At 40.9% G+C, this 70,032-nt stretch overlaps 3 protein-coding genes across 9 annotated transcripts; 1 reads left to right on the top strand and 2 right to left on the bottom strand.

The window, feature by feature from the left end:
• Positions 1-28,048: 28,048 nt before the first annotated feature.
• On the bottom strand, positions 28,049-29,474 carry LOC147615257 (uncharacterized). The gene is made up of 6 exons (XM_086779329.1): positions 29,417-29,474; positions 29,164-29,286; positions 29,001-29,063; positions 28,749-28,900; positions 28,275-28,655; positions 28,049-28,187 (listed from the first exon to the last, which is right to left on the bottom strand). Exons 2-5 carry the CDS (start codon positions 29,203-29,205, stop codon positions 28,457-28,459), a joined length of 456 nt encoding a protein of 151 aa, XP_086635455.1. The 5' UTR covers positions 29,206-29,286; positions 29,417-29,474; the 3' UTR covers positions 28,049-28,187; positions 28,275-28,456.
• A 6,418-nt stretch (positions 29,475-35,892) lies between these two features.
• Positions 35,893-55,866, top strand: LOC147615256 (SPX domain-containing membrane protein At4g22990-like). 7 transcript variants are annotated; one of them, XR_015262789.1, is made up of 10 exons: positions 35,893-36,319; positions 36,852-36,966; positions 37,052-37,175; positions 43,971-44,056; positions 44,524-44,645; positions 48,931-49,047; positions 49,291-49,553; positions 49,862-50,018; positions 50,116-52,939; positions 53,110-55,234. XR_015262789.1 is itself a non-coding variant. In XM_086779328.1 (9 exons), the coding sequence occupies exons 5-9, from the start codon at positions 44,607-44,609 to the stop codon at positions 55,315-55,317; spliced, it is 606 nt and encodes a 201-aa protein (XP_086635454.1). In that variant the 5' UTR covers positions 35,893-36,319; positions 36,852-36,966; positions 37,052-37,175; positions 43,971-44,056; positions 44,524-44,606; the 3' UTR covers positions 55,318-55,866. The 7 variants fall into 7 exon arrangements, 6 of the variants coding, with proteins under 6 accessions (XP_086635454.1, XP_086635448.1, XP_086635451.1 ...); XM_086779328.1 differs by lacking the exons at positions 50,116-52,939; positions 53,110-55,234 and adding an exon at positions 55,288-55,866; XM_086779322.1 differs by having other exon boundaries at positions 50,116-55,233.
• Positions 55,867-56,713: 847 nt separating this feature from the next.
• Positions 56,714-59,919, bottom strand: LOC147615255 (uncharacterized). Its single transcript, XM_086779330.1, has 3 exons — positions 59,738-59,919; positions 59,553-59,593; positions 56,714-59,457 (listed from the first exon to the last, which is right to left on the bottom strand). The coding sequence occupies exons 1-3, from the start codon at positions 59,793-59,795 to the stop codon at positions 59,152-59,154; spliced, it is 405 nt and encodes a 134-aa protein (XP_086635456.1). The 5' UTR covers positions 59,796-59,919; the 3' UTR covers positions 56,714-59,151.
• Between the last annotated feature and the right edge of the window lie 10,113 nt (positions 59,920-70,032).

Here is a 70,032-nt window from a genome sequence, read left to right as displayed (position 1 = left end):
TTATGGTGCTCCAGCCTATGCAATCAAAAGCACGAACCGCCGAAGCGTTTAGGAGAAATCGTCATTTTCGCTGGCACGTTTTTTTCTGAGTAAAAGTGACATTGCAGCTTGTACAAATCAAATGTTTCTAATTCCTCCTAGCCCAAGGTGTTTTCAAGCATATGCTCTACAAGCTGGTGAAGACAGAATTTAGTTTCATCAAGTCTAGAGTGAGATCCAAGCTCTTCATCAAATCTGCAGGTGACTTTGGTAAAACAGAGATTAAGCTTTCAATATTTGGTCAAATCTTGTGTTTATTGGCTTAATCCTCTACTAGACTCATTGCTATTGATGCCTTTGAAAGCATTTGAGCTCATTTGAAGTCTAAGGCACCAGATCTGGACTCCCCGCATACTCTGTTTTCTGCACACAAAACAATGGATTAATTTGCTAATCAGTGATTAATCAATACTAATCACTGTATTTTGGTGCAATTGAGGGTTCAAATTAACCATTAGGTATCTGATACAGATCCCTATAACTTCAGATTGCAATTCGGAGTTGGTTTGATACTCCAACCATCTCGTACAAATTGGTTACCCTTGATTTAATGTAATTTCTGGGAAAATTGTGTTGATAAAATTATGATAATCATCATTTTGCATTCAACCCTTGGTTAATGCCTATAAATCTCACTCAAAATCAAGATTATTCACAGCCAGAGTTGCATTTGGGAATGTGCATGAGAATGAATGCTATACGCATTATGTATTGGGCACATTGCATCAGTGTAAAAATGGGATCAGACACTGCCCTTGTCCAAAATAAGGCAAGAGGTAAGACCTCCCGCATAAATTTGGGTTTGCATTGCATAATGACACAAGATGAACATCAAAAGCCCAAAGAAACTGTCAGCAAAACATTGAAACATGTTGCTCACATGGAACAAGAAGACCTGACGGACGAGCTCATGGCCCCAGCCACCATGAAAGAAGAAGAATATCTCTTTCCAAGAGGAGGATCCACACCGAGAAGAAGATCTAAAGGAAGAATTGAAGGAAGACATGGACACGAGAAGAGAAGCTGCCACAAGAAGAGAAGTTGCCCCAAGAAGACTGAAAGAAGAGAAAGACATGGACGCGTGGAGAGAAGCTGCCACGACAAGAAGACTAAAGACAAGAGAAGATGTGAGGCTCCAAAGAGTGAGGAGCCATGTGAAAATCTCTGAGAGAGAGAGAGGGAGAGAGACCCCACAACCCAATGTAACCTGCCCCAACAAAGAAAAACCACCTCTGAGTCACCGATGATGTAGGCCACGTGGTAGATAGATGTATGTGTGAGCACTTTAGTCAAGGTCGCGGGCGGGCAACTATAGTAAGCCTTGGACACATAGAGAGAGAGAGTGTCAAGGACTATGGGTTTAGGGACTCGAGGCACTGGTCGCGAACTGTCAAGTAAGAAAGAAACTTGATATAGGGTCCAGGTGTGCTAAGATAACTTGAGGGGAGGTGTAGGCACTAGTCGCGGACTATCAAGTAAGGGGAGGCAAACTTGGTATAGGGTCTAGGTGTACTAGGATTATTCACTTGAGGGGAGGTGTTGAAAAATACAAGTGAATAGGGTGTGTGCGGGAACAAGCCCTTGGTTAGAGGCTGTAAAAGAGAAGATGTAAATGTGAAAGAACCTGTGAAAAGGTGAGAAGAATCTATTGGGAGAGAATGAAGGGTAGCATGAGAAGATTTAGGAAGTGTGGAGATATTCTGGGAAGTGTGGAGATATTCTGGGAGATATTCTGGGAAAAGTGAAGAGGTGGAGAGAATCAAGGAAAAGAGGTGGAGTGAATCATGGAGAAATCAGTGGGATTAGATGCTTGATGTAAACTCTATAAATTGAGGCATTGCCCTAATGAGAATTTGCTGGTTTTTGAGTATCCATGCCTACATTAATCTATTTACTAATTACCCACATCATAATTATTTGCTAATCACTTTGTTAATGATGTTGATTCTAGTGTTTGATCCACCATAGCTCATCACAATGCTCAAATTTCAACACATTCATCCATTCATAACCTCCATCTAGAGCACATACATTACACACGTACGAAAAATGTGTAAAATAGTTCATGAACCATCAACTCCATGATAACCCTAAACCACCCTCAATATAGGAGAGTTTGATTGGGTGCAGCAAGTCATTATGGGGCCTCCATACTATCATAAACCCCCTCCCCTTGCTCATGATGGTGGATGTGTCTTATACCATTAGCAACCACCATGGGTGTAACAATGGTGAGCCACGGGCATAGGAAGTGGTCATGTACATATTAGCCTGTATGCTTATAAAGTATGGGCATGGGCACAGGAAGTGGTCATGTACATATTAGCCTATATGCTTGTAAAGGGTGGGCCCATAGTTTAATAAGTGTGGAAGGAGGGCCAAAGTATATAAGACCATTATTTATTGGGCCTAATCCATTTACCAATCATTTCATTAATACATTTATTGGAGAGCTTATGCAAGCTTCCATGGAACCTTGGTTGTGTAGAAGCAGACTTTCTTCTATCTTGGTACCAGGCAAGCGTTCGCGCGGCTTCAGGTACTGTGTTTATCCCACATGAAGCCTGGTCAAAGCACCGCGTGGGACACCCCCCACAACCTCCCTTTGCCCTTGTCAACCCCTCTCCCCCCTCTTTGACCTTTCAAGTTTCCTAGATTATTTCGTGCAATGTTTCTTCCTTTTTGCGTACTTCACACGGATCCACAATTGATATATGACTTGTGAGATGCTTGCATACTAGATTTTTGGTTTTTAGCTCATGTCACATGGGAAGAGACACTTTCAAGTGAGAAAAAGGAGATGTGTGTGTGTGTGTGTGTGTGTGTGTGAGAGAGAGAGAGAGAGAGAGAGAGAGAGAGAGAGAGAGAGAGAAAAGAAAGAGAGCTAGAGAGAGAGAGAGAGAGAGAGAGAGAGAGAGAGAAGTTGAATGGTGTGCGCATGTGATGGTGATGAGAATGTGTGTGTGAGAGAGAGAGAGAGACAAAGAGAGAATAAAAATCAAGGAAGGTTGCATATGAGAAAGTGTACATGCACATGTACATGTGTATGTGTGTCTCTTTGACAAAGAGAGAGAGAGAGAGAGAGAGAGAGAGAGAGAGAGAGAGAGAGAGAGAGAGAGAGAGAAAATCTAGTACGATTGCATATGAGAAATTATGTGCATGCATGTGTGTGCGTGTGCGTGTAGAATACAAACCTAGCACAAATCTATCTCCTGTAAATAATGCTTGGCATGCTCTCTCTCTCTCTCTCTCTCTCTCTCTCTCTCTCTCTCTCTCTCTCTCTCTCTCTCCCCCCAAGGAAGGAAGGTAATTATCATTTTCACAAATGTTTATAGGGTTTGAAATGTTTTAGGCATTACATTTGGTATCAAATTAGGATGGAATTACAAAAAGAATTTGAGGAGGATGTGACTGGGAAGTTGGAGTTTACTTAGTTATGAAACTTTATATTGTTGTTGCCATTAGCATCTCCTATTGTTGTTGCCATTAGCATTGGATATTTTATGGAGTAGCCCTTGTAAGGGGGTTTTTAGGTACTAAATATGTCAACTTGCTACCTAGTAATATCTATAGAGCATTACCCTACAATGTGTTATGCCCCATTCATCCATTCATAATAATCAACCTCTATCTAGAGCACACACATTACACACATACAAAGATGTGAAATAATTCATGAACCATCGGCCCCATGGCAACCCTAAACCACGCTCAAGCATGGGAGAGTTTGATTAGGTGTTGCAACAAGCGATTATGGGGCCTCCATACCATCATAAACCCCCTTGCCCATGATGTGGTTATAGATATTACTAGGGATATTACCTTAGTAATATCTATAGCATCATTACCCTACAATGTGTTATGCCCATTCATCCATTCATAACCTCCATCTAGAGCACATACATTACACACATATAGAGATGTGTAAAATAGTTCATGAACCATCAACCCCATGATAACCTTAAACCGCCCTCAAGCATAGGAGAGTTTGATTGGGTGCAGAAAGTCATTATGGGGCCTCCATACCATCATAAACCCCCTCCCCTTACCCATGATGGTGGATGTGTCTTATACCATTGGCAACCACCATGGGTGTAACAATGGTGAGCCACAGGCATAGGAAGTGGTCATGTACATATTAGCCTATATGCTTATAAAGTATGGGCATGGGCATAGGAAGTGGTCATGTACATATTAGCCTATATGCTTGTAAGGGTGGGCATGTGCATAGTTTAATAAGTGTGAAAGGAGGGCCAAAGTATATAAAACCATTATTGGGCCTAATCCATTTACTAATCATTTCATTAACACATTTATTGGAGAGCTTATGCAAGCTTCCACGGAACCTTGGTTGTGTAGAAACAGACTTTCTTCTATCTTGGTATTAGAGCTCATTCAAGCCCTAATGGTACCCCTTCTCTTACGTTGTGTAGAAACAGACTTTCTTCTATCTTGATATTAGAGCTCATTCAAGCCCTAATGGTACCCCTTCTCTTACGTTGGTATTAGAGCTCATTCTTTGATCCTCTTTCTTGCTCAATATTTTTAAAATTCTCAAAAAATGAATTCCTAAAAATACCATAATTTTTGTAAATTTTCTCTTCTCTCCAAACCCTAGATCTTGCAAACGAATCTTACCTTGTGAACCTTGTGAGTGTTCTTAAGCTTTATTAGGGTTCTTTAGGCCTATTGCTCGCTATCCACACCATGGCAATGAGGTAGTAAAAAATTCAGCAAGCAAGTAGCATCTTGCACTTTCACTCTGCATGAACAAAAGCCATGGGCATGAAGGAGCTGAAGTTATGCTTGAATCAAACCATGATGAGTTATTAAGATATTTTTAGGGCTTTTGATCAAGTCTTGAATCTTTTTCTCATGTTCTTTGTAAAACCCTAGCAACATAAGGGGTTTGAACACACTATGACCAGCCGGGGGCACTTTTTCCCTCTTTAGGAGGTTTTTTCCCCGTGCTAGTATGCACCCATCTTGGGGGTATACTTATCATCTTTGTATAGCAAGCATTCATTATCTATCTATCATCTCATTGTGTGCTCCCTTGAGCTTATGCACTATGTGTGTGCATTCCTATAACCCTATTTCCAACATATGGTATCAGAGCTTACGCTCCTCACCCCCTTTGTGTTGCTGCCTACCCTTTACCCCGAGCCATCTATCTTCTTAAATTGGATCAAGGAGCCCTTTTGGGAGAAGAAAGAGGACCATGCAATGTGAAGTACTTTGTACAGTCATTTTGTGTGATCAGATTTTTGTTCCAAGCTTGTTTTGAGAGTCGTTCGTGCAATTTTCGGTTTTCTACAAACATCTTCGAGAACTAGAGTTGCATTGTTCTTCATCATATTCTGGGGCGGTATTGTTAGATCTACTATAGAAGGGTGTGCAAATACACGAGAAAGCATTAACAAACAGTCACCACATCAGATCTTGTCTACGAGTTACACTTTAGCGACATCAATCTCAATATCTTACGAGTAAAATTTCTACTCACTTTACCCTGCATTTCTTTCATACACCTTGCAGGTCTCCATTGTCAGTGGCCTTATTAGCAACCACCTTGGTTACATCAAAGCAGCACTTAGCACTTTTACAGGTTGTGTGATTACTTGCTTGGGTATTATCAAAAATGGCAGATAGTGATGTATTTTGGATGTTAATTGCTCTGATGGGACCAACTACCCGTTATGGTCCTATATGATGGAGCATGTATTAGTAGCCAAAGGGCTAAAATGTTGTGGTTGGTACTGAGAAACATCCTGGTTCCTTTGACGAACATGATGTAGAAGGCACATATGTAGACACGGACTCAATTTCACATGGTGCATTACCACGACATAGCATACCTCCTACATAGAAACAAACAAAGTGGGATGGAAGAGGCACATGCATTGCTTGCTTTGTTAGTCACAAGAAGATCATCATTCCTCACATTCGATCATGTAAGACTGCTAACATGCTTGGGATGGAAGAGGCACATGCGTTGCTTGCTTTGTTAGTCACAAGAAGATCATCATTCCTCACATTCGATCATGTAAGACTGCTAACATGCTTGGGATGCACTTGCATCATTATACCAGGTACAAAATAAAGCCTGTGTTACTTATCTACGCAAGTAATTAGAGAGTTTCCTTAAAAAAATCAAGGATTTTAAGGAGCAGTTGGCTAGTGTTAGTGAAGTATATCCTGATAGGTCATTAGTGCCTACTATCTTGAATGTGTTGCCAGACTTGTATCAAGGTTTTTCTTCTACCGCATCAGACTCATGATGAAAGGCAATCCAAATGCCTTGAAGTTTGAAGAGTTGGTTTCTGTGCTCTTACAAGAAGAGCAATCCAAGCAAAATAGATATGTCATGCGTACAAGAGATCAGGCTTTTGCTACCATCCCAACAAAGAGGCAAAGGTAAATCCTTTCCTCAGGATAGTTACAAGCTGAAATCATAGTCATCAGGCAAGCCTGCAGAGACAAGGAATGCAACAAGCCAAAGAAAAAGGGAAAATGTAACTATTGCAAGAAACCTAGTCACTACATTAATGAGTCTAGGAAATGACTAGAGAAGGAGAAAAAGAAAGACTTAGGTATGGCTATAGTTGATGCGTCAACATCTAATGCAGAAAACAAAGAATCTCCAAACTATGCACATGATGATTGGGCTTTCATTGTGTAGTGCAATTTTGACCCTTCGCATAAGGATGTATGCATGGTTGTACAGATGTACATGTCTAGTATTTTGGCAGTGGTGCTAGTAAGCACCTTACTTCTCATTGTAGTTTGTTCTCATCACTTGAATCTACCCCACAGGAAAGGATTGTTACATGTGCAAACAACTCCTCATATCATGTAAAAGGAGTTGGTAAAATTGTTCTCACTATTGCAAATGGTGGAGCAATCATGCTCTCAGCTATATTATATGTACCAGGGATCAAGAAGAACTTGTTATTTGTCTCTACCATTACTAAGGCTGGCTTAGCGGTATAATTTGTGGATGACAGATGTATTGTTCATGATTGCATGGCAATACAATTGGTGCTTCTAGTCCTTTGTCTCATGGCCTTTATAGGCTAGATGCATGTGAAAGACAAAAGCATGATGTATGTATATTCTTTACCACAAAGGCAATGAGTGATGCTATGTTATGGCATGGTCACTTGAACTTTGGTAATTTGTTGCATTTGCATAAGTATGACATGGTGTTTGAGCTGCCACATCTTGAAACCCCTATCAAACATGTTTGTGAGGGTTGTACTCTTGGAAAAATGTAGCGGGCATCATTTCCCAAAGATGGTTCAACTAGAGCTATCCAAAAATTGCAGCTTATATGCAATGATGTATGTGGTCCTATGAGGACACCATCTATTGGAGGCTACCTCTATTTTGTCATATTCATTGATGATTATTCCAGACATACCTAGGTATATCCATTGAAACAGAAATCAAAGGTTTTTATATGCTTCAAGCACTTTACTGTTATTATGGTTGAGAATGCTTCTCCATGTAAGATTGGTCCTTTGTATACTGATTGAGGGGGGGAGTATATGTCTAAGGAGTTTCATACATACATGTCTAAGGAGTTTCATACATACATGGCTGATCATGGGATAAAATACCAATGTATTGTGTCCTATACATATCATGGTGTACCTGAATGTAAAAATAGGTCTCTCATGGAGATGGCATGTTGTATGGTTAAAAGTCAGTGGGGCCATGGCTGATAACAGCAATGATGTATTTCGCATGTTGTCTGCTGGCTCTGCTGATGACAAACTGGATGGAGATAGCAACTACCCACTTTGGGCATACATGATGCAGCATGTTTTGATTGCAAAAGGAGTGGAACATTGTGCAGGGTATGGATGTACGTCTAGGTTCTGTGGATGTAGGATCTGTTGAGGATGTTGCAGGTTCTAGCAGCTCTACTATTGCTGCTGTTTTACCCACTACTGAACAAGCTCGTTGGGATGGTAAAGATGCGCAAGCTCATGCCTTGATTGCACTTTCTGTCAAATGTAACATCACTCCACATATTCGTTCAGCTAAAACAGCAAAACAGGCTTGGGATATTCTAGCTGGTTTGTATACAGGTCGTAACGAGGCAAAAATCTCTTACCTGCGTAAAGAGCTAGAATTGAAGATTATGCAGGAAGATGATGACATGAATGTTTTTCTTGCTGAGATTAAAGATCTCAAGGAACAGTTGATTTCTGCAGGTGAGATTATTCCTTATCATTCTCTTGTGCAGACTGTTCTTGATGCTTTACCTGAGTCATATCAGACTTTTGCTTCCACGTGGAGACTTGTTACCGAGAGGACAGACCTAATGTTGTCAAGTATGATACTTTAGTCAACAAGCTCTTGCAAGAAGCGTAGTCCAGGCAAAACAGGGCTAGGCAGCATGCAGTTGATCAGGCATTTGTTGCTGCCCAGCAGAGAAGAAGTGGTAAGGCAACCCCTTCCACTGTTTCTTCTCCTATTAGTAGGTCTGCAACTTCTTCTCCTTCCACAGGTAGCAACAATAGGTCTAAGAAGGCTCTTGATAAAGGCAAGAAAAAGATCAGGTGCAACTATTGTAAGGCAACTGATTATGTCATTAAGAATTGCCCTAAGCTAAAGGCTAAAGAGGCAAAGAAGAAAGAGTCAAATGCAGCCACAATAGCGGATGCTTCTACAAATGTAGCCACAATAGCGGTGCTTCTACAAATGCAGATTCTGCAAATGTTGTGCAGGATACAGAATGGGCGTTTAGTGTGTATTGCCAGTATGACCCATCTGTACATGATGCATGTTTGGCAGTTTCTGTTGACTCTGATGTATGGTATTTTGACAGTGGTGCTACAAAGCACATTACCTCGCATTGTGATATGTTCACTTGTCTTGAGGCTGTTCCTAATGGGAATACTGTCACATGTGCCAATAATGCTTCTTACCCAGTGAAGGGCGTTGGTAAAATTATGCTTACTGCTACAAATGGCAGGTGTGTCACACTTTCAGATGCTTTGTATGTGCCAGGGATAAAGAAGAATCTATTGTCTGTCTCTGTGTGCTTGCTAGACTTGGACTTGTAGTCAAATTTGTGGATGACAGATGTATTGTTCTTGATTTGACTTCTGGTGATACGATTATTGCATCTGGCACCTTGTTTCGTGGGCTGTATAGGCTCAAGTCTTACAAGTGTGTGGAAGATTCAGCAAATGCAGTTTCTGTGATGAAAAGGCAGTTTCAGATGCAAAACTATGGCATGCTCGTTTTGGTCATCTGAACTTTGCTAGTTTGTTGCGTTTGCAGAAATTTGATATGGTTGCTTCATTGCCCCCTCTTGAGGCACCATTAAAACATGTTTGTGAAGGCTGTATTTTGGGCAAAATGCAGTGTTCTACGTTTCCAAAGAATGGTTTTGTGCAGGCCACTCGCAAATTGCAACTTGTACATAGTGATGTATGTGGGCCTATGCAAACTCTGTCATTTGGTAAACACTTGTACTTCGTGACTTTCATTGATGATTACTCAAGGCATGCATGGGTATATCCACTGAAGGCAAAGTCCGAAGTGTTTTTGTGCTCCAAATAGTTTTTGCTTATGGTTGAAAATGTATCCAATTGTACTGTGGGCACCCTTCGTTCTGATCGAGGGGGGGAGTACATGTCTAAAGAGTTTGATGCATTTCTGGCTAGTCGTGGGATAAAACACCAATGTACAGTGCCGTATACCCCTCAACAAAATGGTGTTGCTTGAGAGGAAAAACAAGTCACTTATGGAGATGGCACGATGTATGGTCAAGAGCCAAGCTTTGCCACTGCGTTTTGGCTTGAGGCTGTCATGTGTGCTGCATATGTACTCAACAGGTGTCCCACTAAGGCCTTGCAGTCTGTTACTCCATATGAAGCTTGGCATGGCAGGAAGCCTTCTATTGGTCACTTGCGTGTCTTTGGTTGCTTGTATGCTTTAGTGCCTTTGCAATAACGTAGAAAATTGGATGATAAGGCTGGTTATAGTGTTGAGAGCAAGGGTTACAGATTGTATCATCTGCAGCAGTCAAAGCATATCTTGATTAGTCGAGATGTTGTTTTTGTGGAAGATGTTGTGCAGCCTTTGTTATCATGTACCAAAGAGACAGGTGTGAGCTCACGGGATGTATTTGATATGTTGTTGCCTCTGTTTATAGGTGGGAATTCAAATGTAAGTCCTATAATGAGGTAAATATTCAGTCTATGCGGATTTTAAACGACATCATAGATCAGCCTATTTCTGACGCAGATTTACAGGATGTAATTTATGAGGATAGGGCTGAAAATGAGCAGGCTAGAGGTATGTCTAAATGGCTGGTGCAAACCTTGCGTGATAGTAAAATTGATGCACCTGTTTCTAGTCGTACTCGTTCATGTTTTCAGCATGCCTCTTATACATCAGATTGTTATGCTTTGGCTGTGTCTAGTGTGTGAAGAGGAATAACCTCTTTCATTTGATGAGGCACAAAAATCAGAAAATTGGTTGGCTGCAATGCAAAGTGAATATGATGCTATAATGAAGAATGGTACATGGTCTTTGTGTGATTTGCCTATTGGTAAAAAGGTCATTGGATGTAAGTGGGTTTTTAAGTTGAAACAAAAGCCGATGGCAGTGTTGATCGCTATAAGGCTAGACTTGTTGCAAAGGGTTATGCTCAAGAAAAGGGCATTGATTTTGATGAGACCTTTGCTCCCACTTGTCATATGACTACCATTCGTAGCATTTGTGCATTGGTAGAATAAAGATTGTGTTCTTGAATGGAGATTTGCATGAGGAGGTGTATGTATCGCAGCCTTGTGGTTTTGCTCAAAGAGGGCAGGAAAACAAAGTGTGCAGGTTGAAAAAGGCTTTGTATGGTTTAAAGCAAGCTCCACGAGCTTGGTATGAAAAGATACATGCATATTTGACTGCACATGGTTTTCAGAATAGTCCAACAGAAAGCACTTTGTATGTTAAACGTGTGGATGATGTACATCTAATCATTGCTCTCTCTGTCGATGACATGCTGCTCACAGGACCAAATGAGAGTCATATTGGTGATTTTAAGGCTGATTTGAATGCCTCTTTTGAGATGTCAGATTTGGGACATTTGCATCATTATTTGGGGATACAATTTAAGCAGTGTGATGGAGGTATTGCTTTGTGTCAGACAAAGTATATTGAGACATTGTTGCGGAGATTTGGCCTTGAAGACTGCAAGCCTATTGCTACTCCAATGGAGACAGGTTTGAAGTTCAGTCTTCATGATGCTGGAGATCACTTTGATGTCACACTCTATCAGGTTGCCTCATTTATGTATGCATTACAAGGCCGGACATTCAGTTTGTAGTCTCACAGGCGAGCAGGTTTATGCATAGCCCCCACGGTCTCAGCATTCGAAGGTAGTTAAATGCATCTTTTGCTACTTGAGTGGCACCATACATCTTGGGTTGTTTTATCCCAAGGGGGGATCGTTGCCGCCAGATTTACATGCTTTTTCGGACTCAGATTGGGCTGGTTGCTATGACACAAGAGTGTCCACAAAGTGGTTTTTGTTTCATGCTCGGTAGCTCATGCATATCTTGGTTGAGCAAGAAGCAACCTACTGTGGCCACTTCTAGTTGTGAAGCTGAGTACAGGGCAGCTTTCACAGCTACGGTTGAGTGTGTGTGGCTCAGACGACTTATGGCTGACTTGGGTGTTGGACAGGAGTCTGCCACCTCTATCTACACTGACAGTCAGAGCGTATTGGTAGTTGCGAGAAACCCAATTTTTCATGCTCGCACAAAGCACATTGAGGTGCATTATCACTATGTCAGGGAGAGACTCTCAGCAGGAGAGATCAGCTTGGCATATGTGCCAACACAAGACAACCTCGCCGATCTTTTCACACAAAGGCGCTTCCTCGTGAGAAGTTTGAAGCTTTCCGCAAAGCTTTGGGCTTGCTCCCCTTTGTGGATTGATCTACTTTGGGCATGGCACTTTCCTATACATGAGTGCTAGCTCTCGTTCACACCATCACTCCCAGGGGGATTTGTTGCCATATATATAGGCAGTGATATGTGTGAACACACTTAGGACCGCCGGGGCACTTTTTCCCTCCTTAGGAGGTTTTTTCCCCCGGCTTGTATATACGCCCATCATTCTAGGGCTAACTTATCTTTGTACATTGACACAATCTAATACACTGTGTGTTGTGTGCATTCTTGCTTCTTCTCCTCCAAGCTTTGTGTGCTTTCCTGCAACCCTAATTCCAACATTACTGTAGTGTCAAATCCTTTGATTATTGAAGCAAGAGAGAAGATCATGCAGGATAGATTCTTTGGCCCTATTGCTACCCTACTTATGCAAGAAAGCAAAACTCCACAGGAGCTGAACCGAGTTCAAGGGTACAGCTTGGATGATGGAATTATGTATTATAATCGTAGGCTATGCATTCCCAATGATGAGGGAACTAAGGGTCAAATTCTGAATGAAGCCCATAACAGCCTTATTGTGCAGGACATCCAGGTTCATCAAGACCTACATGTCTGTAAAGAAAAGCTTCTTTTGACTTGGTCTAAAAAAGGATGTGCTTAATCATATACATCAATGTCTGACCTGTCAGAAAGTCAAAGCCGAGAAAGTAAAAATGCATGGGAAGTTACATCCATTAGACATCCCCCCCAGCAGATGAAGTGGGAATGCATCAGTATGGATTTTATTACTAGATTACCTTCAGAGGTTACAACTCCATCTTCGTGGTAGTTGATAGACTAACCAACGTTGCCCATCTGATTCCAGTAAAAGAAACCTACACTGCAAAGGATGTGGCCAGAGTGTTCCTCAAGGAAATCTTCAGATTGCATGGCCTACCCAGAAGAATAGTAAGTGATCGAGACCCCAAATTCACGTCAAGATTCTGGACTGCATTTTTCGAAACAGCAGGAACTTTCGTGGATCTCAGCACCACAGCTTACCACCCCGAGACCGACGGTCAAACAGAAAGGGTAAACTAAGTAATCAAAGATATACTTTGGTCATACTGAGGCAAGGAACCCAAAAAGTGGCTAAGTTATCTGCACCTAGTCGAGTTCGCCTATCTACAATGCTTCTTATTACCGAAGTATTGGGATGAGCCCTTTCAAAGCTCTGTATGGACAAGATTGCTTAACTCCATTAACTTGGTCCGTCCCATTGATCAGGGTCGAGATGTCCAGACAGATGCTTGACGACATGGAGTAGCAGATACAGTCAATTCGCAAACATAAAAAAACTGCCCAGGATAGACAGAACTGTATGCAGATAAGAAGAGGACAGATAGAAAATTCGAAGAAGCAGATATGGTCTTCATTCGAGTACGCCCAAAAGAAGTTCTCTATCTCTTGGGAAGTACAAGAAGTTATCCCCCCAGATATTGTGGGCCATATCTGATTACAAAGAAAGTAGGTGACTTACTACGAACTTCTTCTGCCTCCTCATCTCAATGTACATAATGTATTTCATGTCAGCTTACTTAAAAAGTATGTACCAAGCCCGAATCATGAAACTCCAACCTGAAGAAATTCTTGATGTTCGAGAGAAGGATCTCAGGAATAGAATTCTGAGAGAATTATTGGTTAAATGGAAGTTCTATCCTTTTGAAGATGCCACCTGGGAGAAAGAAGCCGAGATTACCCCCAGTTTGCGAGATGAGGACATCTCGCGTTTTTCAAGTGGGAGAGAATGTAAGATTCCTCCCCAGCCTCTCAAGAAGTCCAGTATCTTCCCCTGTAATCAAATCCCTCTTTAGAAATATAAAAGATCTTGTTTCTACCTGTTTTGGCCTAGAGAGAGAAATTTTTTTGGAGAGAGGTGATTCAGTTTTTAAATATTTTTGGATGGAAAAATATCTCATCTTATTAAAATAAATTCCCCCGAAAAACAGAAGTTCAAAAAGAATTTCAGAAGGTGCATTAGAAATAAATTATAATATGTTCAAAAGGCCTTATCCTAAGGGTCCAGATTTTTCAAAAATTTTAAATTAAGGTTCCTATGGACCAATAAGAATAATCCAAATATAGGGAGGAGGTAAATTAAAAAATAAACAAAATCCCCCCCCAAAATGAGTAAATACTCTTATAAGATGAAGAGTGGACTAAGGATCAAAGGAAATACTAAAAAAAATAAAATTTTGACACCTCAGAGTGGGGATTCCCCCTCATGAAGTAGGCGCCTTTTTTCCATCATTGCTTTTGAATTTTAAATCAATAAAATTAGATATTTCATCTCTCCTCTCTCCTAATTTAAAACTGGATCCAAAAAGTGAACTAAACTGACCCAAAAATGGTCAAAAATTAACCAAACTGATCTGGAAAATTCTAGAATCAGTTTGCTATAAATAGAAGCACCCCTCTTTGTAGAAGCTTAATAGTATTTTATGTGCTATTACTCTACTCCTCCCCAGAGCCAAAAACAGTGAATTTATTGATAATTCATTAGTTTTTGACCATTTCCTCTCCAAAAGAATTGGTGGCCACTCTTGTTGCAAATAAGAGTAGATTCCTCAAACCATCAAGCCAAAGGAAAGCTCACAAAAATTCATGTAAGCTAGAAATCCTACTTTTTCTTTATTCCATTTAATGGTTTTCTAATTTTTATTTTCTTTAAAATGAAAAATGATGTTATGCCTTGTTGGAAAGGCTTTTCCTCTCTCTTCATTCTTGAATTCAGTCTTTCTTTTCCTAGGTACGTAATCAAATTCTTAGAATTAAACTTTTCATATTGTTTCTCTTTAAAAAAGTGGAATTTGATTAGTTTAGAATGCTTTGAACCATTTGGGATAATTTCTAAGTAACTTGAGAATGAAAAAAATTGAAAAATGGTTAGCCATACAAAGGAGGTTATGGCAAAATTTTCTTAAATTTTGTGAAATAAGTTTTATTTTTTATTATTCAAAAAGAGTAATCCCCACCGTTTGTGTATTCTAAAAGTGTTATTTTCATTCTATGAATAGAAAAATGCATATTAGAAATATTTTTATTATAAAAGTGTTATTTCCATTAGAATTAATTTCTATGCATAGAAAGATGCATATTGGAGAATTTTTTTTAATTCTAAAAGTGTTACTTTCATCAAAATTGATTTTTATGCATAAATAGATGCATAAAAGGATTTTTTATTATTATAAAAGTGTTACTTTCATCAAAATTGATTTTTATATATAAATAGATGCACAAAAGAAATTTTTTATTATAAAAGTGTTACTCTCATCAAAATTGATTTTTATGCATAAATAGTTGCATAAAAGAATTTTTTATTATAAAAGTGTTACTCTCATCAAAATTGATTTTTATGCATAAATAGATGCATAAAAGATTTTTTTTAATTATAAAAGTGTTACTTTCATCAAAATTTATTCTTATGCATAAATAGATGCATACAGAATTTTTATATCAAATTAAGAGTTCTCTTTGACTTTATGTTTAAATCCCATGAATATTGGTAAATGAATAAGTAAATACTCTGTGAGAGAAAATTCTACTATTTCATATTCTCTAATTTGGTAATGAGAAAACTCAGAAAAACTATCGAAGTCGGAATTTTAGATAAATGATTAATTTATTCCTCATTGGAATTCGTGATTAGTTTTGAATTTAGTTAAGCAAATACTCAAATGCATGAATGTCAGTAAAGTAGTAATTGAAATATTACCCTTCAAGAAAGATAGTTCAGAGAGAACCCTTCCAGGCTCAAACCCTGAATCAGACTATGACCAAGACATAACTCCTTCGTCAGTTTCAAGAAAACACGATGTGGCCAGTTTAAAAAAATTCACTCAAATCACCCACCGAATCTGAAATCAAGTTAAGACCCTTTGATTTTGATCTGAGGATCAAGGTTACAGAATTCGAGGAATTCTGTTTGGAATTTAGGCCTGCGATCAGAAAGTCTTAGGATATGGATTTAAGATATACTCATTGTATTCAAAAGAAACTCAAAACTAAAAACTTGCATAGAAACCCTAGTTTTCTTAAAGGACTGTCTTACGCTAGAATGCTGGAGAGAGCATTTGGTATATGTGTTTTTCTAAGGGAAGTTCAGTTTGCAACAGTTGGCGGGGAGTGTTCAAAGGACAACTCACGTGGCAAAAACCTACCCAGGTCTTGACCAGCCTTGGTATGGTGAAAAATGGTGTGCTTCCGCCGGTACGATGGGCGAGGGCCGACGAAGCAGTCCCTGAGTGAAGTGCCACGACAGCTAAGGAGGATCCTGGAGGGTTCTGACCAGGCGATGCATGGGCTCGCGGTGCTTAGGACACCCATGCGTATGTCGTGGAAGATATATATGTATGATGACGAAAAATTATTGTAATTTGTTTTACTGGATCTCGTTACTGACCAGCTGGTCTCGACGGAGAGTCCAGAGTGATACCTGTTTTTGAGAAACAAGGAACTGGATGGAAATTTTGAGTTATGATATCTGTAACCAATAATTGTCAATGGATTGTTTTATAAGTTAAAGTTTAAAGAGTGTGTGCGTATCTGTATTCTAAAAAAGCAAAAGTTAAGAAAGGCATTCAATTATGGGTGGGTGAGTACTTGTCTGGTTCTACCAATTCCAGTGGTTGGGCGGTGGCTAACCCATGGGCCGGATGGGGTAGGCTAGAATCAGTAGAGTTTTAATAATAAAATTGATTAATAGGAATACGTTTAGAACTTGAGTAGTTAAATAAAAGCTTGAAGACTTCTCTAATGAATAAATCAACGGCTGTGCCTAATTCAATTAGGAAAAAAGCGTTGATCCCTTCAAGTTAAGTCTATAATAGTTTCCCTTCTATCTGGTTTATTCAGATGAAGGTTAGTTCAGTATCCTGACTTCGTTAGAAAAATTCGTTAAGAAATTCAAAATGGTGGAATCGTCCATGTTTTTCGGGCATGGGAAATTTTCCCGATTTCGGTTTTTGGAATGACCACCAGCTTAGTCTCGTGCCCAGACATTCGAGGGTGAGGCCCCGAGTGGGAAACCCTGCCCCGCGGATGAGGGAGCTTCTTCCGTGGATGAGGGAGCTTCTTTCGCTTGTTTGCTCTGCCAGCTACCTGGAATCTGGTGTGCGGAGGGGGTAGTGGGATCTCACAGTTAGTATTAGAGCGCTGTTGTAAATTTACGTAACAGCAACAGAAATTGCTTAAAATTTTAAAGTAAATCTGGGAAATAATGTTTTCGCCTATTAATATTATGTTGAATGAACTTCAAAAATTGAAAACTCATAAATTGAATTGGAAATTTATAGATGGATACCCCGAATCTATCTGGCATTCCTGAACTCTCCCTGAGTCAGGAGATGATAACCTGGTCCCTTCAAGGGTGAAGGGGAGCAGTTAGGTGAAGTAGTGAAAAAGTAGATTGAGGCTATGGAAGAATACTTTGATGTAACTAGCTGCAATGAGAGAAGCAAGATGGCTCTCACTAGGTTAAAGATTGTGGAAACGGCCAGGGTCGCTTGGAGGAATCACTGCGAGACTAACCGTCTCGAGACCGAAAAACCCAGACCTGGACCGATCTTAAAGCTTACCTCAAAAAGAGGTTTTGTCCTTCGGGCTTCCTTGAAACTAAAATGAATGAGTTCCTGGGCCAAGTTCATTCGAGGAATGAACGAACCATTGGACACCTTAGTAAAGAATGCCAAACCTGTCTCAATGGCCGAAGCAGTAAGAATGGCAAAGGACTTTGCCAAAGCCTTTGTCGTTAAGGTCCCGCCGAAGCCTGCACCCTCTAACTTTAAAAGATTCCAAACCTTGGGAAGTACTTCAAACTTTACATCCCCAAAGAGGCAGTAAGGCCCAATTCAGAATTAGGATGCGGGAAGATTCAAAAGTGAAGGAAGACCCTTCTCCCAGAACACTTTCTCAAGAGCCCCACCTCTTTCAGAGGGATACACAGGCCAATCCCTTCGTATTAGTCAAATCAGGGTCCCGTCTTGCCCAAATCAGGGAAATCCCAAGAGAACTTCAGCTTAGCCATCTGCCTCTGTCCAGAGTAGCCTCAGAACTCCTTCCTAGGAACTGGGGCAACCAAAGAGAAAGAGTTCCACCGACTGCAACAGCCAGAGCAGTCACAATAGCTGAGGTAGTGGAAGAGGAAAGAGGACAGATTTATGCTGCAATTGAAAACCAAGGGCCAAATCGCCAATTCTCAGTCATCCATACTCCAGCTGAGTATCAGGGTAAGCCTTTTAAGCTTTTGATTGATTCAGGCAGTACTCATTCTTTCATTTCCCCAGGATGCTTGCGTAAGCTAGTCTTAGAACAGAAATCAGGGAAACCTATGCAAGTTGAATTGGCTAGTGGGAAGATTCTTTTCACTCACCTTGAGACAGATCGTATTCAGTTCAATCTAGATGGGAATTTAACTGACTGTCAGTTCAGAGTTATACCTTTGGGAGTTTTCGACGGGATCCTTGGAATGGATTGGCTCCACAAAAAGCAAGCTGACATTCACTGTCATAATGGAACCATTTCCTTCTGTGACCTTCATGTTCAAGGAACCGGAATTTCAGGATCCCCAAGTCTGCAATTAGTAAAAGCTTCTAAGTTACTAAAAGGACTTAGAAAGAAGCAGCTCATTTATGTTGCCAAAATGAATCCAGTAGACTCAAAGTTAAAAGCTAAAGAACCTGAATGGTTAAGTGATTATGATGATTTACTCCCAGCAAAATTAACAGAGATGCCTCAAATCCAAGAAGAAGATCATGAGATAGAATTGACCCCCGGAGCTCAGCCCCCAGTAGCCCTACGCACGTACAAAATGCCAGTTTCTTGAAGCCATCGAACTTAAGGAACAGCTTAGACAGCTGTTAGAACAAGGGTTTGTAAGACCCAGTGTTTCACCTTGGGGTACGCCATTTCTCTCTCAGAAAAAGAAAGATGGAACGCTAAGACTTTGTGTGGACTACAGAGGTCTCAATCACAGTTAAGAATACGTATCCTATCCCTAGAATTGATGAGCTTCTGGACAGGCTAAGTGGAGCCCAGATCTTCACAAAGATAGATCTCAAATCAAGGTATTATCAGATCAGGATTAATGAGCAAGATATCCCGAAGACAGCCCCATCAATACTCGGTATGGGCATTATGAATTCACTATCAGGCCGTTTGGATTGACAAATGCCCCAGCTACATTCAATCGCCTAATGGAGGACATTCTTAGAGAATACTTGGATGATTTTGTTCTTGTTTTCTTTGATGATATTCTGATTTACTCAAAGAATGCAGCTGACCATGAAGCTCATGTCAGAAAAGTTCTTGAGATTCTAAGGAAGCACCAACTCTTTGCAAAAAAGAGTAAATGCAACTAATGAATTATCAATAAATTCACTATTTTTGGCTCTGGGAGGAGTGGAGTAACAATGCATAAAATACTATTAAGCTTTTACAAAGGGAGAGGCTCCTATTTATAGGAAAAAGTGAGCTTCTAACCAAGCAAACTGATTCTAGAATTTTCCAGATCAGTTTGGTCAATCTTTGACCATTTTTGGGTCAGTTTAGTTCACTTTTTGGATCCAGTTTTGAATCAGGAGAGAGGAGAGATGGGGGGGATTTTCTTTATTTCTTCAATTTACCTCCTCCCTACATTTGGATTAATCTTATTGGTCCATAGAAACCTTAATTTAAAATTTTTCAAAAAATCTAAACCCTTAGGATAAGGCCTTTTGAACATATGATAATTTATTTCTAATGCACCTTCTAAATTCTTTTTGAACTTCTATTTCAGGGGAATTTATTTTAATAAGATGAGATATTTTTTCATCCAAAAATATTTAAAAACTATATCACCTCTCTCTAGAAGATTTTCTCTCTCTAGGCTAAAACAGGTAGAAACAAGATCTTTTATATTTCTGAAGAGGGATTTGCTTGCATGGGAAGATACTGAACTTCTTGAGAGGCTGGGGAGGAATCATACATTCTCTCCCACTTGAAAAACGCGAGATGTCCTCATCTCACAAAAAACTGGGGGTAATCTCGCAACAGTTCGACTTCTTTCTCCCAGGTGGCATCTTCAAAAGGATAGAACTTCCATTTAACCAATAATTCTCTCAGAATTCTATTCCTGAGAACCTTCTCTCGAACATCAAGGATTTCTTTAGGTTGGAGTTCCATCTGCCATCATCTAGGCTGTACCCTTGAACTCGGTTCAGCTCCTGTGGAGTTTTGCTTTCCTGCATAAGTAGGGTAGCAATAGGGCCAAAGAATCTATCTTGCGTGATCTTCTCTCTTGCTTCAATAATCAAAGGATTTGACACTACAGTGATTGCAAGCAAGGAGGCTTTTCTGCTGAGGGCATCTGCTACCACAATTTCTTTGCTTGGGCGGTACTTGATTTCAAAATCAAATTCCTGCAAGGTTTGCATACACCTTCTTTGGCGCATGTTGAGATCCTTCTGAGTGAAGATCCACTTTAAGCTCTGATTATCTGTCATCAAAGTGAATCTTTGACCCAGTAGGTAATGTCTCCACAACTTTAGGGCATATACTACTGAAAGTAGTTCCAAGTCATGGACATCATAATTCCTCTCATGCGTTCTGAGTTTTCGGGATTCATAGGCCACTACATGACCTTCCTGCATGAGTGCACCTCCCAGGGCAAAACCATTGGCATCAGTTACTACGTCAAAGGGTAGAGAGAAATCTAGCAACTTCAGAACGCGATTGGTTACCAAGGCAGGCAGTCTTTAGCTTATCAAAAGCACTCTGGCACCTGGCGACAGATCATTGAAACGGGGTATTCTTCTTGAGAAGATTAGTCAGGGGGGAAGCTATGAGAGCATACTTTGGTATAAAAATTCTATACCAGCCAGTCAATCCCAAGAATCCCTTGACTTCTTTCACTGTTTTTGGGTTAGACTGCTTGGACTTTTGCAAAATAATTTGGAGAAATTCCATCTTTGGGTACCAGAAAGCCCAAGTATTCAATATGGTCGGCCATTAGTTTTTGACCATTTCCTCTTCAAAAGAATTGGTGGCCACTCTTGTTGCAAATAAGAGTAGATTTCTCAAACCATCAAGCCAAAGGAAAGCTCACAAAAATTCATGTAAGCTAGAAATCCTACTTTTTCTTTATTCCATTTAATGGTTTTCTAATTTTTGTTTTCTTTAAAATGAAAAAATGATGTTATGCCTTGTTGGAAAGGCTTTCCCCCTCTCTTCATTCTTGAATTTAGCCTTTCTTTATCCTAGATACGTAATCAAATTCTTAGAATTAAACTTTTCATATTGTTTCTCTTTAAAAAAGTGGAATTTGACTAGTTTAGAATGCTTTAAACCATTTGGGGTAATTTCTAAGTAACTTGAGAATGAAAAAAATTGAAAAATGGTCACCCATACAAAGGAGGTTATGGCAAAATTTTCTTAAATTTTGTGAAATAAGTTTTATCTTTTATTATTCAAAAAGAGTAATCCCCACCGTTTGTGTATTCTAAAAAAGTTATTTTCATTCTATGCATATGAAATTGCATATTAGAAATATTTTTATTATAAAAGTGTTATTCCATTAGAATTAATTTCTATGCATAGAAAGATGCATATTGGAGAATTTTTTTTAATTCTAAAAGTGTTACTTTCATCAAAATTGATTTTTATGCATAAATAGATGCATAAAAGAATTTTTTTAATTATAAAAGTGTTACATTCATCAAAATTGATTTTTATGCATAAATAGATGCATAATTTTTTTTAATTATAAAAGTGTTACTCTCATCAAAATTGATTTTTATGCATAAATAGATGCACAAAAGAATTTTTATTATTATAAAAGTGTTACTTTTATCAAAATTAATTTTTATGCATAAATAGATGCATAAAAGAATTTTTTTATTATAAAAGTGTTACTTTCATCAAAATTGATTTTTATGCATAAAAGATTTTATTATTATTATTATAAAAGTGTTACTTTCATCAAAATTGATTCTTTTGCATAAATAGATGCATACAGAATTTTTATATCAAAATAAGAGTTGTCTTTAATTTTATGTTTAAATCCCATGAATATTGGTAAATGAATAAGTAAATACTCTGTGAGAGAAAATTCTACCATTTCATATTCTCTAGGATAGTAATAATAAGAACTCAGAAAAACTATCGAAGTTGAAATTTTAGATAAATGATTAACTTATTTTTCATAGGAATTCGTGAATTAGTTTTGAATTCAGTTAAGCAAATACTCATGAAATTTAGTAAAGTAGTAATTGAAATATTACCCTTCGAGAAAGATAGTTCAGGGAGAACCTTTCCAAACCTTGGATCAGACTATGACCAAGACATAACTCCTTTCTCAGTTTCAAGAAAAGACGATGTGACCAGCCGAAAAAATCAGTTTCGAGAAAAGATGATGTGACCAGTTTCAAGAAAAGACGATGTGACCAGTTCAGAAAAATTCACTCAAATCACCCACCGAATCTGAAATCAAGTTAAGACCCTTTGATTTTGATCTGAGGATCAAGGTTACAGAATTCGAGGAATTCTGTTTGGAATTCAGACCTGCGGGCGGTCAGAAAGTCTTGGGATATGGATTTAAGATATACTCATTGTATTCAAAAGAAACTCAAAACTGAAAACTTGCATAGAAACCCTAGTTTTCTTAAAGGACTATCTTACGCTAGAATGCTGGAGGGAGCACTTGGTATATGTGTTTTTCTAAGGGAAGTTCGGTTGTAACAGCTGGTGGGGAGTGTTCAAAGGACGGCTCACGCAGCAAAAACCTACCCAAGTCTTGACCAGCCTTGGTATGGTGAAAAATGGTGTGCTTCCGGTACGATGGGCGAGGGCCGACGAAGCGGTCCATGAGTGAAGTGCCAGGACACCTAAGGAGGATCTTGGAGGGTTCTGACCAGGCGATGCACGGGCTTGCGGTGCTTAGGACACCCATGTGTATGTCGTGGAAGATATATATGTATGATGACGAAGAATTATTGTAATTTGTTACTGGATCTTGTTTTGCTGACCAGCTGGTCTCGACGGAGAGTCCAGAGTGATACCTGTTTTTGAGAAACAAGGAACTGGATAGAAATTTTGAGTTATGATATCTGTAACCAATAATTATTTGTCAATGGATTGTTTTATAAGTTAAAGTTTAAAGAGGAGTGTGTGCGTATCTGTATTCTAAAGCAAAAGTTAAGAAAGGCATTTAATTATGGGTGGGTGAGTACTTATTTGGTTCTACCAATTCAGTGGTTGGGCCGTGGCTAACCCATGGGCCGGATGGGGTAGGCTGGAATTATTAGAGTTTTAATAATAAAATTGATTAATAGGAATACGTTTAGAACTCGAGTAGTTAAATAAAAGCTTGAAAACTTCTCTAATGAATAGATCAACGGCTGTGCCTGATTCAATTAGGAAAAAAGCGTTGATCCCTTCAAGTTAAGTCTGTAATAGTTTCCCTTCTATTTGGTTAATTCAGATGAAGGTTAGTTCAGTATCTTGACTTCGTTAGAAAAATTCGTTAAGAAATTCAAAATGGTGGAATCATCCCTGTTTTCTGAGCATGGAAAATTCTCTCGGTTTTGGTTTTCAGAATGACCACCAGCTTAGTCTCGTGCCCAGACATTCGAGGCGAGGCCCCGAGTGGGAAACCCTGCCCCGCGCATAAGGGGGCTGCTTCCATTGCTGCTAGCTACTACCAGAAATCTGGTGTGCAGAGGGGGCAGTGGGATCTCACAGTTGGTATCAGAGCGCTCTTGTGAATTTACATAACAGCAACAGAAATTGCTTAAAATTTTAAAGTAAATCTGGGAAATAATATTTTTGCTTGTTAATATTATGTTGAATGAACTTCAAAAATTGAAAACTCATAAATTGAATTGAAAATTTATAGATGGATACCCCGAATCTAGCTGGCATTCTTGAACTCTCCCAGAGTCAGGATATGATAGCCTTTGCATTCGAGCACCTCATCAACTCTGACCCGAGTAAGCAGAGTGAGACGCGCACGTCATTTTGAGAGTCTTTACTTTCCTGATCCTGTAGAGTGATGTCGGTATATGTGGTTCTTTTGAGGACCAATCAACATCAGAGGCTCAGGCAAAATATTTCCTTAGCCATGATTCTGATAACGCTAGGGTTTGTTCAGCATGTACAACTCTTTAATTATTCACCCAGGAACTTTAGAATTTCATGCCGAGTTTTTAGGCTCCTTAGCCGCTTTATCCCTAGAAGTAGAATTACAAACCTCTTTCTGTAATGAATCGTGTGTACCATGGCATGTCTCCTTTGCAGTTTCGCTTCTTTATGCGTACGCGATTGAGGCAATGACTTTGGAGCCGTGATGCTCTATGTATATATCAATAACTTTTGATAATAAATGAGGTTTTGTAAAAAATAAATAAAAAAAATCCAAATTGCTTTCATGATTGTGAATATGGTTAATCTTGTTCAAGAAGTATGATGAAATAATTATCTGTTTAAAAATAGATCTCAAAAATTAAATAATCATAAATCTATTGTCAAAGTTAAGCTGACAAAAATCTTGTTTTGTTAGAGTCATGAGGCGCGCGGCTCGTGCAAGGCAACCGGATCCTCTAACCGATGACGAAGAGTTAGATCCGGATGTTCGAAAAGCACTGCACTGATCCCAACCTGGTCCCTTCAAGGGTGAAGGGGAGCAATTAGGTAAAGTAGTGGAAAAGTGGATTGAGGCTATGGAAGAATACTTTGATGTAACTGGCTACAATGAGAGAAGCAAGATGGCTCTCGCCAGGTTAAAGATTGTGGGAAATGGCCAGGGTTGCTTGGAGGAATCACTGCAAGACTAACCATCTCGACCGGAATACCATATTTGATTTAATATGAGTTTTTTGTTATAATTTAACCTCTAACAAAAATGTGAAAAATGTAGGTTCCCAAAGAAATACAAGATGAGATCTACACATCAATGTCAAATCTCATGCACTCGGTTACAGAAATGGAATTTGAACAGAAGTATCAACATTTCTTACAATGTTACAATGCACATGACAATATCATTCGATATGTAACAAATGGTTGGTGTAGGTCTACTTGTGTATGGTAAAGGTGATGGCCAAAATTTGGCCGATTGTTTTCTTATGGGAATGTTGATACTACTAACTTGGTGGAGCGCCTATGGCAGTACATAAAATACACTCTCTTGGATGCACAAATCAACCGGTCCATCCTTGAACTTATACATGCTCTTGTGGGCGATTCCAAGACTGGCAGGCGCATGGGTGGAACTATGCTTGAGTTCTTGAAGCAAAAGCAAGAAATAGGTAATATCACTAGTTCTTTTAACATTTTTGTTGTATTCACTTAAAGTATCTTAAATCCTCTTCTTGACATTTGTACTTCTTGATCTAGCCGATTCTGGGTGCTTTAGTATTCGTGGATCATCAAAGATGCACACTTCAAGGTTGTATGCAGGGGAGAGAATATTACAACGATGAAATGAGATATGATGTGGATAGACGTGATGTGATATAATGGTGATGAGAATGAATGTGATGGATATGAATGATTGAAAGTGACCCCTCATCGTTGAAAGTTATCAATGAAATGGCCTTGTCGTTCAAGATTCAAAGCACCTCTTCTTCAAGCCAATGGTATCATGTGAGTATGCAATCTAATTATTGTGATTGTCCTGATTGGACAAGTGACTGCAAGCACTTATATGGCATAAGATTGATAATGAGGCATCACTTTCCTGAGTTATACAACTTTCTTCCCATTATTGACAATGCACGCACCTTGGGAATGGTTTCAATGGATCACGAGATTTGTGAGACTTCTGCGAGCCCTTGTAATATTAAAGAGGCCAACATAAGTGAAGACATTCATCTCTGCATTGAAGAATTTAGAAGAATTTTAAGTCAAATAGAGGAAGAATTGGACACAAAGGACTCTACAGAAAAAGAATTATGCTTGACACAGCTACAAACCTCAAAGGAGTACCTTACAAATCTTATCAAGCCAAAGGAGATTGACATGCCTACAAGAGGGAGTGTTCGTCAAATTCAAGCACATGTGACGACAACTAGGCTTGGCCATGGAAGGCCAAGAGAGCCTTTCAATACCATTCCAACTTCATTTGAGGAAGCTGAATTGTGTCCCCCCAACAAACGAGCTCATGTAACCGGTGTATTGAGAAGAAAACATCAACGTGGTAGACATCGTATTCACTTTGATAAAAGACCACGTATTTGGTGCCCACATTGCTGCACAAAAACATTGCTGGTAGACCTTCTTTCTACCCTCTCTTGTCACACTTGCCATGGTTTATTGCCTTTAACTGAAAGACATGCTCCCGTCGGTGTTGAAGGCATCCTCATAAACAAGGATGTGCTATTATGCGATGGATTACAAAGCTTGCAATGTAAGATCATGTCTTGTTTGTATGGTGATTGTAAGGATGAGGAGAGACACTTTTCTTTGACTCTTCCAAGTGGACAAGTCCTCAAAAAGATAACGCATCGCGCGTTAGACTTATGCTATTGTACACTTGATATATATCATGTGGGATGGAATGGTTGAAATGTTTTGGTGAAAGCTATACGAGGAAACTAATGTTGTGAACTGGTGGCAAGTACTGTCTTATTTTTCAGTATTTGTGTGGCATTGGATATATGTATGATCTCTCTCATTGGTAAGCCTTTCCACATAAACTAGGATTGTGCAGTAAACTAGGACTGTGCAAAAACTAGGACAAGCCAAAGTACAAATGGAAGTACAAGCTTGCAATATAAGATCATGTCTTTTTTATATGGTGATTGTAAGGATGAGGAGAGACGCTTTTCTTAAGATACTGTACACTTGATATCAATCATGTGGAATAGAGTGGTTGAAATGCTTTGGTGATATATATATGAGGAAACTAATGTTGTGAAATGGTGGCAAGTACTGTCCTGTTTTTCAGTATTTGTGATCTCTCTCATTGGTAAGTGTGTATGATCTCTCATTAGGTAAGTGTGTATGATCTCTCATTGGTAAGCGTTTGGATGTGTGTATGATCTCTCATTGGTAAGCGTTTTCACATAAACTAGGACTGTGTAGTAAACTAGGACTGTGTAGTAAACTAAGACTGTGCAAAAACAAGGACTGTGCAGTAAACTAGGACTGTGCAAAAACTAGGACAAGCGGAAGTACAAATGGAAGTCTCACGTAATATTTATAGCGTAAGCAACAATGGACTTTGCCTTTGAATTTGCCAATGGATGATATTGAAGACTCATAAAGCCAATGAGGTTTGCAAGTAGCCTCACATCGATAAAAAGCGCAGTTTTGCATAAACAAGGAGTAAACCAAAAATAACTACTGCATTGACACATGTATTGAACTCATCTAATACAAAATCTTTACAACCAAAAGATTTAGCATTCCATGGAAGTGTAGCCTTTCAAGAAGTGTACAACTTATCTCGAAATGTAATTTTATACCAACTATAAAATCCCAAAATAAGACTTATCTTCACTATTGTGGAGACATACAATGTCATATATCATAAAATGGCATAAGCCTTCCATTGACTAAGTTCGCAAATCTAGTGCCCAAAAAACTAACATAGCAAACTAAGAAGGTCACGATGCTAAGGGCAGATGCTTGTCTAATACATGGCTGAGCCAAGAACTGAACTCATCCTTCAACTTCATGACATATCCATGGTCGAACCACTTCTTTGATAGCTACACAAGAAAAAAAGCAATGTTAGAGTTTAGAACACCAAAATCACATTAAGCACATACATAGCAAGAGATTTCGTAAGGAAGCTTTTTAATAAGCATGTGCATACCCAATGCTTTGGAGGTGTATCTATAAGGCTCCCATCAATTAGTTTCTTGATAAATGCCATTACATAAAATCCGCAATCAATTGCGTTTGGTTGTTTTGGCACCTACAATGTTTATCGACATATGTCTCAATTGATCCAATCCAAAAAATGCCATATATCATGCTATATAAAGGACACAATATTGTATATAGATGTAAAATGTTAGTTAGCATTTACCCAAGCATTATGGATTCATGAACTTCAAAGTAAAGCTCTTGTCTTACCGTTGCACAATGGAAACATACTCGCCCGAATTCCCTACATGCAGTGAGTCTAGGTGCAGGAGAATATTTTTTCTCGATGACAAGCCTCTCACCTTCATGATGTGGTAATTATAGACCACAAAAAGAGTCCAATGGTGCCTGAAAAACATGAAGTTGCAAGTGCTTTGTCTACTAATGACAAAAACAAGAACACATGCATCAATATGAGTAAACTATTGACTTTACCTATGTACTAGAGGTAGAAACAAGAACACATGCTTGCTCATATCAATATGTCCAAAGAAATTTTGCAATGAAGTCTTGCTCGTTGGACGCCGTGAAGCCACATATTCATACCATAAACTATCCACGAATGAAACCTTCTCCAGAGCATCTACAGGTAGGGTTTTTTTCATCCACCTACAAAATCAACATGCTTTAAGCATCTTTGAGCTGCAAATCCAAAAGCTATATTTCAGAATTAAAAAAATTACCGACATGGCAAATAGGTTAAGCACACGAGTAGACGCTTCCACATGCATGATTGACTCGGCTAGTTGCACATCCACCTCGGCAATGAATCCCCAACGTGTAGAGTGTAAGTGAATAGTCTCTCCGTGTTGAAGTCTACATAACCAAAAATCAATCCTTGCGTAGATTGAAACCATGCATATGTTAAGATAATTCAATATTCAAGCCATAGAGTTAAATAAAGTATACCTTTCATAGACCGCACTTAGATCTTTTACCTTGCCCAAGACATTGTGCGTCTTAATCTCACTAGTGGATATTGTTATTATTACATTTGAAGGCTTACTCTCACTCGGAGAGCTAATATCAACATAAGATGCATTTACATTGCAAGCCATCCCCTTCAAGTTCAAACAAACAAGACTTGACATAAGGAGCCAAGGTATGTAAAATAAAGCCTACTCTTAAATTGTGTACAAAGAGACATCTTCCACCTCTTACCTTCTTCCGTTTCTTACTTTTTTTAGAGAGCACTACATGAGCCTCCTTGTTGACAATTTTCTCCTAAAGTGAGGAAACAAGAAACAATGCATATTTATGTATATTAGTGTACAAAAAACAAGAAATAAAGTAGTACAAAGGTTGAAGAGTAGTATTTTCATACCATTGTAAGGGAGGCTTTTCCCTCGAATTCCACATTTCTCATCGACACTTCCTCATCGATATTTTTGTTTCCATGTGAGGAGCCTTCACTATCATGGATTTGAACATTTTTCTTTGATCGAGTCTTTTGAATTGGAAGATTACAAAGTTTCATGGTAAATACAATTTAAGGTTAGTACCATGTTTACAAAGAAGCCCTCTCACCAACTAGTACATCAGAAGCCCTCTGACCAACTAGTACATCCATCTCTTACCTTCAAAGGAGAAAAAACAACACACTTTTGCCTCTTCTTCACTTGAGATGGAGCCACATGCTCATGGTTCGCCTCATTAATGATTTCCTTCAAGAGGGAGGAAAATGGGTTGAGTGGCATGTTATGAAAGTAAAGAACAACAAACAAGCTAAAAATATCAAAAATTCATTTCTTGCATACCAATAGGTTGAAGCTTTAAAGTGTCATGTATGCATGATTACATATTACTAAAATACATGCATGGCAACAAGACATTAATCATGGCAATAAGTGAACCCAAGCATGGCTATAAAGCATGCATGCAATAAACACCATCGATAAACTAAGGCTGATTTTCAAACTGGGTCTGTGTAGTAAACTAGGGATAGCAACAAGAACCCTAGCAAGCATGACAATTATTTGTATTGGCAACAAAAGCTTTAAGTGTGTCATGCATGCATGAACACATATTACTGCATGCATTAAGCATAGTAACAAGAACCCTAGCAAGCATGACAATTATTTGTATTCCCTGGAACTGTTTGTTTCCGACAACAAATGATGATACTCTCAATTATGTCTCTAAACAAATTTTAAAAAAAGGGTCAAGGAAGACCGCAAGAAGAAGGCACCGTGGGATTTTGGCGTTTGAAGGATCGTTGACGGACTTCTGATGGAGGACGTGCAGGTCACGAAAATCACCGCCGGTGGGAGGGTGGTCCAACGTCGTCGGTGGACGGACTTTTGACGGAGGACGTGCAGGTCACGAAAATCACCGGCCGGTGGGAGGGTGGTCCAACGTTGTCGGGGTGGACGGACTTTTGACGGAGGACGTTGTCGTGCCACGGCACGTCTATGATGTGAAACCGTGCATGTGAGGCCATCAAATACACATCCAGATGCATGGGGTTAAGTGCCATGATGACGAGTCATTATATGATGCCTGAGTATATATGTTCATATTGTAGATAAGGTTCAATAAGATGAGCTGAGGCTGAGCCAGGTCTCGAAGCCTTTGACAGTGTGGTGTGAATTGTGGAGGATTTTTTTTTTATGCTTATGGAGAATTTTGGAGCTAGCAGAGACCTTGTGCCTTGATAGGACTGGATTATGCTTGTGGTTCGACTGCTTTATTGATTCCATGAGATGGTGAATTGCTCATAAGCTGTGCCTATCATGGTTGAGTTGATATTAGCACTGAGACAGAGGACTTTATGGTACATAATGGTTGGGTTCTTGATCGTATGCTTTAGATGGCAAGATCATATGTGCAATAAGGATGCCAAATGGAGCTTCTTTTGATGAGGCGTGAGAAAAACCCATAGCAAGGTTATGGTGAAAAGGAGTTTGATTATATATATCAACACTCCAAAATAAAGGAAAAAGGAAATAGTAGGCGCAGCGTGGAAATTCAAAATGGGAAAAAACGTATTTTTAGCTGCAAAAGGTGGATGGCGCCGACTTCCTCGCGGGAATGAAGAGAAAAAAACCAGAGAATTGGTGCGGGGCTTATCAGAAGAGGGTCTGCAGAAAAAAAACGAGGAACAGAGGCGACACGACCAGAGAGAATCATTTCATGCATTTAGCGACTGTTTATGGCGTGTTGGGGCTTGAATTAGAGAGCAGAGCTGCTACTATCTAATGATATGCCTACTTCAAATTCACAAAAACCAGCTATGCGCCGGCTGTTCGCTGCCTGCAGTGAAGTGTGGGAAGAATATTTTTCAAAGAAATTCGAATGAAATCGCTTTTCCCCGCCTTCAGATAAGTAATAACATGATAAAATTTCTTTTTTTCCTTCCTACCACGCTTGTTAATACATGGAGCCAATAAACCTTCAAAGGTTTTGTAAAAAAAATAAAGGGTGGTTTGAAATGAAGCGATGTGAGGATATTGCATCAAGGGACATGGAATCCAAGAGTCAGAAATACAGCAAACAACGACTCTAGTGAAAATTGACTTTGATTCTATCTTAGTGGATCTAAATGCAGGCCATGGATTTCTTTTAAAATCATGAGAATATGTTAAAGTTATGCCATATATCATTTTGTGTTTGTGAGTTGTTGGAATTTTAAGCCAGATTTTCAGGTGATAAAGAACTTTATGAGATGTTGGGAATGGTGACAGTGGATGTATGGAATGAAAAGGGTCACATGTATGTTGGAAATACTTAAAGGTTATGTTATGCCTACATGTGATTAACTGGAAAGTTTTGGAAAAAGAAGCCAGTGAATCTATGCTTGGAAAGGGATAAGCAATTGGAACACAAATTCAAGGATGGATTTGTCCTATGCTTTTTGGGAAATTTTAAATGTGAGATTCCTTGTTAGGATTGGCACCTACTCTCACAGCCAGAAGTCTCGCACTTTCCCAGCGACACCGCCCACGTCACGACAGCTTTGGTGAACCCGACGTGAAACCGCTGGGGTGAGAGTACGTAGAGATGGCTAGCAAAATGGAGCATTCATATGCAGAGATGAAAGAGCTTGAAGAGCGGTTCAGGAAGATTGAAGAAGAAAAGCGAAATCAGGAAGCAGTGGAAATTGCGTGCAATTGGTATATGACAGGGTCAATATATTTGATGGTTATGATCCAGAAAGCTATCTAAGGTGTTACGAGGCAGAGATGGAGAATCAAGGGGTTCCAGAAAACATGATGATTACATCTTTTGCATACCTTATAAGTCCTGATTTAAAGGATGAAGTGCTGGAACTAGCAGAGTATCACTCCAAACGATGGAGTGATTTTGCAGATGCACTTATTTATGTGAGTTCCAGGTATAATGTGAGCTGTGATAGTGTTCCAGCAACAATCCGAGCCAATTTAGAAGCGGTTGTCGATGCATGTCTTATGGAGGACAATCAATTGCTATTCAAGGCTGATACAGAGATTGTGGAGGCTGTTTATGCTAAATTGGGACTGCAAAAAGCCATTAGTGAGCAACAAGGCCTTCACAGTGCCAAAAGGGATGCTTTGCTACAGTCTCATAAAGATGCAATGGGTGAACTCTGCAAGTATAATCTATCTTCCTTGTTTGAGGGTGCAAACATACAGGGTCCTATGATCATACCAAATGATGTGTGTGTGCCTATGCTTGAGGAGACACTTGATTCAGAGAGCTTCAGGACAGGTGCTCAAGACCCAGTACACGAGGAAGAGGACATTGCTAATAGTTTCCTCTTGGGCTGTGAAGCATGTAAGCTGTGTAAACTTGAGGATTCTCATGACGAAAGTGCTCATTTGAAGGGTATTCCTCAGGTGTCGTATCATATGTGTGAAGAACAGGGAACCAATGCTTCTTGCTGAAAGCATGATTGCAGAGTTTGAAGATCTAAGACAAGAAGAAGATGCTATCATTACTGCATTCTTATCTGGTTATGATGCTTATAAGCAGGATGATGTACATGAATATGCAGACGGGCCACAAGTATGTGTGATTGATTTAGAGGGGGTGAGTGATATGGGTGATTCCAACAGTGATGTTGCTTCTGAAGCTGGTTGCCAAGGTTCTTTGGATTTGGGTTATTCTGGAATTCTAACAGGGTGTTCCAACAATAAACAGGGTGATGCTATGTCATCAGTGTCGGGGTTACCTTGCAACCACATTTGTGAGCAACAATCTCGAGCTTGGAAGCCTGTTTATGATGATGATTTGGAGAGGGAAATTGAATCTGTCTTTTTGGATCATGCAGGGTTCAATGATATACAGATTCAAGGGTACTTGGGTGAGGGACCCATAATTCTAAGCCCATCTGCAGACAGGTATCAAGAAATACTGGGAGATAACATGCATGATATGCAAAGTGTGGTCACAGAGCCTCAAGAGGCTGCATATGAGCAACCAAATGGATATAGCTCTGGGGGTATAAATGTTCATGATAATCAACATGTGGGATTGCAAGATGATAATGGCTTCAATGCGACTGATCCTGGATTGGATGCTATCTTAGATGATGCATTGGATGATTTCATGGTATATAATAGATCCCCATCAGCTTTTGGCTCTTCTATGCTTGATGCTAGTCAACTGTTGGTTGCAAGTGAGGATGAGCAGGTGTTATGTAAGCCAAATGATTGTGATGAGATTGATTCAGAGCTGGAGGCTATTCTCGATGATGCCTTGTTGGACTTTGTATGTGTTGATGCTTTTCCGTCTTTGGATGAGAATAATGAATGTTTGTCAGTGGGTGAGCTGGATCCGGGCACGGTAGATTTGGATGGGATGTTACCAAGTGTGTGTTCCATGCTGTTAATGCAGTTGTTATTTGGTGTGGCCATACAATATGTGGTGCAAAGGCTTCAAACATGGCCTGAGGAAAATTTTGAAGCAAATCATTTTGAAGAGCATCCCACTTTGAATGATGAGGATAATTATGCATATGCAGAGAATCTAAGTGAGGATAGGGCTTCATATGAGCAAAGGATATGGCACATATGCCAAAAACGATTGGTATTTGATCCAGGTGGGAAAGCAGAACTATTCAGATGTGATTGCTAAGATACAGGACCTGTGTGGCACATACCAGAGGATGTGCAGGTTTAGAGGGGGTGGATGTCGTGCCACGGCACGTCTATGATGTGAAACCGTGCATGTGAGGCCATCAAATACACATCCAGATGCATGGGGTTAAGTGCCATGACGAGTCATTATATGATGCCTGAGTATATATGTTCATATTGTAGATAAGGTTCAATAAGATGAGCTGAGGCTGAGCCAGGTCTCGAAGCCTTTGACAGTGTGGTGTGAATTATGGAGGATTTTTTTTTATGCTTATGGAGAATTTTGGAGCTAGCAGAGACCTTGTGCCTTGATAGGACTGGATTATGCTTGTGGTTCGACTGCTTTATTGATTCCATGAGATGGTGAATTGCTCATAAGCTGTGCCTATCATGGTTGAGTTGATATTAGCACTGAGACAGAGGACTTTATGGTACATAATGGTTGGGTTCTTGATCGTATGCTTTAGATGGCAAGATCATATGTGCAATAAGGATGCCAAATGGAGCTTCTTTTGATGAGGCGTGAGAAAAACCCATAGCAAGGTTATGGTGAAAAGGAGTTTGATTATATATATCAACACTCCAAAATAAAGGAAAAAGGAAATAGTAGGCGCAGCGTGGAAATTCAAAATGGGAAAAAACGTATTTTTAGCTGCAAAAGGTGGATGGCGCCGACTTCCTCGCGGGAATGAAGAGAAAAAAACCAGAGAATTGGTGCGGGGCTTATCAGAAGAGGGTCTGCAGAAAAAAAACGAGGAACAGAGGCGACACGACCAGAGAGAATCATTTCATGCATTTAGCGACTGTTTATGGCGTGTTGGGGCTTGAATTAGAGAGCAGAGCTGCTACTATCTAATGATATGCCTACTTCAAATTCACAAAAACCAGCTATGCGCCGGCTGTTCGCTGCCTGCAGTGAAGTGTGGGAAGAATATTTTTCAAAGAAATTCGAATGAAATCGCTTTTCCCCGCCTTCAGATAAGTAATAACATGATAAAATTTCTTTTTTTCCTTCCTACCACGCTTGTTAATACATGGAGCCAATAAACCTTCAAAGGTTTTGTAAAAAAAATAAAGGGTGGTTTGAAATGAAGCGATGTGAGGATATTGCATCAAGGGACATGGAATCCAAGAGTCAGAAATACAGCAAACAACGACTCTAGTGAAAATTGACTTTGATTCTATCTTAGTGGATCTAAATGCAGGCCATGGATTTCTTTTAAAATCATGAGAATATGTTAAAGTTATGCCATATATCATTTTGTGTTTGTGAGTTGTTGGAATTTTAAGCCAGATTTTCAGGTGATAAAGAACTTTATGAGATGTTGGGAATGGTGACAGTGGATGTATGGAATGAAAAGGGTCACATGTATGTTGGAAATACTTAAAGGTTATGTTATGCCTACATGTGATTAACTGGAAAGTTTTGGAAAAAGAAGCCAGTGAATCTATGCTTGGAAAGGGATAAGCAATTGGAACACGAATTCAAGGATGGATTTGTCCTATGCTTTTTGGGAAATTTTAAATGTGAGATTCCTTGTTAGGATTGGCACCTACTCTCACAGCCAGAAGTCTCGCACTTTCCCAGCGACACCGCCCACGTCACGACAACGTGCAGGTCACAGAAATCACCGCCGGTGGGAGGGTGGTCCAACGTCGTCGGTGGGCAGGAACGGGTGGAGGCGAGCCAGCTAAATCCGTCGTTCCGCCAAATCCCTCAGACGGGAGCACCGCATGGAATGCTAAATCTTACGCCAAATCGTACGTCCGCCAAATCCCTCACCAGCTAGGTTTGAGCGGTGTTATCCGAGGGCCGAGATCCGCGCGCTCATCTCAGCCGTCGATCCTCAATCCCCAGTTTAGTTTTGCTTGTCCTAGATTACTTTTTTGCGCTTGTGATCCGACGGTCGAGATTGGCGCGCTCATCTCAGCCGTCGATCCCACTTGAAGTGCCTCTTAAAGGCACCGTGGGATTTAGAGACGAGGTGTGCTAATGAAAAGGTTTCAACCACGAAAAGCAGTTAAAGGCAAAGCCCAAAGACGCGCAGACTGTCGCGCCTTCGTCATGATGGGCTTCTGCAGAAAAGCAGTGAACATTAAAGCAGGCAGAGAAGCCGAGATAGTTTCCCTTGCTGTCTTTTCGAAATGCGTAGGAAAAAGGCAAAACCTCAAGGTTTCGCAGGGGCCCTTGCACCTGCTGACTTACGATGTAAGGGCTCCATTGAAACAGACGCTCGAGGGAGTGAACCAGAACTTTTCAGCATTTCTCGGCTGCTTTCAATTGAAACCCACATTGCACTGCGGCAGTGAACTGGATTACGACAACAGCTGGCTCTAAACCCTATCCATATCCCTAATCCTTATCCAACCCTTTGCCCTTATCCTGATCCTGAGGCAGCTCAACTTATGGTGCATTAGTTTATGGTATGATTACTGCCTAATGGATATGGTGCATGTGTTGAACTTTTGTGTGCAATTTCTCTTTGAAATGAATTGCCGTCAGTTCAGCTAATTAGACATGTGCTTTGGAACACATTATGTCATTCAACACTAACATTTCAATTAGTTTCTTGCCTTTAATAAGAGTACAAGCCTCCCATCCCATGCCCTGCGATGGGGCACCCACCATGGAGGACATCCATCCTCACCATGAGCTGACCAGGACGCCAACACATGGAGCTTCGTGTGGACAGCCTCCTGTCATTTGCTTCCAATGAACATGATTTGCTGTTAACAAGTGAGGGATGGATGGGGATGTACGTGTATATCCAGCCTTAGCCTAAGTCACTAGTAGATTAGTGACAGCATGTCTTGTGGGTTGTGTCTGTGTAGTGGAAGACCTGACTACATTGCAGTTTTTACGGCAGACTTGTAATTCATGATTATACCCATAATGGTTTATGATGAAACTTGTTTAAATGACATTCTCTAACACGAAATTTTCCTCTATGTGAAGGTGAGAGAGATGTAAAGCTGTCCCAAGGAGCTGGAGAGTTTTAAGTGCCCAACTCGAGAGAAATGGTGCATTTTGGGCATTTTCTACAGGCGCACCAATTACCCGGTTGGGAGACGTATGTGCTGCTGCTGTACACGCTTTCGATTTGTTTTTTGATAGAATTGGCTGGGAATCTCATGGTTTTACTTATCTACATGTAGGTATTATATTGGCTACAAGCAGTTGAAGAAAAAAATAAACGGATGTGCCATTCGTGCAGCAGAAGGTTCTGAAGATGAGCGGCAAGACATTGTGAAGAAATTCTCAAAGTTGTTGGACTCACAGGTTTTTTCTCTAAAAAACTGTCTGACCAGATATCATTGAATGTGAAGCTGAATAGAATAGCTTTCGACTTTTGATTGCAATATGCACTGATCAATCACAAATTATTAGTTCTACTGAAGGGACATGAACCAAATGGTTAAGCTGGGGCAAGGCAGCATTAAGGTAGAGCAAGCTGTTATGTAGAAGTCCTTGTTTAAGGTGCAAAATGCATAACATTATGTGGAAGTCCTCGTTGAAGGTGTTATGCTCCCAAAAGACATAACAAACTGACTTTACTAATAAGGTTAGACTAGTGCTGATTCACCCATTGGACACCTGGCACTGATTGAGTATTAGTAAGTTAATAACTCACGAGCTAGTGTAAGTGACCTTAAATTTAAGGACACTCTAACCTATTATCCACATGAGTGGGGATTGAGCATTCCCAAGAGGGCATACCCGGATCAGGCTTAGGTCTTACTTATGTCTTACCCCTGCATGGTGGGTATGGGACATGAAAACTTGGTTGGGGCGTCCATGCATGCTGTTGGTCTAGCCTCGTGCTGCCTAGTGGAGCAATGGATGGGTGGTGACCTAGCCAGGTCCTTTAAGAAGATGTCTTCTATAAGAAAAATCAGGCAATTGGTTTATTCATGGAACTGTGATGTTTGATTTCAGAATGTTGACTTTGACCTGATTGAACACACCTTGAATGCCAAGATTATGAACATTAAATGTAACTTTGGTGTAGTAGGTGCTTGGCCATGAATTCCTACACAAGTGTGCAGTGAACTCCAAGAATAGATGATGAGCTGCTGGACACACCGCGCCCGTAATCCCCAACAGTGGACGGAACACATCACGTCCCAAAAGCCTCGAACAATGAACTTGGAACAGGTCCAGTACATAATCTCTGCTGTACCAAAGATAACCATGTCCTGCTAGATGTCTAATGCTTGGAACTCCGAATCACAGTCCCCATGTGCCAGTAAGTGGAGCTATAATCAGCTCCCTCTCCTGCCCACAAGCCTCTTCTGGCTGGAAGCACATGGGGGGAAACTGCATGTGTACTAGAGAAGCACACTGTTTGGGGTCTCCCTAGCGGAAAGCGCCCTAAGAGCCCTAGAAGTGGTACTAGAATCTGTATCACTATCCTGTGTTGTGTCTTTGCCTTTTCTTTGAGATGAAGCCTTGCCCTTGGTCTTGTTCTTCTTCTTGGACAAACAATCTGTCACCAGCCTGGACATTTCCCAGTATGAAAGAAGTCTGGTGGACTCCTGGATGTCTAAATATTTGGAAAGTACAGGCTTTGGGAATGGGGGATTATCCTAGAATTCCAAGGACCACACTCCTAAAATTTAGGAGAGTTGCTATTTTTTGCTCGACTCTGATGGAAATTCTGTTCGCGTCATTACATCTGGAATTTAGCAGATACCAAGAGTTGGCAAATAGAATGTCTACCAGTTGGGATATTTTTAGAGATAAAGTTTATGGAAGGACCCATCTCTTAGATTGGGACATGTGGCAAGAAAGTGGACTAAAGTGAGACAAGTGGCCTGACACTTGTTAGAAAATGGATCAAAGTGAGACAAGTGGCCTCACACTTGTCACTTCAGCTATTATGTGGCTCTCCACTTGTCATTGTAGCCTTCTCTTGCCATTTTAGCTCATGGGAGGCCCAAATCTATAAAATGGAGCCCTCTCTCCTCATTAATGGAGGTTCTCTTGCTACACACTAGCCTCTACCACCGTTACAGGCTGCCCTAATGATGGCTACTCTCTTTCTCTCTCACTTAAAGGCTGCCCATGAAGAATACCGGCTGTTGGGGACTGTTTTGGAGGCTTCCATTGCGAAGAAATACTGAAGGCAAGGGTATTTAATCATTTATTATGATTTCTAGCCATTGTACTTGTTGTACCAGCCTTTGTACATGTTGTACCAGCCATTGTATTGGCTGTACCAGTCCTTGTACTTGTTGTACCATCCATTGTACCAGCTTTTGTGCTTGTACTAGCCATTGTACTTGCTGTACTAGTCACTGTACATGCTGTACCAGCCTTTGTACTTGCTGTACTAGCCATCGTACCGACTGTACCAGCCATTGTACTTGTTGTACCGGTTGAATGGAGAGTTGTACTTGCTGCACCTACTACTATACCAGCCACCGTACCGGTTGTACCAACCATTGTACTTGCTGTACCGGCTGAATGGAGAGTTGTACTTGCTGTACCAGCTCTATTGCATGAAGACCCGTGGTTTTTGGGGAAGAATCAGTACCCACACGGAGGTATTGTTAGAAGTCATCTCCTGTCTTAATCAGACACCAGGGCCTCTGTTGTGGGTGTGCCCGCCCCGTATAGGTGTTTTATCATTTTTCCTCACTCCCCGTATTTTTTCCCAATTTTTTCCATTTTTTCCATGGTGTGGGTGGATGCCACAGGTTGGCAGGAGTCTCTGATGCTGGTCGACTGCACTCATATGTTCCTGAAGACTGGCCAACTTGATCAGAGGAGGTCGTGGTGTTTTTTTGCTGCCCGACTGGCTTTGCGCGGTCGTGGAGGGCTGGTGGCACTTCATGCGCTGGCCGACTGCATCCATGGGGCCATATAAATAGGCCCCATGATCCCCACTATGTATTCATTCAGTTTTCCCGAGATCTTGTGTATAGAGAAGAGTTTACACGTCTATCTCTCTGTCTTTCTTGTGCTGTCTATTTTCTGCACTCTACTTGCTCTTGTGGTCTCAAGTTTGGTTATCATTCCCATTGCGTATTTTGACATGGTATCAGAGCCCTAGGCTCTTGATAGATCTTGGGAGTTTTCTGAGCAAGAGGGGGATAGTTACGTTGCTGCTTGGTGGACTGACGGGAAGAGAAGTTGCAAGAGGAAGGCGGGGTAAGGTGCTAGAGAGCCACTTGCAGGTTTAGAGTTTTTTTTTCCCACCCACCCACCCACCCTTTTTCAGTTACATCCCCGCGATCGCAGATTTATTAGAGATGGCTGAGAAGCATGTGAATATCCCGACTCTCCCCACGTTCCCTGTGGACCGTCAGTTGGACGGGAACAATTACGGCATCTGGAAGGTTATGATGGAGTCTGTGCTGGAGTCATATGACCTTGTTGATTTCATCGTCATCGGGGTTCCACGGCCAGAAGTAGAGGAAGGGGAGTTACTGTCGATGAAGAAGGACCGAGAGGCACAAGCACAGATGTGGGATCGTGTCAACGCCAGGGTCCGGTCATTTATTTTCCTAAATTGCACACCACAAGTAATCAATCACGTAAAGCACATGACACTGGCCAGAGGCATATGGCAGCACTTGGCTTCTCTTTATAACAGGGTATCACCCATGAAGAGGATCTCCTTGGAAGTGCACATGCGGGTTATGAACCCTGCAAAGTCATCGACGATGCGGGAGCACATTAACAAGCTGCAGGCCCTTCAGCAAGAAGTCCTCCAGGCTGGGAAGGAGATATCATCTGAAGACATGGCCATTACTTTGCTGCTCCACTTGCCTGCTCAGTATTCTGCTTTCTACTCCTCTTTGATTACGAGTGGCAGGCTCAGCACCATTACCTGGGAGGAGCTTGTGCCAATGGTCTTGGACCAGGAGGAACGTTTCACGAACCCTCCTCACAGCGGAGGTTCGGAGGCCTTAACTGGCCAACGGTCGAAAGGCTGGAATAACAACAAGGGCAAAGGGAAGGCTTCACCGGAGAAGTCTTCTGAGAAGAAGCCCGACTCAGAACGAGAGAAGCTGAAGGCCGAATGATCCTGCAATGATTGTGGCGAGAAAGGCCACTATTGGAGGAAGTGTCCTAAGCGGACTGGAAAGAGTGTTGATTCTTCAGCCTCAGCTGCAAAGACTCCTGCATTTGTGCACTTAGAGATGATGGACTTCGATGCTTCATCATCTTCGAGTGAGGAGGTAGTTGGCTTCACCGCGAAGGATACCCGGGAATGGATTCTTGACAGTGGTGCTTCCAGGCACATGACTCCATCCCGTGACTTCTTTTTGGATTTGAAACGGCAGTCAGGTCGCATTTTTATCGGCGACAACTCCACTATTCCGATACACAGTGAGGGCCGGATGGAGATTATTCCCGACGGCAAGGGGGGCAAGCATGCTTCCCATGTTCTTTATGTCCCTGCTGTGGGTTTTCATCTTCTGTCAGTGCATGAAGTATGCAAGACTGGCTTTCGGGTGGAATTTGAGGAGCATTCAGTTGCTCTACGGGACCGTGAGAGTGGCCAGGTTGTTTGGGAAGACGGTGTGGAGAATGGTATGTATAAGCTCTCTGCACTCTCCTCATTGACAGGTTCTCAGGTCAGAGATTTGTGGCACTTTCATTTTTGCCACTTAAATGTGGACGCATTGCGGCGAGCTTTCCGAGACCAGATGGTGGTTGGCTTGCCAGATGTTGGCAATAGGCAAGGACGTTGCAGCTCTTGCATACGTGGTAAGCAGCACAGGGAATCCTTTCCGAAGCAGGCTTCCAGGCGGGCTTCGAAATCGTTGGAGTTGATTCACACTGACTTGTGTGGACCTCAGCAGATACCATCATTGGAAGGATCTCTCTATTTCATGTTGCTTGTTGATGACTGTACCAGATTCACGTGGGTCTACTTTCTTTCACAGAAGGACCAAGCTTTTGCACGGTACAAGGATTGGCACGTGATGGTGGAGAAAGAGTCTGGGTTGCAGGTAAAGACTCTCAGGGCTGACAAAGGAGGTGAATTCTCCTCGACTGTATTTCTCAGATTTTGTGCAGACCATGGCATCAAGAGGGAACTGGCCAATACGGGATCGCCTTCAGAGAATGGGGTTGTAGAACGCAAAAACAGGACGGTGGTGGAGATGGCGAGGACCATGCTGGAGCATCGTGATCTTCCTCGTCCACTTTGGGGAGAGGCTGTGGCAACGGCTGTCCATACCCTCAACCAGTCTCCAACGACTTCAGTACCTAATATGACTCCGTTTGAGGCATACTTTGGCAGGAAACCTGATGTCTCGCACTTCCGTGTTTTTGGGAGGAATGCGTATGTACATATTCCGAAGAAGCAGAGGGGCCAAGTCCCGCAAGCTTATATTTGTGGGGTATAATTCTCTTTCCAAGGGATACAGATTGTATGATCCAGACAGGAATGAGATTGTTGTCAGCCGAGATGTGGTTTTTGATGAGCATGTTCCAGTATCCACTATCGAGGAGCCGCCACTTCTTGGAGATCCAGAAGAGTCTGATGATGATTCCCAGACCATTGCTCCAGTTGATCACCCTCAGTCAACACAGGAGGTTGATCCTGCTGCTGGAGTACAGCCCCCGCAACAGCAGGAGGCTCCACGATCTGTTCAAGTACCTAGGTGGTGGTTGTTGGACACTCTTCGGGAGTCAGGTGTTACGGAGTTACCCTCCGAATGGACCACAGAGGGCGGCCCTCGAAGATCACATAGAGTCCGAGACAAAAGCAATACAGCGGAGCTTCTTCAGGTAAACTATGCTAAGAAGACGCCCGAGGAGAAAGTCAAGGAGGGCATTACTAGATGTTATCTCCATCCAGAGGAGCAAAAGCGGTACTAGGCAGAGAACTGACAAAAAAGAGAATGTTTTTGTCTCCATCATGTGGGGCATGGTAAGGACTGTACGAAGTGGAAGGCTGAGAAAGCTGCCAAGTCGACATCCTCTACTGTGCCCACCTCCGTAGCTGCACCTCCACCTCCACCTCCACCTCCACCCTCGATTTGTAATGCTGTTCAACTTTTGTCCGCTTTGAATCCCGTGCCTCCAGCGATAATTGATGGTAAGCAAGAGGGAGAGGTTGAGGGACGAGGCTTAGGGGTAGATGAAATCTTTGATTCGTGCCTATGGCATAACAAAGAGACAACAGTTCATTTTCCTTCTTGACATGGACAACTCTGAAGACGCAGTCTCTCCAAAGTTGGCTGCTAAGATGTACTATTTCTTAGTATCACATCATCTGGTTGTGGATGGGTTTATGCTTGGCCTCCACACGCATATCACTCACAACGCTCAGCAATTTCAGTTTCAGGTTCAAAAGGCCACATTCCAACGAGACTTCATTGTTTCACCAAACTTTTGGGGTGTTTAGCATCCAGTGGTTTTAGGAGTTTGCGGCCATCTCTAATTGGTGGCAAGAGACCTTCACTATTGTTGATGATCTTTCTGAGCTTGCTATAATTTGCGGGGATAAGAGCATTCCCGGAATTCCACTCATTTCTCATGTCCAGTGTTATGTGCACATTATATGTGCATATACTAGGAGGCTAACCCACATTAGGCTTGTGAGCATGGGAGCATGGGAACAAGCTCTAGTGGAACATGGGTTAGGACTAACCTTAAGAGTTGAGGTTAGAGTCAGGCATCCAAGGGTTACACATGGGAAATGGAGAGTCAAGAGTCACTTGAGGACCCTCCTATATAATAGGGGCATGGGGCACACTCAAGGGATGTCCTCTTGTGTAGAGGATCTACTCTCATGCCATTTCACTCTAGAGCTATGTGCTGCTAGAATGATGTCATATCTCTCGGTGGTATGAGACACCAAGGTAAGGTATGTGGTACTTCATTGTATTTACCCTTGGGCTCGGGGGTGGTTGGGTGGATGAGTTTATGCCTGGTTTATATATGTTTATGTATGGTTATTAACTAGAGAGATCTTAGGGTTTTAACAGTGGTATCAGAGCAATCTCGAGTTAATTGTTGTTGGTTTTTCTTTCTTATTCTAATTTTTAGCATTTTTTAAAGTAAATTTTAATATTTACTAAATAAAAATATTATTTTGTTTGTTCGTTTTAGTGATTACGCATGTGGATCGTCGATATGGCAGTTGGAACGCGTGTTCCTTTTGTTCAATGGACGAATCGACATTGCGGGAGAATTCCGTGAGTTCAATGCTATTTTTCTCAAATTTTTTTAGTTTAAAATAAGCATTTATGGAATTTTTATCAAAATACCGCTTATTTTATTGTGGATATTTTTGGTTGAATGAATTCTCTGAATTTTTACAATTTTTGAGAATTTTTCTAATTATTTGAAAAATTTTAGAGCATTTTTATAAAAAAAAGTATATTTTTAATATATTTTGGCGGGTTTTCCGTGGAGATGCTATCAATTTTTTGCCAATTTTTTTGCTAAAATGCAGTATGGGATAACTAATTGATGCATTGGGTTCTCTTCCGTACGCATAAAATTCTTTTCTTCCTTCAAAATCTAATTTTTTTTTTCTATTTTTCTCTCCCGCGTGTGTGAATACCTCTTAAAAGACATATTTTGATTAATGTTAATCATAATTAAGTTTTAATTGTGATTAAAAAATCAATTAAACCTTAATTCTCCTCTCTGTTAACAGAGGAGGGGGTGGAGAGAGAATGTTGGAATGGAGAAAAAGAGCAGGAGAGAGGAGGAGACCTTCTCTCTCTCTCAGTATTCGCAATGCCGCAGGAGGGAGGGAGGAGCGTTGCAGACAGTCGGGTGAAAAAAAAACTCTCTCTCATAAATTTGATTTTATAAGCTTTTAATTAAAGCTTAAAAAAGCTTTAATTAAAGCTTAAAAATATAAAAAAGAGTTTTTTTTATTAAAAAAAACTTTTTAAAGCTTTTTAGAAAAGCTTGAAAAAAAAGGTTTTAAAAAATAAGAGATTTGAAAAAAAAATCTTCTCTGAAATTTTCTTAAATTTTTTCTCTTGAAGCCTTTTGGCTTTCTGTTTTCCAAGAAACCTTTTGATCTTTCGGATTTCGGAAACTTTTGACCTTTCACATTTCGATTTTTTTTTGTCTTTTCATTTTCTTAAAACTGTTGGCTTTCGTATTTTGGGAAGACCATTGGGATTCCGAAATTTTTGGACCGTTCGTATTCTAATGCGTTGGTAAAATAAAATTTTCGAAAAATTCATAGAAATTAGCGAAAAATTAGACAAAGGTTACTTAATTTTTTTTTTGAAAAATCTGGGATTAGTGATTGGCATGTGGTGTGTTCATTCGGGCACCTGTGATCATTCAAATTCATTTATAAATCTATTTTTTTCTCAAAAAATTAAAAAATTAATAAAATTATAAATTTTTATTAGATTTGAGTATTGTCGTGTGTAATTGAATTTTTTTCGTGAATGGTGGGATTCTAAAAAAAAATTAAGAATATTTTAGAAATCCTAGAAATTGGTATTTTTAAAATATCAATGGTATTTTGACAAATCTAATTACTAATTTTTTTTGAAAAAAATATAGGTTTGGAATGCCATAAGATAGGTTTGGTGGAATATTTAAGTGTGGTCTATGCTTAATTTCCTAAGCATAAGACAAATTCTATCATGGATTAGTTGATCTATTTGTTTTGGTGGATTTTATTGGATGGTTTTCAAGTTTTATATAGACTCATCAGGTTCTTCCTAGATCACTTGTGTCTAGAGGTTTTCAATGAGGGCTACACACATGCGTTTCACTTGCTTACTTTGGAGTTTTGCTTGAACGACACCACGTTTATATACTCTAGATCGATGAGTTGGTCACTAATTTTAATGCTTCTTTTGGCATGATTAATGACCATTAGATGGCATGCATTGATTTTTATGATCAACTATGGTTTTCATGGATTCGAGGTGCTTCTATGCTTCTATCCATGGTTTTATGAGGATCTTTTGGATAATATCATGTGCTTTGAAGATAGCATTTGGCCTCGTTTTTGCATGTAATTTGGAGTATGTTTCTTGTACTCTTGTACATTTTCCAACGTAGATACCTAGTTCCTTATGTATCTAGGTGAATCGTTATTTTTCTACCCTAGCTTTATTGTGTTTATTGGGTAGTTATTATTAGGAACGTGCCAATAATTCAAATTGTTTCTAATGATGTACTCGAAAAGAGTTATTCCTTGATGTGGTCTCAGGTATATAGAGACAGGTTTTAGTATTTTGAAAGTCTGGGATAAGGCCATCGCATTCATTTTATGCAGGATTTTGTTTATATTTCCTTGACGACATACTAGCGAGTTCCAAATTGGTAAGGTATGTATGGGTGATATCATGGTGGTATGGGACGCTAGCGATCCCTCACATATATTATCTTATCAGATAATTTGGGCTTAGGATTGTTGCCTTGCTTACATCACTTGGCATGTTGACCCCAACATTCAAAGACAATCTCATTTTTTGACTTCACTTGAAGTTGTAGTATAGGCGTTCTCTAGATAAACTTCTTTTATCTATAGCCTGCATGATTTGATGGGTGTAATCTCGTCAGCATTTTTACTTGTTGAAATATCTTTCTTTAGAGTTATGTTCGGATTAAGAAATTTTGGATTTTTTCTTTTGCTGGCGTTTCTTTCTCTAGTTCCATCCTTTAGGTGATTTATACAGTCCACCTGATGGTTTACGGATGTACATATGTGACTCATTGAGACGTTGATGACTCCCTATGTTGATATGGGTAACTCGGGACGCCGATAATTCCCTGTGCAGATGTGGGTACGTCGGGACGCCGATGGATCCCTGGTTCCTGCCGTTAATGCCATGTCTTCCTACTTTATTCCGAATGGTTTACAACGAGAAACTACTTTGAGTATGAGTTCCTCTGATCATCCGTAGTCTGATGGGCAAACAGAGCGTGTGAATCAGATTGTAGAGGATATGCTTCGTGCATGTCTTTGGAAAACCATCAAATTGAAAAAAGTATCTTCTAATGATGGAATTTGCCTATATCAATTCTAAACATATGGCTACTGGTTTTAGTCCGTTCATGCTTATGTATGGGTATCAACCCAGGGTACCTATTGATGTCGGTCTTAAGGACATTGAGCTTGATGCATCGAGAGATTTCTTGCGTGATATGCAAGAAATGGTGACCGAAGCTCGGGATTCTATCAGGAGTGCTCAGGATAGGGCACGGTTTTATGTTGATAGAGGACGCTCACCTCGGTCTTTTGAACTAGGAGCGTTAGTTTATTTAAAAGTTCCTAAAGACTCTTAGACTTTATCAACAAGAAATGCTCGAAATTATCTCCTAGATATTGTGGTCCATTTCGAGTTATACGTCGGATTGGCACGGTTGCGTATGAACTAAAACTGCCTCCACATGTTAGAGTTTATTTAGTCTTGCATGTCAGTAGATTGAAACAGAAACTGGGAAGAGAGGATAACAGAGTTACTCCTCAAGAACTCGTTGAAGTCGAGGATTTGTCCTATATTCCACATGAACCTGAAAAGGTACTTGAATTCAGGGAAAGGAAACTTCATAGTTGACTAACCCCCGAGGTTACAATTAGGTGGAAAGATAGGAAAATACATCAAAGGACCTCTTGTACATATTTTCACTCACCATCATATATACACTCACTCACCCATTTCATGCTATGTGGTTTTTCTTTGATCTCTCCTACTTCTGGTCCTTTTGTCCTTTTGCCCTCACAAAATACTCCTTCTTTGAGATGCATTAAGAACAAGATGCCCAAGATAATTAGGATCCCCTTCGTGTCTAAAAACATGCCCAATACTGAAAAACTAGTGGTGCTCTGCTACAATGCCGCTCAACCACCAACCACTAACCCCCTACCCCCCCCCCCCCCCCCCCCCCCCCGCCCCCCGTGTCGGCGAGTGCTAAGCTGGGCGGCGGAGGTGGAGCTTCTAGCACTAGTGCCTCCAACGTATGGGAGAAGCTAGTGGCGATGGAGTAGGCTTTGCAGGGCGGCGCGAGAGTACAATAGGTAGGCAGGGCGGCACAAATGTAGTGCCAGCAATGCCGAAGTAGTGCTGCACAGACAGAACAAGAACGCATAAGCAAGGATGTGCAGGCATGCCAACATCACATAGGCGGGTTTTGAGTACACACGAAGCTGATGAGTCAGCTGCACTGGGCCAACACATGAGGGCACGAATAACTGGCGAGGTTGAGGTGCAGCACGAACAGGCTGAAGGCATGGACGGCACAACAGAAGAAGTCTCTGATACCAATTTTTGGCATGGGATGAGGGGATTGGGACTGAATATAATAAACCCTAACCTATTCTAAGCATGGGAGAGGATTAAGGGCTACATCTTTGTTGAACTATATTATAATTGAAGTACAAGGCTTTTAAATAGCCTTTCACTAGTACAATAGAGATGCATGCATTTTGACAAGTGTCACATGCAAAGATGCCAAGTGTCCATTGAGGCGTCCTCTTAGGTGGTTGATTCTACACACATTATTCAAGCTATGTTCACACCCATTACGAGTGTCCATCCTCGTAACAAGAGGTGTGCACATGCACCCACACAAATACACTTTCCCTTTGCTATTTCTTTGACATCTCTCTCTCTCTCTCTCTCTCTCTCTCTCTCTCTCTCTCCGAGTAGCCTTAGACCCAAGATCCTCCCATATAGTTACCGTTTTTCACCGCCCATAGGCGTATTTTATCGGCCCATAGGCGATGCCGCCGAGGAAGCACATTTGAACCGAGGACCTCCTGGTTCTAGGCAAACACCTTCACCACTTGGGCTATCACCTCATTGGCCTCTCTCTCTCTCTCTCTCTCTCATGGAAATTCACTTAAGAAATTTTAAAATCCTTCACATTTTCTGTACAAAAACAATTGGATTGATTTGTTATATAGTTTACACTCTTTAGATATTTAAATAAAGCCAAGACCAAATCCTTAATGGTCAGCCAAGTAATAACTAGAAGAAAGTTAGACCAGTTGTCGCAGAAGTGGTAAATTTCACTTTTTATCGAAGTCAATAGCTCATTTGCTTTGATAGAAACCTTTTCAATGTGGCTTTTCTATCAGGGCATTGGAGCAAAAATTGTGACGATATCTCGAAATCTCGCTGAATTGCACTGTGAAAATTGGTGGAGTTACTCATCGTTTATGCTGGGGAATCTATTGAATACCTTTCTTTACATGGTACAAACCTACAAAGTATCACAAAGTAACTTGTAGATTTGTGCATATGTCTATTGCCTAATTTTTACATTAGACAGCGACAAGTTGTTTATAAATAAATACATTGTTTGCATGCATGTGTGTATGTATGTATATACGCATGGTATGCTTGTATGTAGGTAGGTAGGTATGTATGTACATTGTATGCATACATATCAATCAAAGCAGCTGATTTATCTGTTTTTTTGCCTTGTCATTGTGTAGGTTAATTACTACATAGTTGTTCCAACATCGAATGAATATGCACAAATGTTGGACATGCCTGCAACTGTTAGTGGGATTATTATCGGCTCTATGCCTTTGACTGTTACCATATCTGCGATTATTTTCAGTTGGTGGTCTAATAAATCCTATAGGGCACCTCTTATTGTAAGCACTCTGCTATTGATCGTGGGAAATTTCCTGTATGCATTGGCTCTCCCATTCAACTCAGTTTGGTTGTTGCTGCTGGGTCGCGCTTTGGAGGGGTGATTGCCTCTCTATATACTCTTTACCATTTTACATGCAATTTTTGAAAATATGCATGATGGTGTATATATTGAAAAAAAGGGCCAAGCAAATTTCTGTGTATGCGTACATGCACACATGTATGAATTGTGTGTGTTGTATGCATGCACTCTCGCATGCAGCATATATATGTACATACGAACTTGTTTATGTATGTACTAATGTGTATGTATGGCTGGATGTATGTATGTTTTCATGCATTCGTGTATGCATGCATGCAATGGAGGAGCAGACTAATAATCATACTTTTGTGTCTGGTCACCTGCAGACTAGGATGTGCGAGGGCAATAAACCGGAGATATATCATGCATGAAGTACCCCTGTCAAAGGTCCGAAATTTTTCAGCAGCATTTGTTAGTGCCAGTGCTTTAGGTATGACGGTGGGACAGGCTATGGCAAGTGTCTTAGACTATGTCGATTTCAAGGTATGCACCTAACTTGTAGATGGAAACTGTATTGCTAAATCATTGGAAATTGGTGAGATTTTTAGTGGTATAATCTTTGTTTGATGTGGGCAAGCAGGTTTGGGGTGTGGTAGTCAACTACTGCTCTGCACCCGGATGGCTCGTGGGTTTTATGTGGGGCCTTTATCTTTTACTTGTGTTACTTTTCTTCAAGGAACCCAAGGTACCTCCCTCCAAGGATGTGGAGTCCATGAGCTCTAAAGAAGCGCTCACTTGTTCTAGTGAAAAGGACTTCGGGGCTTCAGATCCTCTACTTGTGGCAATAACCGACAAGAAGATGGCAGCTTGGTAGAGAAGAGAAAGACAAGTGATCAGGAATCGGGATCATTTAATGCAAAGTGAATAGTATTTTAAGTTGTCAACTGTTTAAAGGACTTGTTAACATGAACAAAGTAGTGAGAGAGAGAGCCCCTCTTGTCCTGGGCTCGTTACATTGGTATCAGATGTCACCATTTGGTCTAGATGCAAGCACCTAGAAATGTATGGTTGCATGTGAATCTAGATGATTTGCTAGATGTATACTATGTTTCATGTGCATGTGCTGCTTGTGTTATTGTGGGTTAACCGGGGAGGCCCGGAACTATTGACTTACTAGGACTATGTGAGTGCCCATGTCTGTTGATTGGTGCTTGGCACCCTCGTACTTGTATCTAAAAGATACTCTTTTTGGAATAAAGATTTCCTAAGGGGGGGGTCGGCCTGTTCCGGCCCTAGTGTGTGTTAATGCTAAGTGATGGCATTTTAAGGTGTCAACTGTTTAAAGGACTTATTAATGTGAACACAATAGTGAGAGAGAGAGCCCCTACTGTCCTAGGCTCACTACAACAAAGAGGAGTGTGCTCCTGTGTGAGCCCTCCTATGCGCAGCAGTAGCAGAGTGACCAACACCTACCATTGTGAGTGGGCAAATTTTTTTTTTTTGGGGTGTTGGGGGGAGGGACCATGTTGTGCAGCCCGCGATGGAGGGTAGTGTTGGGTGACCTCCTGTGAAGCTGTGCAAAGGGAAGTGAGAAAGAAAGAAAGAAAGAAAGAAAGAAAGAAAGAAAGAAATATATATTAAATATCTACTAAAGACAGAATGGGCCTATGAGACTGAAGTGTTACAATAGTAGAGAGATGAGAGTAAGAGAGAGAGAGAGAGAGAGAGAGAGATGCAAAAGAGCTCAAGTGAGATAGATTACACATGAACACAATGATTGTATTAGATGATGATACGATGGTCCTAGGCTATCCAGACAGCACACTTTTGATTGCATGAGAGAGGGGAAGTGTTTCTTATGTAGGAGCAAGGATCACATGAAATCTGAATGTCCCCAGAATCCCTAAAAGAATAATGTGCAGGATGCAAAACCGAGTGTGAATGTTATACCCAATGTACAGGATAATACTACACATGAGCCAAAGAGAAGAATTTTATGCAAAGCTTGGGGCAAGCTAAAGGATCAAACAACTTTATTCCTTTTTGATAATGCCTCTACAGATAACTTTATATCCATTCAGATGGCTGCTGCTCTTGGGCTAAAGCCCGAGGAATTGGGCATGGACTTTCATGTAAATGCTGCCTTTGAGAGCAAGGAAGTCAAGGTTACTCCTATCATCGGGAAGCTTCACATACAGATTCATGGATATTTGGATCATGAAGACTTCCTTGTAGCACCCTTATGGGATGTGATGTGATACTTGGGATGCCATGGCATTATCGTTTGGATCCCGAGATTTTGCACAAAGAGAAGAAAATTATGTTTACTCATAGGGGTAGGGAAGTTTGTATTGATGTAGGTACTACTGGGAGTACCATACCCGTTGTAAGCTACATTTCTATTTCCAAGGCAATAAAGAAATCAGCTTGTTCTTACTTGGTCTTTGTACGTGATAATGTTGAGCATGATGCTATAAATCTCGTAGATCAAAATAAGATTGATTTCTTAAGTGATTATGCTGATTGTTTTGTTGACTCCCTACCTGGACAGTTACCCCCAAAGGGGCCAGAGGATCATTGTATTGACATAATCCTTGGTAGCTCTTCTCCTAACCGACATTCTTATAGGGTGAGTGCTGTCCAACAAGAGAAAATTATGACTTAAGTGAATGATTTGCTTGAAAAGGGGGTTGATAAGGCCAAGTTCTTCGCCTTACCGTTCTCGAGTTTCGCTTGTACAAAAAAAGGATGGGACATACAGAATGTGTGTTGATTATAGGGCCCTTAACAAGATCACCATCAAGAACAGGTTTCCGATTCCTAGAATCGATGATATTCTTTACAAACTTGAGGGAGCTGCTTATTTCACTCGCATTGATCTCAAGAGTGGCTACCATCAGATTAGAGTGGTACCTCAAGATGTGCTCAAAACGGCTTTCAGAACGTCATTTGGGCTATATGAATATTTGGTGGTGCTATTTGATCTTAGAAATGCTCCCGCCACTTTCAATAGAATGATGGATAGAATTTTTAGACCTCACCGCCGCAAGTTCTGATAAACTTTCTTTGATGATATTATTATCTTTTCAAAGAGTGAGGCTGAGCATAAAGAACATCTGGGCATTTTTTTTGAAGAGCTTAGGAAACACAAGCTTTTCATCAATGAAAAGAAAAGTGAATTCTTCTTGTTAGAGATCCATTATTTGGGGCATATTGTTTTAAAAGATGGTGTACGCATGGATCTTGTAAAGATTCAAGCTATTAAGGACTGGGCAGAGCTTCAAAATTTTCATCAAGTCAGGAGCTTCATTGGTCTATGTTCTTACTATCGTCGATTTATTCGACACTTTGCTTTCTTGGCTTCTCGGTTGCATGATTTGACGAAGAAGAAAGTTGCATTTCGTTGGTCCGATTCATAAAGGACAGCTTTCCAAAAGTTGAAGGACGCCATCATCTTAGGGCATGTTCTTATTATTCTAGACTTGCATAGACCTTTTGTGGTTGAGTGTGATGCATGTGGAGATTGTTTGGGAGCTGTTTTGAATCAAGAGGGACATGCAATGGCTTTTGAAAGCCGTCGCCTGCAACACGCCTCCAACATACAAAATTGTATTTGCAGGTTTATGAGAAAGAGTTGTTGGCCGCTATTCATGCCCTACAAACATGGAAGCATTATCTTTTGGGGGCTAAATTTATGGTTAAAACAAATCATAAGAGTTTATGACACTTTCTCACACAGCCTAAACTCTCAGAAAAGCATGTAAGGTGGGCAAATTTCTTGTCCATGTTTCATTTTCAGATTTTGGATACTCTGGGCAAAGAAGAATTTGGTGGCAGATGCTTTGTCACGCGGGCCTCAAGTGCATGCAGTGACTACTGCCTATCATCAAGACTTGTCAGGGATGTGGGATATGTATTCTGTGGACATAGATTTTTAGCTTATTTGGGAAGATTTGAATGATGGTACTGGTGTCTCATCTTATTCGATTCGAGATGGTTTTCTGATGATGCAAAATTGTATTTGTGTGGTCCAAGAATTGCGCCAAAAGGTTATAGAAGAGTGTCACGCTCCTCCATATGCTGGTCATCGCGGTATTTTGGCTACTATAGAGGCTTTGGAAAGATATTTCTTTTGGCCAGCTATACGCAGGGATATTGAAGCTTATGTTCGTGAGTGCCTAGTGTGTCAGAAAGTCAAGTTTGACAGGCACAAGACACCCGGTTTACTTAAGTCTTTACCCATTCCATAGGAACCATGGGAAAGCATTGCCATGGATTTCATTATGAATTTGCCAAGATCAGCACATGGTAATGATGCAATATAGACTATCATTGATCGTTTTAGCAAACATGCACATTTTATTCTTGTGAGGAAAATCATCAAGCTAGAGCACTTGGCAAAGTTGTTTTTTTGGCTTAGATTTTCAAACATCATAGATGCCCAAATCTATCGTGGGGGATAGAGATCCTCGAACCACTAGTTTATTTTGGCGGGCATTGTTTGATAATATGGGCACAAAGCTGAGTTTTTCATGAGCTTATCATCCTCAAATGGATGGCCAGAGTGAAATTACCAATTCAGCCGTACTTGATTTGCTCAAGTGTTACGTATCTGAGCAGAAGTCAGATTGGGAAAAGTAACACCGTGCATTCTTCAACTAATAAGGCTCTGTTTGAGATAGTCTATGGCAAGGTGGTTCTTCCATCTATCTTACGAACAAAAGATGAAATCTTTGTAGCAGATGAGTATGTCTGCATTTGCACAGGTTCGGACAGCCATAGAAAGATCTCAATCTAAGCAGAAAAAGGCAGCTGACAAGTATAGGCGAGAGCTTATTTTCAAGGAAGGTGATTGGGTGTTTCTTAAGTTTGAGAAAGCACGTCTTCCGAAGCGGCCAGGTAAAGAAGGCCGGTTTCCTAAGCTTTCAAACAGGTATTATGGGCCATTCCAGATCTTGCAGAAGATAAATGAAGTGTCTTATAGATTGGTATTACTTGATCACTGGAAAATACATAATGCATTTCATGCCAACTTGCTGAGGCCATATGTGGGACCACCTCTATGGAACCAGTTTTGGAAGATCCACCAGAGGTGGATGAACTTGAGGAGGTATTGCAACCTGAGCAAATAGTTTTTCATAAGGAGCGTAAGCATGCATGTGGCAAGCTAGTATGCAGGTATCTTGTGAAGTTTAAAAACTATTCGGCTATGTATGCAAAATGGATGGATGAGGATTATTTTGAAGATTATCTGGAGCTTCTGAAGGCCTACCTGGAAACTTTTCAGTTGCGGTCAACTGCTTAGAAGCCGGGGGGAATGTCACAAAATTTCTCACAGCTTTTGTTTTCTACTGTTCATGTGTGGCATATGGAGCCTGATATAACATACATGTATGGTTGGTGGAGCCTGACATGGTGTGTCTGTATGGCATAAGGAGCCTGGCATGACAATACATGTATGGCTCATGGAGCCTGACATGATAGTACATGTGTGGCTTGTGGGGCCTAACATGGTGTACATGTATGGCTTATGGAGCCCTTCCAAGTGTCCCATGCATAGTAGATGCCATAGGGGTTGATTTGGGACACTTCTGTTGTGAAGATGGTCTTGCTTTTTAGGTGAAGATTGAAGATCGAGGGTTCTACTCCGACAGGGGCCACTTACAGGGTTGACATACTCACGCACGAGGTGAGTATGTCAACCTAATATATATTTTGATGATTTGCTTAATGATTTGGTTACATCTGAGCCTCGTCTTGTGAGAAGTATTATTTGTATATTTTGTTCTTAATATGGCCAGTCTTTGTACAGGTGTGGACATGTCATTACTTGCAAAAATGATGTCGCCACGTCTCTCTAAAGGATTATTCAACTGTGGATTTCTCTCTACGGAGGCTGGAACAATTGCTTGAGCCATAGCAGATGGCTTGATCACGCTGGTTGGTAGAGGTGGGATGGGGCTACTCTTGAATTTCACAATGCTCCCCACACTTGTGATTGTCTTAGTGACAATAATCTTCACATGGCTTGGCTACTATTCACTATACTAATCCTGCACTGAGATTAACTTCACCGAGATTAGCATGGTGTGTGATGTGTGGCGGGCCACATTTTCGAGAGAGGAGGATATCTGGATTTTGCACTCATTAATCAAGCATGAAATTCTTGTTATCTATTCAGGAGTTTGCTAAGTATGCACTCCTTGATTGAGTGGATGCTATATAGTCATCCATTTTATTTGAACCATACAGAGGACTCTCATGTGTCAACGTCGGGGAAGATCCTATTGTTATTGGAGTGTAAAATTAACAATGTAAAAGCTGTCAAATGTAATACTCTATATGCCCATTCTCTCAATTTCATATTTGCTTTGTCTTGAGTTACTAGGCATCTAAAAATCTTATCTTTGAAGGGTGTAGATTTTTTCCAATTTTTTATCAGTTGTGATCTGCCTCGTGAGTGTAACCACCACAATATTCTCCAAGTTCTTTTGTTTTCCAAACTCAGCTTTGGCAGGGTCCCAACCCTGTGCATGTTTTTGGCTAAGAGAAGCTGTTGCCAACCCGGTTGAGATGGTTGCATCCCACAGCTTGTCAATCAATGCTTTCCAGTGTCAATTGTCAAAAACAGTGTAGAGCATTGGTTGCAAGTTGGATAAGGCCACATTGTGTTAGAATGCCATCTCACGTTAAGCGTGGCCTTGGGAAGATAATTCTCTATTTAGGTGGTGTCGATATGAGGATATCATGAGCAGCAGCACCACTTAGTGGAAGTATACCATTGACATCGTGGTGTGCTTTCAACCAACTTTCTTTCACATTGTAAACTTAGACATTCATCATCTTGATTCTGCTCATGCCTAAGCCCTTGGCGATTAAGTATACAACAAAGGGCCATGAGTCCGACCACAAGGTCTTGGACTTGTCCTGTATCTGTATAGTCATGTCCATTGGCACGACATCCGAGTGCGGGATGCATGTGACATCTATAGAGACCACTTCTTGAGGGTCATAGTGGTGGATGAGTCAGAGGGTCACAACGGATGGATTCATCCAGAAGCCTGAATACATACACAGACATATGTCACATGCCGTGAGGATCACAATTGGGCAGGCCCCGGTTTCATCTCACAGAATCAGACTGGAGACAGAGCAGGATATGAAGACTCTACTCTACGGAGGTCGAGTGGGGGGAGCATTAAATCTATGATTTGGCATGCTGATGTGGGGTTGGAATCTTTATTTTTTTTGGTTATGATTTTTTGCTACTTTCAAAACAATCAGTTGGGACACATTGACAAATGGTGTGGTGCCTTCATTAGTCCTGGTGTAGAATCTTGTATTGTTGAGTGTTCACACTCGTATGGTTGAGCGTTAGTGTGAGCTTTGATTGGATGGTCTTTGTTGTTAATCTTATCCTACCTAGTAAAAAAAATCATTAATGCTAGCCACACCCCTCCCGTCCTCTATACTTGATCGCTATGCTTGTTGGCTTGGTGTGATGATTTTGACCTTTTTTTATATGAAAAGGTAGTGATAGTACATTGTTGTATGAGAGCAAAATATGGACACAGTTTGTGTAATCTATATGAGATATTTGCCTTGCATGTTAGTATGCACATTTTGGGACTGGGGTGCAGGTCTCAGAGAGTGGTAGGATGGTTGTGACAGACAATCCTTAGAAGACTCCTAAAGGAGGGAAGGTTTGTGACTTGCAAATACATGTTTGAATGAAAACCTTCTTGTGCTTTATACACCTGCCTATGATGTATTCGAAGTGCATTATCCACATCTTAACCACAATATGATGTGACGGAGAGAATTCGAAGCACATTGCAGGCTTAGGTATAGCAGTTCAAACCTTGTGCCCTTGTCTGCGAACTGCATAGCTCACCTTTGAATTATCATACAAGCTGAAAGTATTCAGGGGTATTGAGTATGTCGAAAGTGCCTTCTGCCTTTGTAATACCTTTATGGCTTCCTTCCATCTTGGTAATACTTCTGGAGGTGCCACAAGTTTCGAAAGAGATGTTAGAACCAATTAGATGTCGACCCCCTTTTCTTTGAGAAAGAATAGGAGAGTAATATCTTTCCAAGCAAGGTAATTTCGTTCCTTCTTTGTCATGCACCTACATCTGTCCCACCATGAAATCTATTCGGTCCATCAAAATTGCATTCTATTACAGACCTTTCAAAGAATTTGGAGCAACACGACTCCACCAATCACATGGTTGGAAGCTTCTGCCTAAACGTTGTTAGAATTGTGCCCAGTTACACAATCTGTTGTATTGTGCCAAGTTACACAATCTGTTGTTAGAGGACAAATGCAGATTGCCATGCATGGTGCATCACATTCATTCACATCCCATATCATTCATTCACATCCCTTATCATTCATATCTATCCAATATACATCACATCTATTGCAGGATGTCCACGTTCCTGGATGCCAAATAAGCTCAACCATTGTGGCCAGAAACGCATGTCCTTAGGAGATTCCCCTATCTCTTCTCAGCCAACAACATTCACGCATGTCTTCACAAAGGTATGGTGGAGTGGACTTAGGCAGCTCAAGGCTGTGAAGAGGTCTTTGCTCAAAAGTCTTATGAAGTGATGTAGATCCATGGTGAATCAATGATCAAAGCGAAAAAGTTAGCAATACTTTGTCAAGCAAGACATATAAATGATGCAACTTAGATGGCATCCTACTAGGCACAATCAGTCTTGGTTCTTGGTGGTTTTCCTTGCATGGCTTTGTAAGTAGTGTTGTAAGTAGTGAATGCCAAGATTTTGTAGCTATGAAAGAGATTGACTAGCTCAATACACTCAGCAGGTGAGTGCGATGAGGATGATGATTTTGATGAGAGTGGATCTATTGATGAGGTGAACCTGGAAGGAGAGCAAGACACCTAGACAACTAGCCAAAGTCACAGAACAACAATTTGGGTGCAAGAGGCCTACGAAACAGGAAGGAGAAGAAGAGCGTCGAAGGTCTCTGGAAGCGACCAATGTCTCCTGAAGCAAATGTCCAGAAGGGACTGAAACATATAGTGGCACTAGAAACACTAGTAGCCTAGCAATGCTCCCATTTTCTTCACTTGCACTTACTACTAAAACTCTTGTAAGCTCACCTCTGTGGCTTAAAGTATGCACTTTTTGGTTTTTGTTACCACCAATAGCTTGTTTGAGTTTGTAAATGCTCTTTTACTTTGCTAGTAAGGATTTGAATTGGTTGGTAAGTTAGACCATTGAATGTGTGGACGTGTTATAATTGAGTTCCATTGTTGCTTGAAATACACATGATCTTGCCTGCATTTGTGTTAGTCTTTGAAAGCAGGAGACACAAATATGATTTGGGGGGATTGAGACACCTGCACCCACACAAGGATGCCAATTCACTTGATCACCGCTGCCCTGTAATGAATTTTGGCCAGACATGATTCTGCCACCAATCAGATAAAGCCGGCCAGATCGCGCGTCCTAATGCCCCCTTGGAGACAAAATCTTCAAAGAGAGAGAAATTACAAAATCTTCAAAGAGAGGCACAAAGGATTGGATTGAATGGTTCTTCAAAGTGGGGTACATACAGATAGACTTCAACCCTAAAAGCTTGTTTATGGTGCGTTTTTTTGGCAAGATAAACCCTAAACCTCATTATGGGCAACATTAAACCTCATTATGGGCAAGACATGCAGTTGCAGGCAGAGGGGGAGAGAGAGCAGACACCAAAAGGCTGGTTAGGGGCGTCGCAAACAATGGAGAAGCAGCAAGCACTCAGCAGGCAAACAGTTTGTGTGTCATCACAACACTTGCAGACAGAGCACAGCTGAAAGGGCGACAGTTGCCTCCTCTTAGTTGCATTCAAAACAATCCCATAATCATATTGCTTGCTATGCATCGGAAAAACTTCTAGCTCTGTGCCGTTGGAGAGCCTCACCACACTCCCTTCTGTATTTTTCTCAATTTTGACCCCCTCTTGGTCCTGCATTCAAAGATAAATGAAGCTGTGATTCTCTCTTAATCTAAGCAATCTTATGCATCAACAAGCCTACAAGAGCTTGTTTATCAAATCTGTACCAGATGAATTTGCTCTCCATATGATGCCTGCTGGCTGCAACCTGCACAATCAATCCAAAAATCAATTGAAATGGGAAAATTATCAAAGAAACACACACAATTTTACATAAAAAAAAAACCCAAAAACCCAAAAAAAAAGAGGTACTTAGCAATTGCATAGAAGTTTCTTGGGAGTCAATGACCACCTTGGTGATGAAAGAGTAGGGTAATGGAAACAAAGAGAACAAGGAGCTTGAACTCCATAGCCAAAAGGTTGTTGCAAAAGGCAAGGGTAAAGTTATAATACTTTATTGTGGCACAAAAAGGATTGCAAGAGGCAAGCTCAACCTTGTACCAAACACCAAAGGAAAAAATTTACCAAGACAAAATAGCACCTCTCCTTTTGATCCCTTGAGTACATTACTAGTACATTTTGTTTTTATATTTTGCTTGTCATCTTTCTTTTTGTTGACATTTCTTTGTTCCTTTCTTTCTCATAGAATCATTGGTGGGCAGCTGTCCTCCCACCAAGGAGTATGCATCATTCTAATAAAGATCAACCCTTGAGTAAGTGGAATGGGAATCCACGATTCTCATCACAGCCACACTTGTGCAATCATGAACACACATGAGTGTGGGTGCACACACACACACACACACACACACACACACACACACAATGGATTGCATTTGTTGATTGCCTTGAATGAGGAAGTCTTCATGTCAACAATGACAATCATTTGGGAATTTTCTCAGAATCCTTCAAGAATAGTTAAAACACTTGTGTGAGGTGCGAACGCACAAAAGAGTTAAAAATTTCATGCATAAAACAATTGATGTGTTGTCATACCTCTCTCTCTCTCTCTCTCAACCCCCTACCCCCTATTACCCCCCCCACATGTACACGCAAAAGTACGTGGGTGCACAAAGTTGTGCACATGCTCCCTTCACACACCATGCATGCATGCAACATGCACATAGAGACACGCATGCGCATGGATGCGCGTGCACACACATACACACACACCACACATGCATGCAACATGCTCATACACACACATAGAGACACACGCATGCGCACGCACACGCACGTGCATGCACGCGCGCGCACACACACACACACACACACGCGCACCCACCAAAGCACATCTTTACAAGGGAGTCACAATTTATACTCACCCTCACTATATTAATGTTAGCACTGGTTCACTATGTGACCTTTCATCATTCACAAATACGAGGATGCTATGAACATAATGTTTGGATACAATGGTCTTAATGAGAAGTATGAGAGAGACGTTTATGTCAAAAATATAGATGAGTAGCTCTCATTACTTTAGTAAAATTCTTTCCCACTTTCTCACTAATCCTCATTATAACATTGCCCTATGTGCATTGTTGACATAATGACGTATGGTTATTGTTGAATGACCCTAGTGGGATTTAATTGATTGACCCTAGTGGGATTAAAACATCAATGTAATTAGCACTAATCACACAATTCGTAGAGGCAACTTTCTGTTAACAAAGCAGGATTTGATTGTTGTAGCTTCAAATCTCAGTTTTAAGCCTTGTGCACTCTTGCCACACGTGTCGGAGCCAGGGACTTGCCAAGCACCGTGTGCGAGCCACGAATGGCTGCAAGCACACAACCAAGAAACCAGCAAGCTCAAAACAGGGAGCAATGGTGTGTCACTCACCACTCAGACCGCCGTCGTCGTGAAGGATTCTCGCGCCGCGATGAAGGAGGAGCCGCCGCTGCCGCCGCCGCTCTACCGCCTCGCCGCTGCCGTGCTACCACGCAATGCTCGATCGCTGCACACACACACACTCTCTCTCTCTCTCTCTCTCTCACACACACACACACACACACACACACACACACGCTGGAGGGAGAAGGAGATGGAGAAGATGAAGCAAGAGCACTCCTTGTCAAGACTCAGAGAATGAGAGGTTTTAGGTTACATTTGACTTTTATATGTGACCTGGCCGTTCACACATGGGCGCCCACACATGGTTGGCAGATCCTAACCCTTATCTTGATGAAATTCGAGGTGCGCCTCTCATCAGCGAGATCACCCAATCCCCTTACCCTTTACATGTGGTGCCGACAAGCCCGGCCTATGACTCAGAATACGTAAAATAATTATATGACGTAAAAAGTAATACGTCTCAATGTCCGCCATAGGTTAACATGCCCCCCTTGCTGATGTAGATTTCGTCCTCGGAAGCTATGGTATGGTAAGCTCGACAGGGTTTGTTGTGGTAGACTGTATCTGCAAAACAGGGAAGTAGAGTGAAAGCATGCTTGGTCTTCAAAAGATATAGAGTGTATCAAAAATAAAATCAAGCATGTTAGACCACAATGGAAGTATGCCATGAGAACCTAGTTTAAGAGGTCACATTAAGGAGCTAGCGTAGCAAATTAACAGGAGTTTAAAACTATTGAAAGTAATTCAAGAGTTAGCAAGGTGTCGAAGGTTAATCAAGGTCTACAACTGGCCTAAGTCAAGGAAAATTACCAAGCTTAATAAATAAACATATGACCACAATGTGTCTATTCTAAGAACAAGCTAATCCCAAGAGCCTAAGGACACAAGAAACATCAGAGTCATAGGAGTCTCTTGCTTTTATTTCTTTTATGCACGTGGTGACAATTTTTACAAACAATGGCGACCTCCCTAAAGCAAAACTAGCATCGACCATGGTGCCATGTTTACCACAAGGCCTTCTCCAAGAATCTACTAGCTTACCTTAGGCAAGGCTACCCCCTACCAACCCAGGGCATCGGTCTGGAGTGGAATACTCCTCACCTACCAAGTGTCAATAGGGCGATAGGCCGACATGAAAGCATATAACAGACATACATTGCCATTTTTTGTAGGCCTTTCTTTTTTATTTTTTATTTATCTCTTTGGATTTTTGCTCCCAAATTATCATGCGTTCTTACATCTTTTCGACTACATCTTTTCGACAAAGGGGTAGAAGCTATGTCTTAGAGGTCAGCACACACGACCAGATTGTTTAAGCATTAATATGGTTTTAACCCTAGACCTAAGAAAACCATATTCCAAGGTTAACTAAAGACATCATGCATTTCCAAGAATATCTAAAATAAGGTTAAACTCAATTAATGATTTACACTTACACCTTATGCAACTTCAAAAACTAAGTAGTGCTTGACAAATTCCTTGTGGTCATGCATTATAGTTCATGCAATTAATTGAATAGTAAAAATGAAACAGAGTGGGCATGGAAGAATTACACCTGTATTTTGGAGATCTCCTTGATTCGATGAGAAATGCAATTTGATGTAGATATCCAAGTATGAACATTGTGGCAGTCCTAGGACTATGAAAGCGAACCCACCTCAAACTTTTCAACTTGTACAATTAACTAACAAGCACTATACTTCGAGAGGCACATCAGTGGGAAAAAATAGGGACTTGTTTAAGGACACAAAACTAGAAACAACTTGAAAACACTAACCTACCTAACCAATCACCAGAGACTAATACTGAGGATCAAGGTAAGAGGATGTTGTAGAGTTCTGGCTGTAGCCCTAAGGCTAAGCCTCTATCCGCATCATCCAAATAAATAAAATCAGCCTCGGTAGTGCCATGAGTCTCATCCATCCATTCATCGTCAGATATATCTTCTTCGTCCTCCCATCCACATAGACTCATCAAGAATGTAACTATGCGAGGATAGTCATCATGTGGAAAAGTAAAGACTTGGGCTATCGGGGATACGTTCTCTACGGAGTAGGGGTCAGTCGTGGTCAATAGGCGAATTAGCCATTCTAATTCCTCAACATTTCCCTCGCTGGCTAGTACATCTATATGACCCAATTCGGTTTTAATTACAGGATAGCACATGTGAAATATCTGAGAAAGGTGTACAGATGATACCTCTCACCAAAGGTGGGAGTGGATGAAGTGTGTGATGCTCATGCATCTGCCATATCTGCAAACACAGATATAGCATCAGTAGGTTCATGAAGACAGGTCAATCTTGTTTCTAATTGTGTGCGGATAACTCTCCTCTTAATGTGCTCTTGCTCTTTTTACTATTTTTTTTATTTTCTTTTCTTTTTTGTGTATGAAGCTATATATATACATTCCCTCGAATTTGGAAGTAACATGGTCAGAGGGGGGAGAAGGTTAGGGAGGAAGCAATAGAATGTCGAACGTGAGTACATGCTCTCCCCTTCCTTGGGTAGATCATTTTTTTTGCAATGATGTTGTAGCCCCTTGGAACCAATTTGTCCAGTGGGTTATAGGTGGTGATGTGGGCAGATAGCTTTTTATGACCCTTGTGGCCACATCAAGTTGCAGAGATGGTAGTGTACGCTCCCATGAACGAACGGAGGATATGGCTTCCGACGATACATTTACAAGGGGAGACGTAGACTCATTGGTTTCTTGGTGGGTATTGACAAGGGTAGGTGTAGAGCATGCAGAAACTTCTATATCAACGTGTGAATGGCATGAGGAGCTAGAAGCTTCCTGTGACTCCCCCCTTCCTGAGCTAGGTGGTATTGATCGATATCGTTTGGGAATCCAAACTAGCTCTGGAAGAAGTGGTGTGGAGTACTCCGTTACCTTTCCCTTACCACGGTCTTGAATTTTCGTTGGGGTGGCAACATTTGGCTTACAAGATTTTACAGGCAATGCAGAGGAATTTAGCTTATGTTTAGGGACCCAATTTTGGTTATTCCCTTCGTAGTACCCTTGGGCTGCTAATAATATTTTAGGAATCCAATGTGATGTTATCTTACCTTTTCTAGGGCGGGTAGCTGCTTTCCTACTACGAGGCTTCTTGTCTGAACGAGATTGAGCAGTAGAGGTAGCCGTTAACGAAGCTTTTGGGACCCATTTGTATGTACTCTTCGGTAAAGTAAGCGGAGCCTTGGGGACCACACTGCCTCTCTCCACTCTTGGCGTTGAAGCGTTAGAGGGGTGGCAAACAATCAAAGATGGTGTAGCCACTTGACTTTGTGATTTTTCCTTATCTAGCGTTTTGTCCAGAGTTGATAGCTTAGGTGCGGGACCCTGAGTGGTCAGGCTGAGAGCTGGTTCTTGCGTTGTAACTCACTTGGTTGCCCGATCAATATTGCACTTGGTGGCTAACATCCATTTGCGCTCTAAGTTTACTGTTCCCTCCATGGTACTATCAGCAGCATAACCAAAAAGCTTTGAACCACAGTCCTCTTGTCATAGGCAACAGGAGTGTGCAGAATTCCCGAGATAGTGGTTTTCTTCTTATTGATACCCTTAACTTGGATGGTACTCTTGGATAAGGGTGGTTTTCCAAGTTGACACCACACTCCATATGACAGAAAATTATGTTGAGCTCCTGTATCCAATAATGCATTATATAGCACCTTCCCGTAAGGACTATGTAGCTCAATTGGGTATCGTAGAGGTGGGTTAGATTCTAGTGAATCCTCCTCTGCCTCCTCGAAAAATGCATTATATAGCACCTTCCCGTAAGGACTATGTAGCTCAATTGGGTATCGTAGAGGTGGGTTAGATTCTAGTGAATCCTCCTCTGCCTCCTCGAAAAATGCTTGCGTAATCCCCAAGTTGGCCTCTCGTTGGCGTCTAACACGCTGCTGACGTTCTTTAGCTTCAACTCTCGCTTGTATCTTCTTAAGCTCAGCATGTTCTTTAGATGCCTTCTTTTGATGGATTGCATGTAATTCCTCTTGGCTTGGGGGTCATAGTATCTTTTGAATTTACTCCCATTGAGGAATCCAACGGTTTCAACTCTGTCGAGAGTCTCCACTCGGACGGTACCTTGCGGGGTAATTTCACATACTTTGTACGGTCCCTTACCAACATATTTTAGCTTCTTCTTTTCGTTACGCACTCCATACATCAGGACTTTATCCCCTACTTTGATGTCCTTGTTTTTCAGGTGTGACGATCAAACCATTTCTTTCTTTTATCCTTCTCTACAAGGGCATTGTACACCGTCAATTGTCTTTCTTCGTCAAACCGCTCAAGGATATACAAACGCTCTACTAAGGGATTACCATCCCAGCCCTCTTGAGTAGCAACACGAAGACTAGGAATGACAAATTCCCACGGCATGACTGCTTCTTGGCCATATACCATCTTGAATGGTGTGCGATTAATAGCCACTTTGTACGCAGTACGATAGGCCCATAAAGCTGACGCAAGCTTTAGATCCCAATCCATGCGATGAGCCTCAACTGTCTTTGTCAGAATAGAGATTAAGGTCTTGTTGGTACTCTCGGCTTGGCCATTCGCTTGCGGATAATAAGGAGTAGATTTATAATGGGATATCATGAAATCTGTTGTGAGCTCCTTAATCACTTCATTTATAAAATGCGTACCATTGTCGCTCACAAGTTCAAAAGGACAACCGAAGCATGTGATTATATTTTCAAGAGGAACTTGGCTGTTGTCCTTGCATCTGCCTTACGTGTCGCTTTCGCTTCAGCCCATTTGGTCACATAGTCAGTGGTGGCCACAATAATATAGCGAGATTGTGTGTAACGGGCCGCTGGGCTAATTGGACCTACAAAGTCTAAACCCCACTTTTCAAACGGTTGGTTTACTTTAATTGGATGTAGGGGCATCTGATCTTTTCGCTGGGGTTTCTCTTGTAGCGTTGGCATTCATCTCACAACCCTTCACAAAAAGTGATGCATCTTGGAACATAGTGGGCCACCAATACCCAGATTGCAATATCTTTCGCGCAGTTAAGTCTCCTGAAAAGTGACCATCGGCTACGCCCATATGTGCCTCTTGCAAAATATATAGATTTTCATCCTCTCGGGGGCACAATGCCTAAGAACGTCATCCTTTCCTCTTTTATAAAGAGTTCCAGCCACCATTAGGCAATAGGGTTCACATTCCTTGATCAGCTTTCGAGCTAGATCTTTACAAAGCTCTTTGGGTGGAAAACCATTAACCAAGAAGTTAACAATCTTCTCACTCCATTCAGGCATTGTCTCCACCATGAACAAGGAAGTATCAGGTAAGTCATCATCAACTCCCGTAGGAGCTTCACCATTAGGTATGCGAGACAAATGATTAGCCATGACATGTTTTTTCCAGGTCTCACACAACAACAGTGAAATCAAACTCAAGAAGAATCAACAACCATCGTGTGATTCTTCCTGTGTGTGTGGAGCATGGTTTATTCACCATATACAACAATGCTTGATGATCCACATAGAAAACAAACTTGGGTGGCAAGAAGGTAATAACAAAATTTCTTTACTGCATATATCATTGCCAACCCTTCTCGCTCCGTAGTGGTGTAGTTCATTTCAGCATCGTTCAACTGGCAACTGGCAAAGCTAATGGGGTAGTCTAGTTTATGTTCTCCAGGTTGAGTTAGTACACACCCAATAGCAAAGTTTGATGCATCAATATGCACATGGAAGATTAAATCCCAGTTAGGCATTCACAAAATTGGAGCACTCGTCTCGCTAGGACCTTCTTTAATAACTCATATGCACGGTCACAATCTTCGGTCCAAATAAATTCGATGAGAAGCTTGTACAATGGTCGAGCTATCTCAGCGAAGAATAAAATAAACCTTTGATAATAACCAACATGGCTCATAAAGCATTGGACTCCCTTATAGTTGGTGGGTGGGGGCAATTCCAGAATGACCTTGATTTTACTTTCGTCGATGGAAATCCCATTTTTGGACACTATATGCCCTAGAATAACTCCATGTTTAACCCAGAATTGGCATTTGAAAGGATTCAATGAGATGCGATATAATCTACACCTTTCAAATACTTTTCATAAACACATCAAGTGCTCATCCCAAGAGGAATGAACACAAAGATCATCTAAGAAGGCTTCACAAAAGTCCCTTAGATATTCCTTAAAGGCTGTGTTTATCAATCGTTGGAATGTTGCAGGTGCATTGATTAAGCCAAAGGCCATGACGCGAAAGGCAAACACTCCAAACTCCATTATAAAAGCTGTTTTAGCTTGGTCCTCTCTACTGTATTTGTGATCTGATTATAACCAGAGTACCCGTCTAAAAAGCTATAAGCCTCCTTGCCTGCAACTCTTTCAAGCACATGTTCCGAATACGGCAAGGGGTAATGATCTCTTCTGGTGGCTGCATTAACCTTTTTGAGATCAACGCACACTCTAAGTTTCCCATTCTTCTTTGGTACAATGACTATCGGATAAACCCATTCTGGCTGCTCAATAGGGTATATGAATCCACATTTTATAAGCTTTTCAATTTCCTCTTGTACAATCTTTGCATACTTAGGATTCATTGGGTAGGGACGTTGCTGGACTGGTTTATCAGTGCTAATCATTGGAATTGTGTGTTGCACCACATTGGGTGGAACACCCTTCATATTAGGGTATGTCCAAGCAAATATGTCCTTGAATTCTTTAAGAAGCATCTTAAGTGTAGCTTCTTCTGTCTTGGTGAGTTCTTGAGCAATAAAAACTGGTTTAGACTCCTCACCTGGATCTGCTAGTTCTATCTCCTTAACTACCGCGCTGGGCCATCGTAGACACTGCTACTCCCATTGGTAGGCGCGTTCGTTGGGCTTTTGTGTAGACGACTTTACGTTCCCCTGTGGTGGTAAAAGATTTGAAATGCTCGGGCGCGGGGTGTAAGTACCGGTTCTTGTTGTGCGATGCTTTTTTCTTTAAATTCCGCTTCCTTTTGTTGCTGAGCTAACTCTCGGTTTTTTTACACCTTCTTGCAGAGTACGACTTAGTTTTAACTTCTCTTTGATTTCTAATTGGACGATGTCATGAGGTTGCGGACTACACCACATGACACTTTGGAGGTATTCTCCCCAATTATCCACTAACTTTCGAGATGAGCGTGTTTTAAGACCTTCTCAACCCTAAAATGACTACTTCATTTGTGTGATTGATAAGTTCAAAGGGGAGTCCTTCCACACATGGCAAGTTAAAATCAAATTCATGTTGATGAAGGATGGGCTATGGGGCATTGTAAATGGAAGAGAAAAATGTCCGAAGGATGAAGGGGATGAAAGAGCAAATGGTTAAACTGGGATGAAAAGGGATTAGCTATCATTGCTTAAGAATTTGAAAAAAGATTTATCCATCACATTGTATTATAAGATACATCTATGGGTGCTTGGGATGAGCTAGAGAATTGTTAGGGGGAAAAACAAAAGAATTCAAAAAATAAACTTGAAAATACAATTCTTTGGCTTGGAAATTAAGGATAGTGAATCACTTTCAACACACCTTAACAAAATGAAGAGTATAACTTAACAATTGGCTGGCATTGGGGCACCAGTAGAAGAAGAGGATGCCATAGCCATATTGTTAAAAAGCATGACACTTGAGAATTATAAGCCCTTAGTGGCTACCTTGAAGAACCTCCCAGATCCAACCATTACAGGAGTGGAAGTAGCACTCATAGAAGAAGAGAAGAGGATTCGACGGAAGATGGTTTAAGCTACATCGAGTGAGGAGAAAGCACTCTTATCAAGAGGATCAGGACCGAGGACCAGAGAAGGACCAAGGCCAAAGATAACCTGTCATCATTGTGGCAAGATTGGTCATATAGCAAAGGATTGCTTGCAAAAAAAGAGAGCAGAAGGTAGCCAATGTAATGTCAAAGAAGAAAGATAGTGATGTGGCCTCACAAGATGGAGGCAACAGTGATTATCTCTTCTAGGTGATATGAGGAGCATGGCTCCTAACTCCTTGTTGTAACCCCACTCTCTTGGTGTGTAAAGTGTCAATACAAAGCCAACATTGTAGCTCATAGAGCAACCTAGACGGACCGCTCCAACCATATGAGTATGGAGTGTAGGTCAGGTCAATACATGTTAGGTGTTAGACCCCCATCACATTGAGGGGAGGTGTTGAGAAAAGCAGTGTGTGAGGGTGCAACATGAGTAAAGCAAGGGGAGGAGCATGCACATTAGAAAAGGATAGACTAAGGGTATATTGGCAAAGGTTGATTTGTATGGTCATTTGTAAAAGGTGAAGTCAAAGGTCAAAAAGGTAGCACATGGAAAGTGCAAGGGAGCACATGTAGTGTGAGCATTTATGGACACATGGTTGGCACTAGGGTGCACACAAAGCATGGATTGAGAGCTCCATGAGAGCTCCATGAGAGCTATAAAAGGATATATTGGGTTCAAGGCTAATGTAAGAGATTAGTGTGATTTTGTGCCTCATTGTTGTCATTAGTTTGCTTGATCTAAATCTTGTGCATTAGCCTAATCACTATGATTAATCATGTTTATCATATGCTTTGATCCACCTTGAGCTCAACCATGCTTGATTTCTCAACAAGATCTATTTTTCCTGGATTTCTTGCAAGAGTACCACTCAAACTTCAAGGCATTTGGATTTCCTTTCATCATTAGTCTGATGGTAGAAGCAAAACCTTAATATGAGTCCGGCAACGCACTCAAGACAATAGGCACCAATGAACTGTCAGGATATATTTCATCAACACTGGCCAACTGCTCCTTAAAATCCTTGATTTT

The sequence above is a fragment of the Cibotium barometz genome, chromosome 40 (genome assembly GCF_041138505.1).
Source record: "Cibotium barometz isolate CiBa-2024 chromosome 40, ASM4113850v1, whole genome shotgun sequence".
Classification (NCBI taxonomy): domain Eukaryota; kingdom Viridiplantae; phylum Streptophyta; class Polypodiopsida; order Cyatheales; family Cibotiaceae; genus Cibotium; species Cibotium barometz.
Note: the sequence above shows the minus strand (reverse complement) of the source record. Positions and strands in the feature narration are given on the sequence as shown.

What these genes read in the sequence shown, in the direction of transcription:
- LOC147615257 (XM_086779329.1), bottom strand. Translation starts at nt 29,205, where the DNA reads ATGAGAAATGTGGAATTCGAGGGAAAAGCCTCCCTTACAATG. An exon ending in AAAGTAAGAAACGGAAGAAG is followed by an intron (nt 28,901 to 29,000) that starts GTAAGAGGTGGA and finishes TTGAACTTGAAG; the next exon opens with GGGATGGCTTGCAATGTAAA. An exon ending in CTAAGTGCGGTCTATGAAAG is followed by an intron (nt 28,656 to 28,748) that starts GTATACTTTATT and finishes TTGGTTATGTAG; the next exon opens with ACTTCAACACGGAGAGACTA.
- LOC147615256 (XM_086779322.1), top strand. Translation starts at nt 44,607, where the DNA reads ATGCCGCAGGAGGGAGGGAGGAGCGTTGCAGACAGTCGG. An exon ending in CTGGGTCGCGCTTTGGAGGG is followed by an intron (nt 49,554 to 49,861) that starts GTGATTGCCTCT and finishes GGTCACCTGCAG; the next exon opens with ACTAGGATGTGCGAGGGCAA. An exon ending in TAGACTATGTCGATTTCAAG is followed by an intron (nt 50,019 to 50,115) that starts GTATGCACCTAA and finishes GTGGGCAAGCAG; the next exon opens with GTTTGGGGTGTGGTAGTCAA.
- LOC147615255 (XM_086779330.1), bottom strand. Translation starts at nt 59,795, where the DNA reads ATGGAGTTCAAGCTCCTTGTTCTCTTTGTTTCCATTACCCTACTCTTT. An exon ending in CCTACTCTTTCATCACCAAG is followed by an intron (nt 59,594 to 59,737) that starts GTGGTCATTGAC and finishes TTGATTGTGCAG; the next exon opens with GTTGCAGCCAGCAGGCATCA. An exon ending in ATGGAGAGCAAATTCATCTG is followed by an intron (nt 59,458 to 59,552) that starts GTACAGATTTGA and finishes CTTTGAATGCAG; the next exon opens with GACCAAGAGGGGGTCAAAAT.